Raw genomic sequence first — 72,089 nt, 5'->3', positions numbered from 1 at the left:
AGTAATCAGTATGGGGTTCGAAGTTGAATGAAGTCTATGAGAGAGCACAATTATATGTTTGACTGTTAGTCTTTGTAGATAATCACTTTGAAGTCTATTGGTTCTTTACTCCTGTCAAACATCCAATCTTAACTCCTGGCACAATGCGGTAATGTATATCGGGTATCCCACCACAGGTAGACATGGTAGACGATGTACTGCTAATGTCTGTACGGCAGCCAATATGTCAATGTAATGTCTACGAACATGAGACCTTCATGTCTCTTCATGATCCTTCCTCTTTAGAACTGGTTGAACCTTTAGACTTCCTATGTTTGGTCTCTCCAGACATGGCCGCCTCTATCTCAGAAGCATATGTCTCTCGTATAATCTTGAATGCCTGCTTCGTGGCAAAGGCAATCCCTGTGACGGGATCAACATATCGGGCCGGGTACCTTGTGATAGGGCACAGCTGCTTAGGGGGAGCCCTCTTTCGACCACGAGGGAAACTATCCTTGAACATCTGTGGCTCGCTGTACGTTATGAAGTTCCTACAGCATTTTTCACCTGACTTTGTCTTTCCTCTTGTGGCTGGATGTGTTGACCTGCAGAAATTACATAGAACAGAATGTTTCAAGGTCACAAAAAATGTGTATGTCGTCTTGAAGCTACCAAATTGGGTAAAATGTTTGAATAAATACTGTTTCAGGGATGCCAGTTAGAATTGATCAGAGGGTATGAAAATCACCTAGAATGAGCTAGTTTGTTCACAAAAAAGCCTAAACTATGGTATGAAAATAACTTGCCAGGGCCTGAATTCAGGCTTATTGCCTGAAAACTGGCATCCCTGTTGGTTATGCATGTTGATTTAGCCTTAGGGTAGTTGAAAGCAATGATAAATGAAATACGAAATTTGTTACATTTCACATACAGACCACCAGCCATGTGCAAAATAAAATAGAGAAATCAGTTTGTGAAATGTATTGAAGTAACATGTACATACCCTGATTGTGACTGTTCCACCTTTTCTACGTTGACATCTACTTCCTGTATCTTGGGTTCAACTGGCATTGATGTGGAATGAAAGCGAATGAACGGTCCCATAAATGCCTTCTTGAACACCTTGGTCTTCTTCTTCTCTTCTTGTAGCTGCTGGAATAGGTCTACAAAACAGAATAGATCAAAACTGTAACTACCTAGCTTCCGTGTCAATATACCTGGACAATCTGCTGTTTAATACACTTAAAGGGATAGTTGAGTGATGTTGCACAGGGCGCTACACAAAATATTTTTTTTATGACATAATGAAAAACTGAGTGTCAAAATTGAAAGGACATACAATTTAAATGACAAAATCATCTTTGTTTGATCGATATCAGTTCAGAGACGGCTGAAATATCCATAAATGATTTCTAATATTTGTGGTGCCCCACAAATATTCGATAATTTGAACCAGCCGTTGAAAAACAAGATAGTGCCTTATACATTTTATTCCAGCCAATGCCGATTTTGGCTTTTTGTTGGCTTTTTCGAGTTGGTTATAATACGCACAACCAGCCGGCCCATGTATTGTTAGTATTAATTAATTAATTTATCAACGGTCACCATAGTTGTTTGAAAGTGGAGCTGAATTGGTATGATCATATTGGCTAAATTTCATACGTTTTGGAGTCTAAAATTACCTTCATAGCAATTTTAGGTCCTAAAAGAGCACTAGAAATGTCATAAATAAGAATAAGAGCAATAACCATGCACTTTGAAGGCGTTTGCGGTCTGAAACAAGAACTCAACTATCCTTTTAATACCCAAATTGATAGATATTACTCCTCTTTACACCAAATATGGAAATGTTGTGATTTTGCCAACAGCAATTTTATTAGTGCTGTAAGTCAGACGCTATGTTCGTGTTCGGTTCGGTTCGGCAGAGTTCGGCAATTTTTCACCCGAACTTGGTTCGGTTCGGGGTTTGGTAATATAATAGCAAGCAGCGTTATAGCCACGGCAGTCGGCACTGGCCGGCCGGGCCCGACCAACACGGAGGACTTCTGCCCACTCCTGATGAACAACACTGCTTCCGACCAGCACGAATTTCACATTAAAAAACTGCTCTAAACGTAAATATTTGTGAAGAAAAGTACTACTTACATTCGTATTTCCATCTTGAATTGTGTTTTATTTTCAATTTTAAAAGAATCATGTTTTCAATTTGTCAAAAAAATATATTTTTTAAAGATTTTCCGAGACGGTTGTTTTCTATTGTTAGAGTCATGAAAGATGCCATCTTGAATAGCGACTCAGGCTCGTCGATTACTGTTTTTTATAAGTGTTTATTTTCAATAGGAAAAATATAAAATCCCTATTTTTCCTGAATAAATAAATACCATACTATAATATATATTTATTTCATTATTTATATTGTACAATTTGTCCAATATTGTTACAATTAAAATATCAATTTTCCTTTGTTGAAGGGGTTTGAGCTGAACTTGTTTTGATCAGCGCCTATCACGCACATGTACAAAATGACAAGTTTATTAGCATTTAAATTTTTCTGCCGAACATCCCAACCAGGCCTTTGCGTTCGGTTCGGTTCGATTCGGAAGTGCCATGTTCGGCGAACTTCCGTTCGGTTCGGCGGTTCGGCTACAGCACTAAATTTTATAGAGTATAACTATGAAATAACAATCATTTGACAGTTCCTCCCATATAAAAGTAACCATCTGCATTAGGAATACATTATATATCTCAATATTGGAAAGAAGTAGCTAATTGACATCAACTCCAAATGAAAAAATATTGCCAACATTGATATGCTAGTGGGTATTACAAATGATTAATGAAATAAACTATCCTGGACATATCATAACGATCCATGAAGTATTCTGAAATTGAAAAAGTAGCAAACTATGAGGCGGCTCATGCTTATTCACTCAAGTCAATCAATCAATCAATGGTTGGGTATTGTATTTATTGTAAAGATTGGCAAGATTTAGATTCGTTTCATTTCCCATCAGTATTCAAAGTAGTCTTGACAAGAAAATACTACAAGTCTTGAATAGAAAATGTTGTATGAAGTTCTCAACATAAACCTATAATATGAATTGTCTCTTAATCTATATGGTTCATTCAAACATGCACCATTTAGTGGTCAAAGTGTTCACTTACCAGTACTCAGAGTAACAATTCTTGCATTGCATAAAATATCATTCATGTGTGCAGAATAAAACAAAACAAACAAAACAAACACACAGAAACGAGAACTGACCACTTGTCATTAATGGGGCAAAGCTAAGGAGCTTTGGTTCCAAAAAGGCCTTTTGTTTTCGACAACGCACAGAGATATAACTGACTGATCAGTCCAAAGTTAGTTTAAATAGAATCTTTTGGCACTTACAGAGCGAGTGAAGATTTTTCTTCTCGGTGATCTTAGCCTCCACAAGTAGTTCCTCTTGAGTGAGTCTCCTCATCTCTGGAACCTTCCTCTTAGTCTTCTGTTGCTTGGAGATCTGAGCCTTGGTTTCACGTTCCTTGATCCGTATCTCAAACTCATTCACCCGCTGTATGGTTGAACGTCTGCTGGACTTACGAACTGAGTGATAGAGAGAACATAAAAGAATAGATTATAAAGGGTATTTGTTAGCGAGTGTCCTATTGGCTGAAAAGATGTCACATAACACGCTTCCTTTTTGTTATATGTGCACAAGCAAGCGTGCAATATAACAACCTCTTTTGTAGAGTGAAATACATGCAAATGTGAATTAGACTGCCCAACTCTCTTTACTGCACATATCTGTCATTTGCATTATCTAATAGCTGCCCACATCTGACGCAAAGACAACCTGAATCTAATCAAGAAGGCCCGACTCCAAAGGATCGCAAATACCCTACATCTTATATGATACATATTTAATGAATTTCATATATTCAACTCAAAATTAAGGATTTCCCTCGTGCTATCATATCTCAACCTTGGTTTGCGGCCTCAGTGAAATATAGAAATCACTTGGGAAATTTTGAATTTGTCAGTTAATATGTTTTGTTACATTGAAATGCCAGAGCATGCAATATTTGCAAAATATAATAGGCTTGATTATTAAAGATAGTAGTGTAGACATGCAGAATTATTATTGTAAATAGTGGAGATAATCTATTCATCAACACCATCTCCCCACTTGCGAATCGCTATGCTACTGACGTTAGATATTTCTTTAAACAAATGCACATGCTCTATAGTATGTTCACTTGTAGTGACTAGAGAACTCGCATATTTGCTCCTCCATACAAAATGACTACCAGTAAATGCAATTTTTCAAGATTTGATGGCAGAGCTGGATATCATCCATAATCTATCTTGAGTACAGCCCAAAGAAAACTGGAAGTTTAAGATAGTGTAGTGTACATGTACAGCAAATGGGAGAGTTATCACATCGCACATCACAGTCAAAAGCCCAATTATTTGTTAAATTTTAGATTTGTATGCATTCGGTTAATTACATTCCTAACTTGCATACCACTTATGTCCCCTTTGCAGGCCCAAAAAATGAAAAGGTTAAATTCCACCAGCATTTGAAAGATAATACTAATTTAAAACTTCCCTAATACGTAAAGGCTTGAAAATGTCTTTTTGTGGGGGAAAAAACGACCTTTAGTTGTAGGATCGAATTTAGGGATTGCAATCCTTTTCGTAAATAGTCTGATTTTCAGACCCTTGTACCGAATGGTGTAAGTTTTGTGCTGCGCAAAGATTCAGTCAGTTTAATTTTAGCCATTACAAGAAGGGGGTTATTGATGTAGACAAATGCTCATGTACCCTTTACAGCTCATTTTATGTATGTTATTACCAAAGAAAAAATGAAGTCAGTCTGTCCCTCAATAGTGTATGACAGGGAGGCCTAGAAAGTAAACAGGTTTCCTTGCATAATTTGAATACTAGGACACTGCCAACGTTTAAATTTCACAGATATGACATACATGACGTATTCATAATTCCTGCAAAGTTATACAGAATTTGATGTTGGCTGCAAATAGTCCCTTTAAATGAACCCTTTTCACACAACTCAACTTGCTACAAGGCTAGATAGCTCTTTACATGACACAGTTAGTTACAGCCAGCTTTATTTTATTCGACATTACATTCTTTTGAAATGTGTAAAATTTGCAATGGTTTGTTTGTTATATATTTGTAAAAAATGCAAAAGAAAATGAAAATCAAACAGAAATAAATAAATCAAATCAATCAAATCAAATCAAACCTGAACTATCATCCTTGGAACTATGTTTCCGCTTTTTAACGCTTGGTGTACCGGTAGTACTTTTCTCTTTCTTTTCTCTAGGGATGTGACTTGTAGGAGATTTCTTCAGGGCAGGTTTGCTGGCAGGTTTGATGGCAGGTTCCTGTCAGAAATTGGTTAAATATGGGGAGTGCTATTTAATGGGAGGCACAAAACATTCTATACAGATTATGCACAATAAAGAACAGAGAGGAAGACAAGGGGTGTACATAGACAGTCAATAGATAAATTACACATGAGGATGAAGAGAGAGAGAGAAAGACACTGAGAGGGGCACAGGCTTTTCTTGAAAAGAAACAACTGAAGACAAATGAAGAAAAAAAGATGGGAAAAATTGTTCATGGTAAAATCATCACTCAAAAAAAATTCTTGATATATACATATCTCTTGGGGAATGACAGATATTCTGGCATTCTAAAACTGAATTATACCCTCAGCAAAGTTGCATAATGGGGTACTTCCAAGACTCTATTTAACCCTTTTGTAAATAAAGATTGCATAGACTGTAACCAGTATATATTTCCTGTTCGTCTATCAACATGAAAGAAGTAAATACACATCTCACAGGAGATATGAACAGATAAAGTGCACATAAGAATAAATTAAAATTACACTAAAAAAAGGGAATGCAGATTTGTCAAATGAAGACATATAAGAGAAGATAACCCAGCCTGACCCCACAGGAATCTAACCTTGTAGGATTTAGTCATGACTCTGCGTTTCCTCTTTGTTCCCTCATCATCACTGCCACTGATTGGTTCATCATCTTCTGGAGCATCGATATCACTATCTGATGAGGAGTCCGCATCGCTCTCCTCACTGGAATACTCGTCATCACCAGATTCCTGCAATCACAAGCAATCACACAAAATATATGTCATTCTTCACCATTCATACCTTGGAATAATTGCCGTCGACCTACTTCTTCTGCTTGCTACAACAATTTATACGTGGATTACATTTGGCCCGGGCGCCGCACGATAAATTGGTCTACGGTTTTCCGTGCGATTTTGGGGGCATCGTAGTAGGCTACGGGCTACGATGTTTGTTTTTACATTATCTACGAGTATCGTGCCATTTCTTGTATTGGCCCTCGGGGGCAGACCGGGACACATCCATACAGAGGCTGCTCGGAGATTGTACGGAAATCATGCAATTTCAGTGCAACACCCGTGCAGTCTCTGCAACTTCCGCAGGGAAATCGTACGGAGCTCGTGCAGCTTCCGTGCAGAGGTTGCGCGGAGAAGGCACGGTGACCGTGCAGCCTCCGTGCCGTTTTTTTTGGCGTCTATTGCCCCCATGTTCACTGAACAATCTTGCGTTTGCTGCACGATCAGCGTGAAGCCTCCACGCAATGCCCGTGCGGGGATTGTGCAATGCCACCTACGACATGTCTACGGGCTACAGGATTACGATTTTTCAAATTTGTTTAACTCCCTGCGAAACAAAATCGTAGTCGCCGCGGAGCCCGTGAATCCGTACGAAAATCTCATGGCCGCCTCCTGCCTCCCCACGGAGGCCGCACGGAAAAGGGGATATGGGCAGGATACGGGCCCTATAGACTAATCGCAGGCGAAATGTAATCCAGGCATTAATGACCATGTTGATGAAACAGCAATAGACATTACTGTATAGTAAAAGAGTTGTACTTTAGAGGCAGACTAACTTCAGCCTGGCTTAAACCTGGTTAAACTTACTGAACTGCTTTATGAAGCCCCAAGTGTCAACTTCTTTACTCTGTACAAATTACTTTGGTTATGTAACAAAATATACTAGTGAATTAAAATTCATATTTCACATGGATGACTAATTTTTAATTATTAACATAACAGCAAAATAATCAATATATTCATTACACACTTAACTTAACTGGACTAAAATAGGGTAGTCAGCATAAGGCAAATCATCATGTACAAAGTTCTACCCAATAAAAGGTCAATTAGCAACAAACAAAAAAGGTAAAGTTAGATTTACTGTAACGTTTACAAAAAACAATGAGGTTATCTCACATCCTGGAATCCTCCATAAGTAGTTGTGTAGAATTCATCCTCCTGTTCTTCTGCCAGGAGTCTGTGCATCTTGCTGCCGGCATTGGCTCTCTTCTCCCTTGATTGGACAAGCGACATGGTTTATGATCTAACGCTCTCCTACAATGGAACCAATGAAACAGAAAACAAGATGAAAATAGATCATAATAATCATAATAGATAATAACCAAAAAATTGTTTACCAAGGGAAGCCTCATCAGCATCAATGCTCTTATTCCTGAGGACCCTCCAAGAGGCCATTTCAAGATGAAATCATTGGCACATGGGCAGCAGAAAGAGGTCATTTGTACTAGAATTGTAAAACCCATCAAGACAAATACAGTCCTGGATTTGTGCTCATGAAAGTTGTGTAATCATTATTCATTTTATCATAAACGGCACATTCTCTGATACACAGGTGGAAGTACATGTATTACTCTCAAGAGGGTAGGGCAGACTAAAGGTATTCATAGAGCACCTCCATCACTTTGGCATTGTCATTGATTATTCTACAAGTACAATGCACAAAGTGGGATGCCTGGGGATTGAGCAACATTCAGCAATACTCCTTACATGAACCTTTTTTTACACTTAACCAATCGCTATTCGCAGCGCTAGAGAGAAAGGGGTCAATACGCATTAGCATTGACTCTCAACTCTATGCTTTGCTGGAGTGAGCAGGGGGCCGTTTCTCGAAACCGTCATAACTACAAGATCAACGACATCTCGCCACTGTCACGCAACTTGTCAGCTAAGTGTTTCACAAAGCCGTCTTTTCCAAGATGAGCGACAACTTCCGCGACAAGCGAATTGTCACTGCTCCGAACCTGTCATATCTTTTTTTAATGCTGTAAAGCGCCACCACAAGTCAGTTTGTTGCTATTCCATGGGCTGCGAAATGTACGATTAGTTTCACTATCATTTTGAGAAAAATATAGACGAGTTCGGTACTTAATTCTCTGGGATGCGAATTGCAAATGTAAAAAAGTGATAATATAAATTATACAGAAATTTTAAAAAGCTGAATATAAACATTAAATCACAAATCATTAAACTATAACATATGAATAAAAGAGATAAGAATGTTACACACCATTGTCCATAGTCGATCCATAGTCTTTTCTTAGGATACCATCATACCTTTGGGGCCTACATGTATGTGCATTATTATTTCTTCCAAATTATATTTTCAATATCAAATTAATTATATAAAGAGTATTTATGAGACTCTAAAATAAAAACTGGCTGAGAAAAGGTATTTTGCCTAAAATTCCTCGTCACAATAAACCAAAAAGTACGTATTGATAAACTATCACATTATGGTATCTTTCAACTCCCTTTTGATTGGATTGTCGAGAAAAAAACACTCACCGGTTTTTCTTCAATTTAAGAATCCGTACAGAAATATGCAAATCGTTTGATGATCTACATATGATAATGACACTATTTGTTATTTATTTTAGGAGAGTTTATATGTATATGTTTCTTTTTTAACAGTTTTAGACCCAAAACTTGTTTTGGGTTATACTTGTTTTGGGTTATACTTGTTTTGGGTTATACTTGTTTTGGGTTATTCGTGATAAATCAAATGGATCGTGACAAAAACTATGTTCTTGAGCTGCTAGTTGTATCGCGATTTATCGATATCATGTCTGTCATAGACAGAAATAACCGTCTGATATGGGTCATTTCTTTAATAAAACTGACATTTGTTGACATTCCCCATATACAGACGGCAACCCAGAGATCTCGTACCGTGGTGGTAATCTGGCCAATCCAGCTGCCACTTATGGTGATAGAGCTTTCTCCCCCGATTTTCACTATTTAGATCTAATTTTCTGATTTATAAATCAGATATAAATTAAGTATATGTATTGTACTCCTATTCACACTAAATAATAATAATTGACCTATCATACAAATGCGAAATTTTTGGACTTACTTATATGATTTATCCAATTTTTTTCTCCGAACTGTGAAACATACCAATCATCCATTCAAATTAGTAATCTATGACTTCACCCGCCCGATATATTTCCGGGTCAACCTACCAAAACATAGCGAATGGCCAATCAGAGCACTCCTTTCGTATTAGGTTTATGAATATTCATATATCACTGGGTTGACTCGTACGTAGCTATTGGACTTCCGAAAAGAAAAAATGAATATTCTTTAATTAAAACCAAGATGGATGACAATGAATCATGTCGACTATGAGACTTTCTCGGATTAATCATTAATTTAGGAAATAAATGAGCAAGCTATCATAGAAGTCTAGAATCTAAGTCAAAGCAAAAGCCATATTTGTTTGTTATTTTTTATATTTTTATTAGCCTAATGTAATATTGCAGCAACAGTGCATTTATGAGGATGTAAAGAGTGAAAATCTCGTTGTATATCTCATTCATCACAGTCCTGCCTAACCGAACCATTTGATCCACTAGGCCTAGTACGGAGTAGGCCGTACTTCACTAAAGAGGCTGTCAGTGGAGCCAGATGCAATCTCAACGGAACCACCGTCGATATAGACTGAAGCTTTCGGTCTAGTCTGTCATGGCTTTGTGAAACGGTTTATCCACTTCATGACATCTCCGTAGGTCGCTGACAAAGATATGACTGTCATGGAGTTGGTTTCATGAAACGGCCCCCAGAGGTTAACGAAAGGTCGACTAGTCTATGCACTGTAACCAGCCGAGCATCATCACCCGTGTCCGAAAACGCAGACGCACCGCGCCCCACCGTTCTGGCGTTGCAGCTCTGTGATAATAGAGTAGGATCCGCATTATCCGGCTTGGATTTGGACGAACACAATCACAATTTCAAAATACAAGAGAACATTCGACTTTAAAGTATTGCCCTAATTCACCGGTAACTAATCATCTATGATTAAATACTAACTAAACTGATCAAAATTACTTACGGTATGTGACAAAAGAGGTGAAACTATTCGGCTTCGAAGTTTGACTTGAGGTTGAAAATGTAGTGCTGTAGCGCTAGTGTAATTCCTTAGGTGTTTTTTTTTTTTAGTTTCGCACTTTTGCTATACCGTACTTTTTTTTACAGGACTCTAGAGGGATAGGCATTCGTGCGTTCAATCAATATACATGCGCCTTTACATATTTCCTAGTTCTGTGGTTTGATTGAGTGATTGATTGATTTTTATTTGCCAAGCTTCCAACCTACAACAATATATACGAATAACAGATCAAAATTAAGTCAGCTTGAACAGGATAACCCATGAAAGCTCGAGAACTTATTTCCAGCGGGGTCCCCTACAAACATGTACAAAATAAATAAGTTAAAATAGTAATATTTACAGACCAAAAAAAAGAGAAGATAAAAAGAAAAAAATATTAAAGATAATGATAATAATAACATTATTAAACTGATGATAGAAATGATAATAAGTACACGAAGAAAAAGAAGAAGGAGAAGAAGAAAAGAAGAAGGAGGAGGAGGAGGAGGAAGAAGAGGAAATAATGATCTATAACGTACAAAAGTATACAAAATGAAAAAGTATTAACAGGCAGAAGAATACAAATTTCAATCATAAAACATGTCATTCGCTTCTCTTCTCTGACTCTCAGCTCGAAGAATCTCTTTTGCCGCTTTTAGAAAGGGCACTTGGGGGAAGGAGGAGGCGCCTACAAAAACATTGATATAATTATCATCACATATTGATGTTCTTTATACTTCCCTTTTGATCCGTACATTATCCTGTTTTCATGACTTAATTTCTTGAAGTATATTGTGGATGTCTTGTCAAAGAGGCAGGCTATAGCGGAATACGAGTGTAAAAGGGAAATCTCTTGGCTGACAGCCCTAGCTTTTACTTTCTGTATTTTTTGATGTATTTCGTATGCAGAGGCAGCGCTCCAGGGAGGGCAAGGAGGTGCACAGTGCACCACCCCACACTTTTTCAAATACCTCAAATTGCCCTTCATTTTTACCTCGAAAAGTGCCCCCTTTTAACCTCAGTTAAATGCATTTTCTTTTAATAAGTGCCCATTCCCCTTCTCATAAGTGCCCCTTTCCACCACTGATCGATGCCCCTAGTTTTCAGATGCGGGAAGTACCCCTTTTCACCTCTGAAAAGATTTCCCTTTTCCTGTGACCCTTGCCCTTTCTAATTAGTGTTATTTCTCTTCTGATAAGTGTCTCTTTTCTTTAGTGCATTCCCCTTTCTTGTAAATGCCCCATTATACCTCTGATAAACTAAATCTAATAGGTGCCCCTTTTACTTTGACACAGTGCCCCTTTTCCTTTCTTATAAATGCCCTTTTCATATATGATAATTTTCCCTTGTCAATTTTGCTAAGTGTCCAGTTTCCATATTATAAAACTGTCCTTTCATAAATGCCGCCTTTTTACCTGCAAATGTCCCATTGTCATTTACAAAGTGTGTCCTTTCTCGCGGTCATACTATAGTCGCAAAGAATAGGAGCAGTTATTAGTTTTTACACTAAACTTTTGCCCATTTAATAATAAACTACGGTAACCGTGGTATATTCTACTCTAAAAGAGTCACTCTTCCAACCTATTGTCTTTTAAACCCCACGCCCAATGAACTCTATATAAAATACCATTACAAAGCTATAGTCAATTGCTTTTTGTTCAAAAATATGTCATCCATTACCTATGACAAGGTATTTTTATCATCCATCGTCCCTCATCCGAAACACTACATTTCTCATAGCTTCCTCTCGTGTGCATTATCTCATAAGTGACATATCGTATGAGATTGTGCTGAAAGAGCAAGTCTATACCCTGATTAAGTTAATTTAATAGAAGTAGAAAATGAAAGAAGCAATCCTATGACAAAAGAAAAAAGTTATAAACTGTTGAAATAAAGATCATAAAACATATTGGTGACAACTAACTTTAGGCCTATAAAGTCGTAATTTAACTTAATCTAATATGGCTTTAATTTTAATACATTTTCTCCTATAGCTTGTTTCCTGTTGTTATTAATACATTGTACCAGCTATTGCAGCTAATTATTAGGGTGGACTTCCCCATTAATAGCAGTGGCGGATCCAGGGATTTATTACCGGGGGGGGCACAAAATCGCATGGGGTGAAATATATGAAAAACGATGGAGCGACAGAGCAAGGCGTCAGCGACGAGGGAGCGGAGTGACCAAGCGGGGTAAGTCTGGGAGAAGGTTAGAACCCCCTCTTAGAATAGGGATCTTTTGCAAATTGAGAACCACATTTGGCGCATTAATGTCCACCTACACGTCCTTGAAAAAACGAGGCCTTCTGATTGGTTAAAAGTTAGAGCAAAGTGATCTGTCACGTCGCAAGATGTACGCATTGTGTATGCTTCATTGCTGCACAATGCACAAAGACGGTGGTCTGGTACTCCACCAGTAGTACGAGTACAAGTTTGCAAAATTATCTCGAGTTTATAAACAGTGTTGCTATCAGGGGCGTCGCTAGACCTTTTTCAGTGAGGGGGGGGGGGTGGTGTACAGGCCACCGCTTTGACACTTAATTAAATTATTGGAGAAAGAAAACGATTCGTTGTACCTTTTCCGACTCTTAATTCTCGTTTCGCGTTTCATTAAATTATTAGAGAAAAAAGACGATTCATTGTATCGTGTCTTTGTCTGGATTCAGTTTTCCCCCTCCCACGCGAAGCGCGGAAGCTTTGTCGTTTTATTTCATTATTACTCTTAATCCTTGTCTGAATTCATTTTCGCCGATCCCGCTCGAAGCGCGGAGGCTTTGACGTTTCATTAAATTATTAGAAAAAGGAGACGATTTGTTGTTCTGTTCTCGTCTCAGTTAATCCTTGTCTGAATTCAGTTCTCCCCCCCCCCCTCCCACGCGAAGCGCAGAAGCTTTGACGTTTCATCAAATTATTAGAGAAAGAAGACGATTCCTTATACCGACTCTTAATCATTTCATGAATTCTCAAAAATGTTTCTTTGTCCGATAAAAAGTACCAGTTCGTATAGGGAGAAAAAAATTGCGGGCCGACCGACATAATCCTCTCACCGACTTCAAACGTCTGCATTGGTATAGTGCACGAGGATTGTGCAAGAATACCAAAACAGCGGACCCGACACAGCAACATAATGATTCTATGCGTATCTAGATTTCTTGCCCCCTCGAAGTGGTGACTCCAACCTACATCCCCCTCTCTCTCTTACTCCCACCTCTCTTCTCTCAGGCTCGTCCCCCTCTCTCTCCTCTGTTTCATCCTCCGTTTCTTTTGTTTCCTTTTTCTCCTTTTTTCCCTTTTTCTCCTTTTCTATTTTTTTCTTTCTATTCCTTTCTTAACTCTCCTTCCTCTTTTTCTTTTTTCTCTTTCTTTCTTCTCTTCTCTTTCCTTTTTTTTCTTTCTTGTCCTTATCATTTTTTCTTTTCTTTCCCTTTCCTTTTCATTTTCCCCTTCCCCTTTTCTCATTTTCCCCAACAGCAGCGCAATTTTACCGACAATATCCTGACATGATGGGGGGTGTCGCAACCCACACCCCCTTTAGCGATGGCCCTGGTTGTTATCCCATAATTCTTTTTAAATAAATGCAATTCCTCATGCTCTCGCACCTCTCTTCTATCGTTGTTTAATTGTCTTTCATTTGTTTTCCTTTGTCCTTTAACTCACAAAAATTCTCTCTGTTCCTCTTTTTTCCATCCTTTTTTGTTGTTTTTCTTCTTGTCGTTTTTTTTTTTTTTTTTTTTGGGGGGGGGGGGGGGGCGGGGGGCTATACCCCTGACATAAGGGACCCCATATTATGCACACTGCAAAATTGCGTGCCCCCCCCCCCCCTTTCCCGGTATAAAATAACACCTTCTTATGATATCATCCCCCTTTCTTTCTTTTCCCTTCTCGTTATTTTCTTTACCCCCTTTTCTCTTCTCCGTCTTTCCCCCTTTTTTTCTTCTCCGCCTTTTCTCTCCTCTCTCTCTCTCTCTCTCTCTTCCCCTTTCTCCCCTCCTCCCTCCTTTTTTATCCTCTCCCCTTTTCTCTCCTCCCTCTTTTCTGCTTCTTTCTCTCTTCCCTTTTCTTTATTTAATTCCCCTCCTTTTTGCTAATTTTCTCCCTTTTTCTTTCCCCTTACCCCTTCTCCCTTTTTTGTTTTACCGGGCTTGTGCCCCCTGTGCCCGGATTTTAGTTATCCGGATTTGAGTTATCCTTTTAATTGCTCTCTGTCACCAATTATCCCATTAAAAATCCTCTAACAAAGCAAGAAAATTCTCCCTTGAAAGGATTTTTTCAAGGGATTTTTTAAGGGATTTTTCTGTGTGACACCGCCTAATAAAGATAATAATATCAACAAAATTAAACTGATAATGATAGAAATGATAAAAAGTACCAGAACAATAAGAAGATAAAGACAAGAAGAATAAGAAGAAGACTAAAGGAAGAAGAAGAAAAAGAGAAGGAGGAAGAAGCTATTAAAAAAAGAAGAGGAGGAGGAGAAGGAAGAAGATCGGAGGACTTATTGCATGTTGAATTTCTATATTTATATTCGTATAACGTACAAAAACATAAATATAAACACAATTAAACTGTATGAACCGACAGAGAAGAGAAAGGTGTTCTGTACGGGGTTCTGTATCCAGGCTATTTGGCCATTATATTGTCATTCGCTTCTCTCATGTGATATGTGTTAGGTACATTCCTTTAATTTTAAATTTGTCCTTTTCCTTCTATTCCTTTAACACACCGCCTAATAAAGATGATAATAACAACAAAATTAAACTGATGATAGAAATGATAGAAAGTACCAGAACAATAAGAAGATAAAGACAAGAAGAATAAGAAGAAGACTAAAGGAAGAAGAAGAAAAAGAGGAGGAGCTATTAAAAAAAGAAGAGGAGGAGGAGAAGGAAGAAGATCGGAGGACTTATTGCATGTTGAATTTCTATATTTATATTCGTTATATATAACGTACAAAAACACAAGTATATACACAATTAAACAGTATGAACCGACAGAGAAGAGAAAGGTGTTCTGTACGGTGTTCTGTACGGGGTTCTGTATCCAGGCTATTTGGCCATTATATTGTCATTCGCTTCTCTCATGTGATATGTGTCAGGTACAATTCCAATGTTTTATGGCAATGATGTAATAAAACGAATTTCCAATACTACCTCCCCTTTCAATGTACGTTACATGAACTACAAAACATAATTGAAGACCTCCAGAATCATAATATACACATTTATCTGCCAAATGTATTGCCCTCCGTCTCTCTTGAACCTGAATTTACTTTGTACGGACCCTATACCATACCTCAAAATACAATCACAATACATACCGGTACGGTGAATCTTTGCGGTGAATTAATACAGAACGCCAACGTACCAACATGTGCGCGTTCAGCTGACGACATATGCGCCTGAGCTGCCCGTCCACGTTGTGTTGCAATTACCCACTAGCTACAGCTACCAGACTGAGTCAAGAGAAGAGCAAGAATTTACTTGATTATTTGCAATCCAAAATTGTGTATTGATACAAATAACGAAATGTCGTTTTTTAGGAAAACCTCACATCTTGGAGCTACCATTTTAGGAGCTACAATGGGCGGTGTCGGGATACCACTGGTGATGTCAATTTCTCCCCTCTCAGTTTCAGCATCTGACGGAAATGCAGCAGACAAGGACCCCAGAGCTCAGGCTTGCAAGGATGACACTATTCCGCTGGTTGCACGGGAAGATTTGGAGCTAAAGTTTGTGCAGATTTTCTTTAGACATGGAGCTAGAACACCGATAGGAACAGGATGCATTCCTAATGTCGAAGAGGCAAGACATAAATATTCTACTCTAGTTTAAACTTTCACTCACTTTTAAGTAACCATTCAATTTAATATTAAACTGTGTTACTGTTACTGTCAGCTAGATCTAGCGTAGACCGAATTTTCCGTCTCTTTCGTTCGTTAGCCTCTTATTGGGGTAGGGTCGGCTCTCTCTTTAGAGACGGAAGCCGTTTATACACATGTCCTTGCTAACGCCACGGCCAGTTCTGGTCGTAGCGTTTTGCCCCCAAAATCCCCCAAAATGTCATTTTACCTCGAGCATGTTATATTGTAAATTAGGCCTAGGCTATAATAAATCAGTTCCACTTACCAACTTGACTGAAATAATCAGTTTAATAGTCCCTTTTTAGGAAATTATGGGTCAAAATCGGAATCCATGTTGAAAAAGATTTTCAAAATGGATTTCGATTTTGACCCATAATTTCCTAAAAAGGGACTATTAAACTGATTATTTCAGTCAAGTTGGTAAGTGGAACTGATTTATTATAGCCTAGGCCTAATTTACAATATAACATGCTCGAGGTAAAATGACATTTTGGGGGATTTTGGGGGCAAAACGCTACGACCAGAACTGGCCGTGGCGTTAGCAAGGACATGTGTATAAACGGCTTCCGTCTCTAAAGAGAGAGCCGACCCTACCCCAATAAGAGGCTAACGAACGAAAGAGACGGAAAATTCGGTCTAGATCTAGCGTAGACAGCAATAACCATCTGATTTGGGTCATTTCTTTAATAAAACTGACATTTGTTGTCATTCCCCAATACTATAATCGGAGGTCTAGTGGAGCCAGACGTAGTCTCAGTGGAACAACCGACGATTAGAGAGATTGAAGCTTTCGGTCTAGATCTAGCGCATCTTCTGTGAAAAAATATAAATAAATAAACTACGAGTACTGTACGACGACGAGTTAAATCATCTTGCCCTTACTTCTAATGCGCTTCATTTTTAAATTTTTCATGACCTGTATTAATTTATCTTGCCTGGCTCACAGTCACAGTGCAGTATTCTATCTCTTCCTTTTCATTTATTCATTCACTAATTTTGCTTATTATTCCATTTTTTTTTATACTAAGTATCATCATCTCCCTGTTATCATCAAGTACTAATGGAACCATCTGGGCAATAACATCGTAAACTCCAAGTAGCTTACATCGTAGTTAAAATCCGCACATGCGGTCTCGGCCCCATTTGCCCAGAAGGGCCCTTCTGATTGGCTATCGCTGGTTGCCATTGGCTCAACGTTATAAGTTATTAGTGCAAGGAGAAAGCCTGCGATTTTATGTATTAATCTGATAACAAACTTATGATATTCCAGTCAAACCTTGATTTTGTATGATTTTTTCACTTTCCTAAAAAAAGTTAAGTTACAGTATTTTACTAAAGTTTAAAGGCCAATTTAAACTATGGAACAATGAAAATATATACATATACAATAATTCATGGAAATATAAAAACATGGGGTTAGGAGCCCCTAAGAAGTTTGAATACAAACTTGTGGTTGGGGCACCAACCATGATACATATATCGAGAAATTAGAAAAATTGATGAAACAACAATAACAGAAAAACAAATATAAAACACCTGCCTGCAATACTGATATTAATAAGAACAATGACTTGGCATTTATCATGTCACTGTGAATATGAACGTGAATGTTTGTAAATAGCTTAACTTCTTGTAACATTTCAGATTTGTTTGTTAATGCTATGTACCCAAACAATGTTTTTCATTTGAAGGTACAAGGTTCGATTAGCATTTATGCTAATTTCTGGTTCCTTTTATCATTTTATGTTATTGAATAAGACTGTTTATAACTTTATAGCTATTGTTATGTGTTTACTATTGGATACTAAATTTCAAGTTCAATATTACTGAACATTTGTGTAAGTGCCTTCTTTCACTACCTATATCTTTCTCTTCATCCTCCTCTTTATCTACTTTATTTAGTCATGTTCTAGGGTGCTGTAAGTCATAAATTGTGGGTTCGTATATATGTATAATTGTACATTGTAAAGTGCCAAGCTTTGCAAAACAGTAATGAAAAAACATGAGTTACACACGTACAAAATCTCAACTACGGCAAATTACCAAGGATAGAAATATATGCACACAAATGGATTTAACTTGGCTAGTCGTATATTACATGAATGCCCAACATGACACAAGATCCATTAGAACAATGAAAATATATATAGGTCTATATATATATATGTGCAGGGCTCTGATCAAGGGCACCTAAGTGTTACATATGAGGTGAATTTTAAAAGTCAATTATAGACTGTGGCAACATTATTTTTGTAATCTGCAAACATTATGCAACATATAGCTAAAAAATCAGACCTTAACAAATCGCCGTTAAGTTGCAATCAGTAGCTAAATATCTCATCATCAAAAATGTAACGTACATAACTCGGTGTCCACTTCATGCTGATATTTCCCTTATAATTTAAATTTTTCTGACAAAGTACATTAGATGTTAAAACATACTGTAAACAAAACTTAAAACCATTGCCATATCAATTTTTTTCAATTTAGTTATTAGAATATGGCCAAAACAAATGTGGACACCGAGTTATGTACAGTACATCTTATTCTCTACATGCTTTCTCTTTGCCTTATTGTCAGATATGGTTTTGCATTAGTCTAATAACGACTTCAATTGAAGGAATGATGTGTTTCCTGAATGAAACATAATTTGCAATGTGTAAATAGTTTGTAAACTACTGAAATGTAAGATTTCTGTACTTACATGTAATCGTACATAACTGTGGACACCAAAAGTAAGTAGTTTTACATTCAAATAATATTTAACTTCTTGTTCCTTAAATTCAATAAATGTTTGTTTAAATGAAAATACAGAAGGGTGCAATTCATGCTGTATGGAATAAATAAATTTATTTATGATAATTATTTCAAATTTTTGATTGGTAGTAACGTACATAACTCGGTGTCTTTTCATAATGGTGTCTTAGTTATGTACATGACATGAAAAAGTTCAAACTGCAATATTTTGTAATATTCTTCTCACCAAATCAGATGTGTGTACATGTCTTATACATTTTTTACTACCTTACCATGACAAATAACTAAATATAGGTGGTCTTATTGGAAAAACAAAACATGGAATACGTACATAACTGTCACGTACATAACTCGGTGTCCACATTCATTGTTGATTAAATAACACATACAAGCTAAAATGCGGAATCCAATGTTATCAGTGCTCTTCATTCACCTATATACACCATAACATTGTCATTTTGAAAGTATACACTATGTTTTTGTAGAGATTCTGGTGCACTGGTTTGTACATAACTGCAGGACACCAAACATTTTCCATTTACAGACATCTAAATATTTTTAAAACCATGACCCAGAATGAGATGATCTGATTGGAAATCAAAGATAAAGTGAAACTAAACATTATAACATTGCAAGCTTGTAAATAAATCAATTATTTATACACCATTCTTCAGTTAGTTAGGTTTGAAATTTGCAGGACACCAAAGTTATGTACATATCACAAAACTTGTATCACATGTAAATAGAATAAGAAAGTAAAATAATAGGAATTAACTCAACAGAAATGTTAATTATTACATAGATTCTAAATCAAGATAAAAAAAATCATAAGTTTTGCATCCCATTAGTAAAAAATCTGGTAACCAATTAGTGCATGTTTTGAATGTAACATTAAAAGTGCTGAAAATAGGCCTTTTTACATCATAAAATTGCTCTAAAATCTTTAATTTGAACTCAATGAAGCTGAAACCTTGTTTGGAGCTTCCCCCAATGGTACTTTCTAATATAAAAATGCTAATTTGTGTCTGGGTCTCATGGTTTTGGATAATTAAACAATTTCCCAGTGTTCAATCTAAGGGTACCCTTGATCTGAGCCATGCACATATATATATATATATTTTGTTTAACCACAGGGTGTTTGGGATAAGGATACGATATTCCAAGGAGCAGCCGATCTATGCATTGATTACAAGGTGTGTGCTTTAAATGGAGAGCCACAGCCGGAATGGAAGATTGAGAATTACTACAGGAAAGAACCGCTTCAGGTATGTTTGTTGGCTAATTAAGTAGACTCCCAATCTGTTTTATTGAATTGCCCTGTGTGGGATATACACTGTAATGCGGTATACACCTGTATTACACAATATATTACGCTGATGCGCAAATTTCACGAGTCAGCAACTCTAGCAAGCCACAAGAAATATGTTTTTAAAGATACACAAAATAATTTGAAGTTAAAATGAATGCAGTTGAGTTATGTACAATTTGGTAGCTAGTTTTATCAGACATTTCCCAAATAATATTACTGTTACACAAATACATCTTGATATAGGTGCTTTCCAATAACTTTTATTACCTTTTGCCTTTTGTGACAAACTCTCAAGATGAGACCACCAGCAAGTGGACTTATTCTATTCTGAACTTGTTCTCATGTTATACACAGGGTGGGGCTTTCAAGGGTCAGCTGACAGCCGTAGGTATGAAACAAGCCAATGATCTGGGAAAGAAACTCAGAAGACATTATATGGAGAAACTTGGATTTCTACCTCAAGAATTCAGTCCACAACTTGTCTAGTAAGTGTTTATTCTAATAGAATGTATGAAGAATGTCTTTTCCCAAAGTATTCAGTCCCCAAATTGTTCACCAAGTGTTTACGCTTGAAGAAAGATTAAATTCATAAAAAAGCTCTTTTCCCAAAGAATTCAGTCCATAAATCGATATTGAGTGTTTATTATGCGTGGAGAATAAGCCTAGTGGAGAAAGATGAATTGACATGTACAAAGAATATCTTTCAACCAAAGAATCAAAGAATTTTGTCCACAATTTGTCTAGTGAGTGCCAATTTTTTGAAAACTTTTGACAAAGATAAATTTATGAGAATCTCTTTCTACTCAAAGAATTCAGTCCATAAATCGTCTAGTAAGTGCTAATGTTTGGAGAAGGATGAATTATCAAAGATTTCTTTTTGCTACAAAATTGACTCCTGCTTATAATTCTACAGTTGCAGTAATTCAGGAGAAATCATATATATGTAGTAAATACAAAATTTAAATTTTCAGAGTACTTGTAGTTTATTTTTTAATAAATGATTTATTAGTGTGTTTGCATTGATGCACATACATACAAAATCTGTTTCAAATGCAAGATATCAATTTAAATGCAGCAGTTTTATCACTTCATATCTGAACAAGCCTTATATATCAATGGTTTTTATTTTTCCATGACCACTTTTAAACAAATTTGAAGTCATGATTAATTTGTCCATAGCTTATCATGTATCACTATTACCACACAAGCCCATTGATATATTTTTGGTGCATTATACTGGTGTATTTTTGAAACTCTGAAGAGGATAATTTGTAAAAAATGTGCCGGGAATGATTAAGAAGACATTAACTACTTTTGTTAAATCTTAGAATGGTGTAGATCTACATGTAATTAACAAATTAAGTATACTGGTAGATGATTGTTGACATTTATTGATCAGACATAATTTGTAAAAGAATGTACCAGTATGAAAACAAAATGATTATGATTAATTATTATTAGTAATTAAAAAATATTTATATTGAATATTTTTTACAGCACCAGATCAACCAATATCAACAGGACATTGCAGTCTCTTGGCTGTTTGATGGGTGGTTTATATGGCAACATTATCGCATCCAAAGAGTGTAAGATAATTTGAATTCATCTTTTAAAAATAATTGTTTGAAGCAGTATTCAGAAAGTGTGTTCATGATATCAATATGGTGCACAAGACTGTCTTTGTAGGCAAAGTAATTAAATTTAAACATTACAGTAATTCTCAAATTTTATACATTCAAACTCCAAGGGCTTTTTTCGGAATTCTTCTAAAAGTGGAAAGATGAATGCAATGAATAAATAGTTTTAGGGTAACCCCATTAACCTGTATATCAAATGATTTGCTAGTTCAGATTGACAGAAGCTTGTAATATGACTTTCACTTTTATAACATTTCAAAACATGTGTATATGCAACTGGTACAATATAGAGATCACTTTTTCAGCTTTGTCAAGGGTGTATTAAAGGGATTGGGTAACTTTGCCTCAGATTCTAGAAAAATTATGGATTTAGCTCATGCTGCATGTATCCCATGACTTTAACAAGCCAATACCTAAGATATCTATGATTGGAATTAGAAATTTCAGAATTTGTTTTCCTAACGGTTTTTATTACTCTACAGTCTATTGGGGAAAACGAGTATGGTAAAACTGGTCACTCAAAGGTTTTTACTGTTTTGAGGCACTTCATGATCATTTTAAAGTGCAATTTTTTTAGGGCTTCAATATTACACCATATCACAGACACTGATAACACGTAGGGCCATGCATCTCAGATTTAACAATGTTAAACGATGCCTTTAATTTCAAAGGAAACCATCCTGTATTTTCAGCAGTACCAGTCCAATTTTATACTGATGAAGGCTTAGGAGAGGTCCTGTACCCTAACAGACAACGTTGCAATCAGCTATCACACTTCTACTCATCTGTCTTGAAGGGTATGTTTAGTGTCCCCGGAATAGGACACGGTACCGATCAAATTGCCCCCGTTCTGGATGCGAGCGAGGAGCAGAAAAAGAAACTGGACTTTGTTAGTATGAGGGATGATATCACTGCTAGATTAGTAAGTTATTTCATTCACCCTATTTCTCATGTTTTAGCATTTAAGGTCATGCATAGTTTAGCAATACCTTAAAAACCTTTTGTCAGATTTCTTTGATTTTAGATGCTGAATAGGAAGACACTATCAAGTTTTTCCTGCCATAAATGGAATATTAAACAAATGAGAGGCAAAACATTATTAAGATGTGAATATCTTTGTTTAAAGACTTAATAACTTGAAGAAAAAAAGATAATTACTTGAAATAAAAATCACACTTTAAAAGAATAAAAGACATAGATATTTATTGTGAATACCAGTAATACAAAAAAAGACAGGTAAAGATAGTGTACAGAACCATGAACCCTTTAATTTAACTTAGATTGTCCATGTTTGGATTCATGAATATGTACTGGATAATATTTAAGGTCATGTAGTGAAATTAAATGTAATTGAGTCAAGGAAATTGACAATGGTGATTTGTATGTTCTGGATATGCAGGTATGCACCTGTATGATAAGACAAATAGACATACACCTACATGTATGATATACAGGAAGTTTACAGTCATCATACCTGAATTTCTTGTCTCTCTGCTTTACAAATGACAGGAACACAACATGAAAGTGCCTGACCATCTAATGCCTGTTATTGATCTCATTGAGAAACACGCCGTAGCTCTTATGAGGTTCCTTATTGAAGGAGGCAATGAACCTGGTAAAAATATTATCAAATTCTCTGCTGGACCCACGATGCATTATATCTGTGAAAACCTCGAAGCTGCCAAAAAAAAGGAGATGTAAGTATTAAAAACATGTGTTAGAATCAGGGGTTAACTTAGTAGACCGACTGCACACGTGATCGACAAAACAAAGATATATACATTTTAAAATACTGAGAGGAAGAAATTCACAAAAGGTTCACGAGGCGAACCGCTATCAAGACTGTCAAAACAAAGAAATATTTAGAGAAGATAGAAAAATGTCAGTCTCATGGATGATTGGCCTAGTCAACTGCTTGAAAAGTAGCTAAAAGGCCAACAAGAAAAACATTGTCATTCTCATCACAGTCAGTCTGGTGGGCCATCAATTTAGGGAACCCTAAGAAAAAGGTATCAGAAGGCCCATGAGGTCGATATTATGGATCTAGTGGGCTGTCAGTCCCGTGGGGGGGGGGGGAGCTATTGGCTTTATATTGAACCCTCACTAAAGTTGTCAGAAGGCCTGGAAGACGGAAAATCAGGTCTGGGGGGCAGTCGACCTAGTGGGTTCAAGCCATTGAATTTGAGACATACTGTTTAATCTTTGTATCGGTCAAGATCTCAAAATATGTTAAGGCTCTACAATGAAACAAATGACTTTAGAAGGGGAAACAGACTACTGTGTGTTTAGAAATCAATTAATAATGCTTATTTATCCATATTAATAGGGACCCATCCCTGTCTTTCTTATCTCAATAACACAAATCCCTACCGGGACTCAGAAATAAAGTTTAAAGGGATAGTTGAGTTCTGTTGCAGAGGGCGCTACACAAAATAATTTTTTGTGAGATAATGAAAAACTGAGTGTCAAATTTGAAAGAACATAATATTTAAATGACAAAATCATCTTTGTTTGATCAAAATCGGTTCAGAGACGGCTGAAAAATAACGATTTCTAATACTTGTGTACCACCACAAATATTAGATATTTTGAAAAATTTGAAAAAACCGTTGAAAAAATAAAATAATGCCTTTTACGTCGTATTTCAGCCAATGCCAATGTTGGCTTTTTTGGTGGCATTTTCTTGTTGCTTATATTACGCACAACCAGCCAACCCTTGAATTGTTATTTTTAATTAAATAATTATTTAACGGTCACCATGCTTCTTTTAAATAGAGCTGAATTAGTATGCTTGTATTGGCTAAATTTCACACATTTTGGGGTCTAAAATTACCTTCATAGCAATTTTACATGTAGGTCCTAAAAGGGCACTAGAAATGTCATAGATAAGAATAAGAGCAATAACCATGCCCTTTGAAGGTATTTGCGATCTAAAAACAGAACTCAACTATCCCTTTAACATTGAAAGCATTGTAGACAAATGACATATTAAATTAACCTGCAATATTTTTCATTGCCAAAATTTTTCTTTGTTCCTCACAGGGTTCTATTTAAATGGGAGGAAACTCCAGTAGTGAACAATTACCTGTCACTAGCAAACTACTTCCTGACAAGCCAGATAAAAAGATGAAGTAGAGAAAATGAAAGTACAATGAACGTTTAAATATCTTTCTTTTATTCTGTGAACAATGCAATCATTTAGAATACAAATTCTCTAACCCTTTTCTGAGCATACTTTCAACTTTATTTTCAATAAATCACTTCTCATATTTTAGTATTAATAAATTCTTTTAGAGCTATAAGCAAAGCAAAATAACTTTTTATATAGTAGGCTTGTGGATGCACCATGTGAGAGAGAGGGAGGATTGAGGAGTCCTGAAAAGGACTCTCGGTAATCTTTCTTGAGTGTGTGTGTGTAGTCCTGAAAATCCTCAATCCTCCCTCTCTCTCACATGGTGCATCCGCAAACCTACTGTATATCTACATCACCATGCAAGCCAATACTTACAAGCAGCATCTAAATAAATTTTTGTTTAGAAATAATTAATTGAAACAATTGCAGGCAAATGTATGATTAGAAAATCAAACATTTAAAGCCTTTTTTTGTACCAGCAGTCTGATTTTAGCCTTGGAAATTGTCATATGTTCAAAGATGTCATTTTGATAACCATGGAAATGTAACAATGAGTACAACTTTATTTCCAATTATATATATTTCAGGTATCATTGAACAGATAGATATGTCACTTCAGCACATTCTATTCAAAACAAATTAGTTATTGTCAAGTTTTTTTTACTCCTTCTTTTCTTTTTCTTTTTTTTCCATTGAAATTACAGAATTACAGAATACTGTAAGAGAATTCTTTTTCAATTTCATTAAGCTATTAATATTTTCAAGCTTTCTTTCTTGTTTTTGTGATATGAATAAGTTGTAAAAATATGAAAACATGATATTGTACACTCACTCATTTATGTACGTAGAGTATGTGCACGAATGCAAATGTATGTTTAGGTACTAAATTAGAAATATCCTGATAAAATGTCGATCTCAATCTCTTTTGCAAAGTGGATGTGAAAATTATATCCAAAATGTCACATAATTTATTTTCATTATCCTTCCTTCCCATTCATAATCACACTTGTTCCTTGAGAGCTTAAAGCCTCAAAGTCGCCAAAAAATTGATGGCAAAATTTCGCTTGAATTGTATCATAATGTGAAAGAGGATGTTTTTGCTTTAAAAATTCAAAATTACAGTTCTATGCAAAGTACCAATTATCTTTCTTTCTGTCAGGTTCTGTTTCTTTTTTCTTTTCTTCTTGTAGATACGGGACATTATTGTAGGAATAAATGTAGCAACCAAAGCGAAAATACCATTGTTGTCATTAAGGTGAAGAAATTCTGATCAAATTTACTTTTGAAATGCTTTCTTTTTTTAGTCCTTACAAGCTTCATCTGAATTCCTGCCATGACACGACACTGATGACTCTCCTACTAGCCTTAGAAGCATTTGATGATGTATGGCCTCCACTTACTGCTTCAGTCATCTTTGAACTGTATGAAGACAAAGCTGGCAATTCATTCGTTAGAACTCTCTATCAAAACAAAGTAAGAAATCTCTAATTATTTATAGTAGTATTATTATTATCATCATCGTCATCCGTAGTAGTAGTAATACAAGTGTAGTAGTGGTAGTAGTAGTTGTTGTAGTAGTAGGAGTAGTTGTATTGGTAGTATGATGTTATGTTTTGATACCAGGGGCCAGTTTCTTGAAGCTGTAATAAGTATTAGTTCATGGCCATCTCATTTGATTAAAGAATACATAATTTGAGGCTTTCTGTTGAACGCAAAAAACCTTAATTTTGTATTCTTTCATCAATATTCGACTTTAGACACATTTGTTTTGAAAATTCTTGCAGAAATGTGTGTTAAATGACATCCTCTTTCACATTATGATACAATTTAAGTCAAATGTTGTCATCAAATTTGGGGGGCTCTCAACACTTTAGAGGGGCTTTAAAAGAGACATACTGTATGCTCAAAGCACCAGTGATAAGTCTTTGTTCTGCACCATATCAGTTGTTTGGCAATTAACCTACTTTTTTAACACAATTTAAACAAGATAGTTTCCGGAAAATGGCCCTTGAGCAAGAATCTCATTCTTTTTGTTACATTGTCAGTTTAGATACCAGATGGACTTTGTTAATTAACTTATCCTGTATTTGACATTCAGTTTGAACTTCCTGTCAATTGTTTCATTGATTGACAAAAAGTACACAGGTTGAAAGTTTCATCAATGTCTGATGTATCTGGCCATTGATAGTTTCAAAGATATCACATTATATTTTATAATGATGTCCTTTTCACTAGTTGAAATTCAAAGTGCTATACATGTGCATTTTCAATTAATTTATTTCAATTTATTTTGGGTTTTAAAACTGGGCTTAGAAACTTGTACAAACATAGGGTTAAAATGTAACTTGAGGCTGACATTTGTAGCCGGTTTTAGCCCTCATAACATTTTTATTTGCACTGTAATAATATTGAAATTACTTGTCAAATGGTAGAACTACATGTGAATTAACAAGACACAAAAACATCTCTTTGCGAGTATAATCAGTCAAGGCTCATTATGCAACTAAATATGAATTTAAATTTCCTTAAACTCACTTTCTGTCTCATTCTAGGACATTGTGTTTGTAATTTAAGTTTACTTAATTTAATTTGTCAGGGAATGTTTTCCTTGTGAGTGTAATCATCATGCAAAACTTCCCACTAAGGTTAATATATTTTTTTTTCACTCAAGCTTTATCACACATGAGAGAATCAAAATAGGCATGAGTACATTTCTGAAATAGCGCCATCTTATGACGAAGAATATGGAGCTGAGTCTCACATTTATGTCCATAGCTTGGGTTATAAGAAGTATCTTGCTTCTGTTTTGTATAATATGTTATAACAAAATTGATTTATAATTATTTTACAGGAACAGCATATAAGTTTGGACAATTTATTGTTGAATAAACTTCATCATCAATGCTTGCCATTTTGTATATTATTATCCTGGATCAGGAAGGTTACAAGTATTCAAGCAGACTGATAAATTCCTATATGTTTTGAACATGTTGTTGAATGTATTGTAATATAAAAAGCCATATGTTGACATGTTTACTTATCAAAAGAGTAAGGGAGTTGAAGGTGCTAATGCTCTATTTTGTCACATACAATTTTGCATCACTGTGATAAATCTGATATATTAATATCAGATCTGAAATCTGATTTATTTATCAAACTTTCCTCAGGACTCAAAATTGTTGTTCCCTATAAACTCATTGACAAATGGTACCTTGATATGAATATTAACCTGAGCTGTGGCTCAGGTGACTTCAGTTGGATTCATTTGACAAGTGTCAGAATGATCAATTGTTGACTAAACTTACCAGTAGTAGAAACAAAAATTCTCTAAATTATCACATCTCCCATAAATGTAGAAAAACTTATCCAAACTTTGAACGCATCTGGAGTCATTCATAATTGCGAAGTCCATTTTCTTTGAATTCTCCTTTCTTTTTAATGAATTAACTAGCTGCCATTAGGATGTTCTTGTATTAAACTGAATTTGAGTAAAAAGATAAATTATGAATATCATTCAAACATCTTGCTTCATTTCTTGTATTCTTTATGATGCCAGGAGCTGAGGATACGTCAAAGTGAAGAGACCCTCCTACCCCTAGAGAAGTTCAAGGAACTGCTTGCCCCTGTGTCCTACACTGCCCAAGACTATGCAGATGCATGCAAAGTGGCTAGTTAATGATCGCTTTCTACTAGGAGTATTAAAAGGTGAGATTTTATTTCTAGACTCGAAATAGGCGCCGCTTTTTGAATGGTGACAAACGGCGGCAACTACCTCAAGATTTTTTCAATTCATATTGATTTCAGAAGTCAATTTTATGACATTTGTATACAGGGTTGCTTATGCTGATGTCCGATTGATAGTTATCTGATCTGTTTTGCGGGATCGCTTGTCTTGTTTTTCTAATTGCTACCAAACTTGACTTCAATGGTCAATTGTAAGGCTGCGACGGGTAGTCGAATGCTCGAGTACCCGCACGGTTGACAACTACTCGGGTACGATTTCTCGTACCCGAATATTCGGCCACCAAAAAAAAAAAAAAAAATAAAAAATGTCCAAGCCCACGCTTACCCCTGCCAGGGAGAGCGGCGGCCGCTGGCATGGTACCATCGCTAAAAATGTTTCCCAACTCAAGCACTGTCAAACTCACCTTTTAGAAACTGGGACCAAATGTCCAGATTTCTGTTTGGACTTGGAGGAAAATGGATTATTCTGCCATCTTCGGTTTTTAAAACAGCATTGTTTACTGTTATTATTCTTATTAAATCGGCACCTTCAACTGCAACTCAAAACTAAAATTGCATGCGTTTTCGGCGAGGGACCTGGGAAACTGCCGAGTGGTATGGTAGTGGCAAAAAAATCAACAAAAAAAAAAAAAATCAAAAAAATCAAAAAAATTAAAAAAAATTATTTTAAAAAAAGCGTCCGAATATTCAAGTATTCGCTTGTGAGCCTGGGAGTGTACTCGGGTACCTCATTACACCGTTGTGCACAGCCTTAGTCAATTGGTACATGTAGGATTGGTCCTAAACAGCAAGTAATAGGCCACCTATAGGCAACCTTAACTGTACATGTACTTGGCTTGGAAAATGTTTATACCTCTTCATTATAGTGGTAAAAGTAAGCATTTACACTTCTCTACATATTCTGTCCTTTAAAAGTAACATTACACACATTTGAAACACATTGATATCTCCCAAATCTGTTGGTGTGGATTCTGGCTAAATGTTGAAGTAATCATTTTGATGTGGATAAGACCTCAATTTGTTTGAATGGGATACCTGCCCCTGCAAGGGACCCTTAAGTGACTCTCACACTCTGCCGTGTAGGCCTACCGTGTGCCACCGTGCGCGAAAATGTCTGCGGACGGTGGAGAACGGCGAGGGCACACAGTGGTTCGTTTTCAAAGCGGGCAACACGTTAATAGGGCGTTGGCGCTTATTTACACCCGGTGGGACCCGGCATGTTCAAAACTTTGGCCGGCTGGCAACGGCCGCAAGTAAGGGGCAAGAGCACGGTGTTGAACGGTATGAGGACGGTATGAATACGTTATGAAAACGGTTACACTGTATGAACACGTTCACAACACGCTCATAACCCGTTACAGAACGGTGATGTAAAATGGAGAGCGGACTGACCGTTGCCGTTCAAATCGGGGTATTTATGACAGTGGTATCATGACGTCAGCAGTCCGGGGACTCGCTCACAGGACACTCCGAGCGGTGAGGGGACGCTAAGTGACTGGTAGGTGACTGCTGCAAACCCGGTGCACACGTTCGAGACCCGGTATGGAAACGGCCAAAATTTTCAACAAAAGTCAATCTGGGCGGTGAAGACGGTAGAAGGACGTTCAACACCCGGTATGCGCCCGGTGAGAACGGTCAGAAGATGGCAACGAAACGGTGAAAAGATTAATTTTATGAATTTTGTTTTGCGGCCGGGGACAAGTTCGCTCAAAACCCAACGTTCTGGACTCTGTTGTTTTTTTAATAGCCCGGCAGGTGGACGGTAGGCCTACACGGCAGAGTGTGAGAGCTCCATTATATTCCAATAAATCCTATGTTTCCGGTGCAAAGGGGATGGGAGTTAGGTCCCTTAGTACGAGGCCCCTATTTTCATCTGCTCAGGTGAGTGTAACATCCACAGATCTCTTGTTGATTAAAGCGCTTTATGACCTGAAATTTTGCACAAAGGTAGCTTATAAATACAAAATTTGATTGAAAAAAACACTTGTATGCCAGTTTGTAAAATCAGCGACTATATGGATGTAACTGTGCACAAAAAAGAAACAGCTCCACCTTGTGGTGCATGTTGATTATTCAATTGTTGAGCTTGTTTGTGAACGCCCTCTGATCTACTGTGTACTTGTACATGCATGTCATTTTCTGTTTTGGATGTGGATTTGGATTTTCTTACCGGCTTGTTAGTTGCTTTCGTATTACACTTATTTCTTACCATATGTATATTTAATGCACTAAACAATCATGTCATGATTTAATATTTTAGCTTTTCATTCTTTTGTGATAAAAAAAAACATGTACCATGTAATTGCAGGGAAGCCAACAAATGAAGATTTTATACAGACAGACTTCCTTGAAATACATCATTCATGAAAAGAATTCTCCTTCTTTCTTAGTCACTCCCCTTTAATAGAGTGTGCTACAAGTTTGTCACAGCATCCATGTAAATGTGGATTGTAAAGCACTGGCATGACATTAATTCACTTTTCATATGAATCTGTAAAAATTTTTGTTAAATATTTATTCAAATGGATATACAGATTTACAATTGAAATTCATATTTTGGAATGTGCAATAGCAAAATAAACTTGAGGACGTACATGTACATGTAAATATTGAAAAATTGTCCCCCCCCCCCCCCAAAAAAAAGGCTATGATGGAAGGAAATAAAAAATAAATCTCTCATTTCATTTGCATAGCTTTTTAAATAGAAATGTTACGTATCTGTCCCCCCCCCCTTCCCCCAATTAGTTTTTAATTTTGTTGTTATTTATTTATTTTTAACAGTCTATTTATTATTGTATGGAATAATTTTATATCTTTACATATATGGTTAAAAAGTCAGATCAGGGGGGTGTTTCACAAAGATCCTAAGTTGAATTAATCTCTAAGTTGAACTTAACAATTATGGAAAGCCGTTAGCGTCTATGAAAGAGTTAAGTTTGACTTTGGATCTTTGAGAAACAACCCCCTGGAATCCTAGAGAGATCACAAGATCAAACAGTGAACAAGACAAGACGAGATGGTAAACAAATGAAAGCAAGAAATTCTATCCGGGGAAATGGGTGTTATTTAATTGAAGAGAGACCCTGTAGGCAAGAGAACGGGACTCCTGTGTATGGTAACCATAGCAACCTAGCAGCCACGACAATGGCCGGTGGCATTCTAAGCTAAGAATGATTGCAGTGATGCGTACATCTATTCATCCATCCATCCATATAAGCTAGAAATCCTTTCCTTTGTGTGGATGTATGTAGCCATCTCCACAGTTGGATTTGCTGTCTTGCTGAGTAATTCTAGTTTTTTTTTCATTTTCTTTTGTTGTTAAACCAAATATGTGAGAGGGCAACAAAATTGCAAGCCCTCATGCACATCTGTGGTAATTTAGTGATTACCAAGCCAGAGTGAGCATTAAATCTATGCATCAATAGCTATCTACAAAGCTCACAATGACGTGTATATTTTTCATTTTGATCCTGTTTCATGCTATTTTTGTCTTCATTCTTCATGTTTTGGAGAAAATGCTTACTTTTTATTTTGATGATGAAGTAAGAATTTGTTTTCAGATTTTCTCACATTATTTATTTGTATACATTCTGAAAATGCTTTTAAAAAATCATTTATTATCCTCATGGTATCATGTCATAAGGAAAGGATCTTGTAGAAATAGTAGGTAATTCCCTTTTTAATGGTTCTTTTTGATAAATTTGGTATGAATTTGCATAAGATTTGATACATCTCTTTTTGTTTGATATACATTCATTCACATTCGACGTGATATGGAAAAAGCTTTCACAATTCTATTTTTTTTAAACTTTTTATTATTGTTCTAATAACTTTTAAATATATGTACATCTTTTTTCTTAAATTCCATCCTCAAACTAGTTTGTAAAATTCGAAGAATGTTTTGGTAATTAACGAGAATAGGAATAGATGAAGAGAGGAATTCAATACCACCCAAATGTATAATGTTTTCGAAGTGCCGTCAGCAGACCCACTTACTTTCAAAGAATATATATAATACTTTCATCCTGTAAAAACACAGGATTTCCTCTACATCTTTTGTTTCATAGTGTTCACGATTAGACCAGGAAGGGCTCGTAATTATTGCAGCTTTTAGTGATGAATCGGCTTGAATGATTTGGATGATTTTAATCAGAGAGAAATTGAGCATCACTGCTTCCCAACAAAGCCTCTACCAAGAGTCATGCTGTGTGTAACTACGCTTGCTGGATTGGCTTCGGTTTATAATCATGTTACAGCTCGCTTGAGAAAATATAATATGTATTATTACATGAGGAGAGATGTGGTACAGAGAGAGAGCATGGAAGAGAAAGGGAGAGATATAAACGAGAGAGGGGGGTGAGACAGATAGAGAGATGGGGAGTGAAAGACAAAAAGAGGAGGGCTGGAAAAAGTATGATTTCAGATGCAAATCATCTATATTCATGAAGAAAATGTAAGTGAAAAGGAGATTTTTTTTTTAATTGTTGTTTCTGTTTTATGCATATTTTCACCTTCTAAATATACAAACTGTAATGATACCAGAATTAATTTCAAAACATGCATTAGAAGATTCGAACAATTGTTGACTTCATCCCAATAAATCCCTTGCCATAAAATATATGAAGCAATACTAGAGTTTTCATTTACTCTAGCTCAGATATAATGCTTGTTGAAATATCCATGATAAGTCTAGAGTTCTTTTGCAGCCCTCTGTTGTTTCATTTTAAGACTACCCTAAGTTGAGTCAGGAGTAGCCAATCTGCACGGAGACACCAGTAGTTACGTGCCAGAACCCCACGCCATCCTCTGATTTCTAACGCTGACTTTCTCATCTCTAAATTGATTGATCACACCTCCGACGTCTAGTGATGCCAATTTGATGCTTTCCCAGACTCACCCTAACTAGATATATAGTATTAATTCATTAGAAAGTAGCCTGACTCTACCCATATGAGTCATCACAACATATATCATAAGAGTTTCTCAATGATGTTTTCCACTCTTATTGATTTGTTCTTTAAACGTGGGTAATGATGAAGGTCATTTGTAGCGCAATCAGACGTTCGCATCGCTGGAGTAGAATTAAAAACTGGAGCGAGGCAACTCACCGACTTGGAAGTAATCCTATTGTGTCTCATAGCCAAGTCATGGCATGATATCATATGAGAGAAATGCCTATTTTGGTCTCATGATCGCATGGCGCTTCTCTGCTTGTTGCGGTAGTCAAAATATCTTTGGATGATTTGTGTCTTGAGATGAGTAGTTTTTCAGATAAGGGCTGATGTTTCTCTCTGTTGCCTTGGTGATCAGTTGTGGATGAGATAAGATTAAAATTATTTACGTAGGTGTAACTTCATGTTTCTTGAAAACCTGGTGAATCACGATGATACATAGGAAATATGATATGACTATTTAATTTTTTTTGCCCCAAAGCCCTTTGTTTTTTGTTTTTTGTTTTTCTTGTTAGATTTGCAAAACGTCTAATAAACGTTACTCGTAATTTGGTTTTAGACTTCATATTCTTTTGTGTTTAAAGAATGAAGTTGCTGATTGTGAGATATACACCTCACAACCCACAGAAAAAGATCTTTTTGTGTGTCAAACTGCCAACTTCTCAACTGTCCTCATAAAGATTCATTCAAACGGGCAGACATTGGCAGCTAATATTTCATTTATAGTCTTAATCGCACCTGTTTTTATGATAGAAAAGAAAAGTAGGTCTGAATGGCAACATTAAATTGTGTGTGATATTTTAACTTGATTTTTAGTACAGGAGGTATGTTATAAATAATCTGTAGTGGAAGGTAAATTGTTTGTCTTCCAATGTCTGTGTTTCTCCAATAATGTATTTCCAATAAATCACCAGAGTATATTCTGTATTTTCCATATCACAGTTGGTAATGGGAAAAACCATTCGGATGATGATAATACTAATATCAAGATATCTAGCCGGCTTTGTACTGTACATCTAGATACATGTAGTGTGATATGAACATTTCATGTTTGACACTTTAGCCACATAATACGTTCTTCACATAATATTTATACTATTACATTTTTTATGAAAAAATAATCAGTAACTGATATTATTTGGTCTTTTTTGCCAATGTAATAAATTATTCTAGATCACATATTTTATACTGAAACCCGCTATCCATGTTTAATGATGGATGCAATTGTCTCATTCAATTCCCAATGGCATGATCTTTGGTAATCTAAACATACAAGTCCAATGTGCCCAATGTAGCATGCTGCCTTTAATATTTTATGAGCATGTATCCCTTCAATTACAATTTTATTCCAATTCAGTTTTATTTTCATCGGGGAAGTGGTTTACAAAACTAGTTTGTGGCTCCACTCAAGCATGGCGAGTACATAGATTATCACCTTTTTCCCTAGAATCAGATTTTCCGAACAGAAGTAGGACAAGTATATAGGTCGTGGGTGTCAATGGGCAAATGTGTAAGTAGGGCATGGTAATTACTCCGACTGCTTCAAATTAGCCGCAGCCGTTATGCCAACAGAAAGTCTGTGTCTTCACGGTATATAAATCACTTCATCACACCAAGAAAAGAAGAGGATTTCTGAGGGACCAATGTGACTCCGCTCCCCGACCGACCGACAAGAATAGATTCAAACCGTATGTTCGCTTCGGGCCATCAACAACATGGTCTTACATCAGCCTAATTCTTGGCTTATTAACCTCCACTCACCCAAGACAGTTCAGATGTTATGGTTTGACAGTCAAAATACTACATCTCTTCAAGAAAAAGAATGTGTTTGCTTTGAACTTATCTGCATCTGATTCATATTGCAATACATTTTTATAATTTTATTATATGTTTGTTTGTAAATGTTCATGATTTGGTCGTTGATCTCAGACTGATTTTGACACTTGCATAGATGTGCAAATTGAAATTACAGCATACATAATTTTGTGCTTTTATTCAATCTTTAATTTAATTTTTAATGTATCATCTGCCAGGAACCAGAAAGCTGTTTGGTCCTCAAAAGTTTTTTATCTTTGATAACATCTGATATATGCCATTAATTTACATGTCTTCTATACATTTACATGTAATCAAATTATGTCTTTCTTTATGCTGGCATTGCCAAGATTTGAAATTACACCTATATTTACATCTGCTGAGATTGATTGAGGATTGCACTGTCTCATCCAAAACATTCACTTTTCCAAAGATGTACAAGTTCTTTTAAGAACTAACACACCTCACCAAGAAAGAATACCCCAGTCCTTGTAAGGACTACTCACATGGTGTACCTGTTTAAGTTTTCCTCAATCATCTACCTCACCATGTAAACCAATTAAGAACATTTGATAGCGTTCATTTTGTCCTTCATTAGGGACTTTTAGATTTGTGTGGACTGATACGTGTGACGTCCATTCAAGGCAGTGCATTAAAAGGACGTCTATCGTAGCAATCCTCGTCGTTGTGCAAATCTAAAAGTCCCTATTGATGGGATTACGACATAAAAAGCTTAAAGTATACTAATCACCTAAAGGTAATTTGTATAGAGCTAGAAATGTATAACATCAACATTAAAAAAAAAGATGGCATTCATACAGGATAAGAAGTATGAAGAAAAAAAGGCTTACAGAAAATCGCATGCACAAAACCAAAATCAGATTTTGGTTCAGTGTGCAACATATTCCATGCAAGCCTAATTGGTGTGTCAACAAGTCTTTCAAATCACTATTATGATAATCAAGGGTGTTTTATTAATTGCAATATATCTCATTATAGAAGTAATATTGAGGCTTACATGAAAATAGAGTAATGACCAGGAACCCCCATTAACAAACAGAGCAAAGTATCTTCTGCCGATTGTTACACTTGTAGTTGTGGAGTAGTACATGAGGATTGGTGTTTAAACCTCTGTGCCTGGGAGCATCATCTCGAGAAATACGTCGCCTGGCTGGCAGAAGGGCGTTAGCTTGAACTTCAGGTAAAAAATGAAGCATTAAGCAGAAGGGCGTTAGCACTAAATCGCCTCAAACTTTTATAAAACTGACTTATTTCCACACAAAAAATTGTGGCCGTGTTCTACTATAACATTTCTATCAGTCTTTTAAGTTTTAAATCAATTTTTGGGACGAAAAGCAGTTGAAATATCAAACAAATCTTTAAATGCGAATAATTTGAAAAGTAGCTTTGAAGTCGCTGACGCCCTTCTGCCAGCCGGCCGACGAGTACCTCTTCTCCAGGTATCCTTGGAGACAAAGATGCCTTCTGGTTTTGTTACCATGGTGATGTATACATACCAATGTCATTCACCTGTCAGTTCTATGAATGAGAGTGAGTCTCTCTCGAAGATAAAGGAGGTTGGATGTTTACCCCTCATCCACGTTGCACCTGGAGTCTGTCTGGAGGAGTAGGGATGAGTGCGTTCGTGCTCCTTGCGTCGCTATTATAATTGATGATTTGCAAACCTTGGATCATTTGCAAAAAGAGGAACATCAATTTGAAGTTCAGTCATGAAAACATACCATGTAATATTGGAGGGTGATTCAAGCATCGGGGAAGACAGTGAACCAAGAAAAAGTTTATCAAACTGTGATGGATATTGTTGATGTACAACAGTTAAATTTGCAAACAATGGAAATATATCAAATGTTCAAGTTCTTTTGAAAGAGGAGTTACATGTATCTTGTCTAGATTTCTTAAATTAGGGATTGTATTTATATGAATACACCGAATTAGTCTGGGCATTGTAAAAAAAAAAGTGTTAAACAAGATTTTGTATGAGTTTTTAATTATGGTTTGGTTATATTTTAGTATGAACTACCATGAACAGTAATGACAAAAGAGAGATATTTCATTGTAGCATCGAACCTGTAAATATTTGTCTCTAAATGCTAGTTGGTCACCACTGTTTGTTTGTTACATCACATTCTCCTTTGAAAAGAAAGATGCACGAGAGGAGATCTTTCTTCTTGGATCTCTTTACATACTGCCTGAGGGGAAAGTGTACATCTCCTACACCTGACCTTGGTATGTATGTTATGTGATAATCATTTTCTGTGTCTTTGATCCTCTCTCACCATCTCACCGATGAAACAGAGGAGCATAACCCAATAATGGGTGCTGTCCTTCCATGTTACACCCCGAGGGTGACTGGTGTTAGGTCTCAGTATTATTGCTTCAGTCTAGGTCTCTTCCTGTAAACAGCTTTCTCTCCCATGTACTCTGTATACTCAGGTAGAAAGGTGATGGTTTGTGTAGTGTGAGTTTGGCTTAGATTCAACATCATTTTCGGAAGATATCCATGCTGCCATATAATTTTCATATATTTTTATACTCTACTTTTGGGGGGGGGGGTGGGGGTTTAAATACCCTACTTCATTTAAATTTGGATAAACCCAGCGATTTTTGTGAAGGAAATTATTTTCATATTTTCACTTTTGAATTTGGATTATGTTGGGGGTTGTCTTTTTCTTTTCAAGTAAATTTTAGGTTGCAATTTGAAGAAGAAAGTTTCGGGTCATTCCATGTCAAATCACCCAATGGTCTTAACCCGACCATTTTTGATTTTGATGAAACTTAGTGTACTTGTTGAGTGTGATCTCACAGCACCAGATCCCAAATTTTAGGTCAATTGGGTGAGGGGTTTGGGAGATACGGCCCACCAAATTTTGAGATTTTTTCAAAAATGGGGGTGGCGGGCCTACCTTTGAACCCTTGTATCTCGGGACCTAATGGGTCAATCTTCACAAAATTTGTATTGTTGGAAAGGGTATTCAATAAGGATTCCAAATCTGCCGCCATTTTGAAGATTCGTACATGTTGGGATACTTTGACCTCTTGACCTCAGATTTGTCCTTGAAATTGACCTTGTGGATCACGTAACTTTGACAACATTTTTCATGAAATGTAATCCCTGACATGTTCACTAATACATATAAAAGTTTCAGAGATATAATATTTTTTGTTTAGGAGGAATAAGGATTGAAAGTATTCATGCTCACAGATATTCACAATAAACCCTATTATAATGTATACAATGCATGCAATATGCACAGTACAACATACATCTTCCACATGCTTTTTTGTTTTAGGCATATCCATCCTAAATGTCAGTAGTACTTGAATAGAAATAAAATGACAAGTTCATATAGGCCTAAAGGGTTAACAGGATGTATGGCTTTAGGCCTCTGAGTCGGTTCTAGGATAATTACCCCCCTGGAAAATTAACCCTCAGGAAATGTCCCCCCCCCCCCCCCCCCCCCCCCCCCGAGGACAATTACCCTTCAAGGACTATCACACCCAGAGGATCATTACCCCCCAGAAAATTACCTCCTAGGACAATCTGTCCCCCCCCCCCCCCTCGGGAAAATTACCCCTCAAGAATAATATACCCCACCCCAAAAAAAAAATCTGCTTCGATTAAAACCACTTTATTATCAGCATGGACTTCCCCTTTAACAAATAGGGGGGGGGGGGGGTAATTGTCCTCTGGGGTAATTGTCCTTAGAGGGTAGTTTTCCGGGGGGGGGGGATTTTCCAGGGGGTAATTATCCTAGAACTGACTCAGAGGTCTAAAGCCATACATCCTGTTAACCCTTTAGGCCTATATGAACTTGTCATTTTATTTCTATTCCAAGTACTACTGACATTTAGGATGGATATGCCTAAAACAAAAAAGCATGTGGAAGATGTATGTTGTACTGTGCATATTGCATGCATTGTATACATTATAATAGGGTTTATTGTGAATATCTGTGAGCATGAATACTTTCAATCCTTATTGCTCCTAAACAAAAAATATTATATCTCTGAAACTTTTATATGTTTTAGTGAACATGTCAGAGATTACATTTCATGAAAAATGTTGTCAAAGTTAGGTGATCCACAAGGTCAATTCCAAGGTCAAATCTGAGGTCAAGAGGTCAAAGTACCCCAACATGTACGAATCTTCAAAATGGCGGCAGATTTGGAATCCTTATTGAATACCCTTTCCAACAATACAAATTATGAGAAGATTGACCCATTAGGTTCCGAGATACAAGGGTTCAAAGGTAGGCCCGCCACCCCCATTTTTGAAAAAATCTCAAAATTTGGTGGGCTGCATCTCCCAAACCCCTCGCCCGATTGACCTAAAATTTGGGATTTGGTGCTGTGAGATCACACTCAACAAGTACACTAAGTTTCATCAAAATCAAAAATGGTCAGGTTAAGATTTTCAGATTTTTTGGGTGATTTGACATGGAATGACCCTTTCATCAAACTCACATAATTTGAATGGTGTAATTTAGATTTAAATTCTTAATAATTAATGAAAGGTATGTTGGCATAAAAGTTTTATACCCAACTTCTTCAAAACATCCTTTGAACTTTAATTTTCTCAAGTCAAACCTGAATTTTCCCGAACAATACATGGAAATGGAGATGGTTGTTTAAAAATATTAAAAATAAATACATCAATGCAAATAGTGTTGCAAATGTATGTGCTTAAAATAGATCAGTGCATTATGCTGTCACCAAATTGTGGTTCCCTTATCTCATTTTCAATGACGGTGAGTGCAAGATACTGCAACAGTCTATATAGTCATCTCCTACTCAATGGCGGTTTAATCCTCTTATAGGCCAAATTATTCATTTGAGAGACTTCTAATCCTACTGCTAAAAGCCTGACCAAGAGGCAGTTTTGCTATTTGGATACCATTTTTTTTCCTGAAGTAGGGTTTTTTAAAGATAATATTCTTAGCTTTCTAGCCTCTCTTTCTCTGTTTTGCTCTTTCTCCAACACTCTCTCTCTCCCTCTTTCTCTTTCTCTCTCTTTCTCTCTCTTTCTCTCTCCACCTCTTATCTTATTTCCATTCATCTAACATTATTTAGTGAACCTGGGGCAACAAAAATATTTAGCTTTATCCATCCGATCTTAGTTAATCCAATTTGTGTATGGAAGAATGGATACATGGATACAGGAATCCTTAGCAGTTGGTGTTAATGATGGATCAGAACTGAGCTAGAATGGGTTTTGTTGCAATACATATTTGGTGGCTCCTCTTATCAGCCCACATGGATTTAGGAAATTTATGAATCAGGTAAAATTACTTTCTTTTAATGAAGACAATTTAAAATCTATCAATACATGAATCATAATTCAATTGTACTTGATACTTGCAAATACAGTGAAACCTGTATAAGACTGCTCCAGGGAGAAGGGGAAAGGGGTGTTTAGATGTAGGTGGTCTTTATAGGAAGGTTCCTTTAGACAAGATTTCAATGAGAAATGATTTTCAAAGGATACAAAAATGCAGTCTTTATAGGCAGGTGGTTGTCAGAAAAATAGAAAAATACTACTAAGACCCTAATTTCCTGTAGGGATTTAATGAGGTCATACTTTTGCTTTAAAGAATTGTCAAATTAGTTTTTAATTCAACTTCCAAATTGCTTGTCTGGTTCGTTTGATATTAATCAGCGCTGAACGGCAAAGTTTACTTTGTTACCATTGCACTTTAGCTGTCATGCCAATGCTTATGATTCACTGTGTTGTGATACCAGGCTTGAATCAATGAGGCTTGAATCACTGAGGCTTGAATCACTGAAAGCAATATGGGTCACTATGTCCAATCACGCTGAAGAGAAATATTAGAGCCAACTCTAATTGACCATGTCAGAACTTGTTTGGGAATGCATTCATTCATACAGTACCTGCAGTAAGCACTGATGAGAGGGCAGAATGGAGGTCAGGAGAGGGTCAAACAAATCATTTGAACCCTGACATTTATTCAGCTCATGTTCTTGATTTGAAAGAATTGACAGAGTCATTGTGAGAAAAAAACATACAGTGTTTTGTTTAATTGGTAACCATTTATTCGTAGAAATTTCAAATCTTTTAGAGCTGTGTTTACGCTACACATTCAGTGTAACAAAATCAGTGACATCTCACATGTGAGGGCCTTATTCTTTTGATTTCATTAGGATTTATAATGTTAAGGTTTTATTTGGTGGCTTAACCTATGCTTCCAGTAAAATGATGGTCTATTTGGAGCCAGAAGGGCATAATAACTTGTATATGTTAACCAAGGGCTTCTGAGCTTGTAATGGCCTTCTTGCTCTGGACAGATGTTACAATCAATGCTAGTGACCAGGATGAGGATGTGGGGGTCCAGGAGGGTTATGGCCACTCCCTTCTTAGGAAGATATGAACTGAGTGATTCTAGGGAAGTGTTTCCTCTACTTTCATCGACTGAACTATCACCTTACAGACAATGACTCTCTTAAATGGTTTCCTCCTAAATTGGATAGTTAGTTGTCAAAGTGGCAAATAGAGTCAAATTTGTAATTGTCTTTATCTGGGGTAATTTACATTTGGAGGTAGTGTTTGGAGGAAGAATGTTGTTAACTTGTTGACTTGGGATAATAATTGTTCAAGGTAAAGTTGTTCAAGGGATGGTTAGTACTTTCATGCAAACAGGTAAGATGCCAATTCAATTTTTGTTGGGACATCCAAATTGTTTGATGGTTAGTGCAGGTGCAGTCATTATGATGGGGAACTAAATTGACCAAATAACTTATAATTTAGAGGTTAGAGTATGGTTCCAAGATATGCATGGAATTTATGTAATTCATGAAACAACACTTTTTTTAAATCTTCATATATAAAACAATATTTTCTACTGTTTTCTGTACTTGATTTAGAGGTACATATACATGTACTGTACCTTCATAGATATGATGGCTGATATTGATGGATAAAATCTTCAATCTCTCTTCCTCTAAGCTCATCATTTTGTCCCATCATGTAATGTAGGACATGCATATTTGCAATGTAGTCATCCATTTTAATTCTGATGGACATTGACATCATCCAACAAAATTATTGATTAGATGATTTATAATAAAAGCAAAGACTGAACCCTGTACTGCTCACAAGTACTACCAGGGATGAACTTTCATGCAAACAGGTAAGATGCCAATTTAGTTTTTCTTGGGACATCCAAATTGTTTGATGATAAAGCAAAGTCGTGATGACTCACCGGACACACACGGGAGTGGATGTTTTATGTGATAATATGGTGATAAAATTAAGAGCGGATTGGGGGGGTTGTGGAGTAACCCTATCTCCTCCCAAGTTTACCCACATCATTGTTGAGTGCTCATCCTATAGCTGCTGAAACACCCTCAATTGATAAATGTTTTGGCAAGAGGCTGCTCTGGCCCGGCCTTCTCCCTGGCAATAGGACACCACCAGGAAGCGCCTCACATCCCCATCTTTCTCTTTGTCTACCGCCGACATTGTATCCCTTCCTCCAATATTGACGGCTCTCGGTGCTCAAACACAGGGTGCGTTCACTTGCCTCCAAGTATAGAATATCTGGTATTTCATTTTACAGTGTGAATGTGGTAGTTTGACTTTGTGGACAATGGACATTTCAATACATGCATATCCATATTTTACAAGTTTGAAAAACTTGCTGGCAAATACTTGTAACAAATTTTGGCGTATATTTGTATATTTAAAGTTTTAAACCTTGGGTAAAGATTAAATCTTTATCATATTTGTTAGCAGTAATTGGCTTTTATTAATATTTGTTACTTTTAGTGAAACATTCTAAAAGTCAGCTGCCAATACTTGTCGTTGCATTTAAAGTGAAGGTGTTATTAATTTCTGTATCTTTCTAGTGGACAATTCTTCCTGGAATGAAAAGTTGGTTGCCATTTGATTATAAATTGCCAACATGAAAGAAAAAAATCATAATGATTATTTCCTTTTGTTAAAACTGGGAAATGTTATGCATTCTATTATTATTATTTGCAACATTAATGTCTTTTACTTGCTCCTTGCAAAACAGGGAAACAAAGGAAAGGTTGCTCTCTAAGAAATAGATTTGGCAATGATTGTTGAGCATCTTCAAAACTTTTGAGTGTGAATGTGCCTACAGGTACAAGCAGAATTAAAATTACTCTGAAAAGAGAGCCATTATTTCCCTTTTGCCACTTGATGAGAAACCGAAGGAAAACAAGAAAGCTCTTGGGAAGACACAACAATTCAATTAGTGCAATTCCATCGGGTACGCGATACAATCACAGTGGCCCATTAATTGTTGTTTCTCTAACCTTAAATTGTGCATCCCAAAGTAGTTCTCCTTTTCTCTCTTTTTTATCAGGAGGGGGGGGGGGGTAGGGATGGAGTAAATGATCGTAGTAGGCTGTGGAGAGAAGGTGGAAAATTGGAATTGAAGGTTGGTCTTTGAAACTATATCTTTTGTGTATTGGTTGTAACTCTCCACCTGTGAAGTGGCCTGCACTATCTTGTGTTTGGCAAGCAGTATTGGAGATCTTAACTCCAAGAGCGCTTTGTGAAATCGCTTCAAATTTTTAAAGGGATGAAATTCTCATCTTTTTTCTCGAACTGCCCTCTACCCATCATTATTTGTTTTAAGGTTATTACAATCTAACCTCATGTTCTGATTTTAATATTTATAAGATGTACTTACTCCCGGAGTCCCTTGTATGACTGCATAATATTTTGTTGTGTATAGTAAAACCTTGCCGGTGTAACTAACTATTCTGTTGAAAGATGCTTTATAAAGTCTTCAAAATATACCTGTGATCTTAACTTCTTGCAATGATTGATATAAGACTGAAGATGAATGATCAGAAGGACATTTGCTAAGTTTGTTTTTGGTGATTTGAATGGTGATATTATTAAGCTGAATTTATATTTTGAAATGAGATAATTATAAAGATCATAGACTACTGTTCTATGATGATGATGAGTGCCAACATATTATGATTATGATAGGATGTATAACCTTATTCACAGTTAATCATAATAACCACATACATATATCTTTCAAAAAGTGCAATAATGCTTATAAGAGACAAAGGATAACGATTGATTAAAGATAAAAATTAGGTCACAGGTATTACAATGAAAACATGATGACATCATTTTTGCTGCTGACATAACCCAAAGATACATCCTCATAACCATCGATCGTCATAACCCATGATGGATGGTCAATCAACGTTGGAAGATGCGATGCAACACTCACAAGGTGACTCATTATTTACTCTGGATATTTTTCTAATTACATGGGTGTCTTTTTTCTGACTAAAGGGTGCTTCCCCTCCAATCCTATCCCAAACAAGGCTAACCCATCTCTTGCTTCTTAATGAGACACGTGTCTGCATTGGTCACATCACACAAGATTAGACCTGCTCAATTACTGGTATTAGCAGCGGTCACTCGCCAGTTCAAAGCTCATATTTTCTATACAGATCACTAGGGAATGCTTCATGCAGATCACAATGTCCGCTTGTAGCTTCAGATTTCTCAATTTTGATGTTTGTTTATTGAAACAGAGGCACCTAACGATGGCATTTAGAATTTATGAAGGTTTTTGATGTTTGTTGATTGAAATGATGGCAAACAATTATGGCATTAGCATTTTTTCTTTTTAATGAGTCATTTTGATAAGACAATATTGATAGTGGTGGTAGTGTATAGTGGCCATGACTAGCCAGGCCTTTTTTCGTTGATAGATGTGATCACTCATTAAAGTAGGGACGTTTCCAATTTTTAAACTCTGGGATGTATTTATCTACACTTTAAATACATTTCAAACATGAATGTGCGATGTAAAATGTTTGTGAAATGGCAACAGGTAGTTTATTTTAGTATCAAGTAACAACTCCAAGACAACTACATGTAAAAGTATCTGAAACATTATTGTATTGAATGTAATGATCGTTATACAACTTTGTTACATGTAGGTTAAGTGTATCCGGACTATTAGAAAATAAGAAGACAAGGAGAATGAGGATACTACATACCGGTAATTAAAAATATGATGTTCAAAGCACTTGAAGTATAATGCAACAATGGTGCCAATAATACTCTTTTCACACTGGTTTTGCTTAACCCCGTACTTCGCTTAGCCCCGTACTATCCTTAACCCCGGACTATTTTTTTGGCTTTTCACACTCGCTGTTTTTAGTCCTGTACTAGCGCCTATTCCGGAATAAGAAAATTCCCGCTGTTCTCACTGCATTTCGTTAACCCCGGATATCGTATATATTATGATTGGACATACTTCGCATCTGGCCAGCTGCGATACGCTCCATTGCGTAGTACCGGACTATTTTTCGTTTCTGTTCTCATTCATTTGCTTAGCACCGCAATTGCGGGGTTAGCAGGAGTTAGCACCACAATTGCGGAGTTAGCCCTGCTATTTTGCAGGGTTAGTTAACCCCGTACTATAGGTGGGGTTAGCCAACTTTAGCCCACTTTGGTAAAAACCAGTCTGAACAGAAAGTGGAATAGGCTTAACCCCGTACTATAGGTGGGGCTAAGACCCCCCTTAACCCCACCTATAGTACGGGGTTAAGCAAAATATTGCCAGTGTGAAAACAGTATAAGGTCACTTATGATTGTAAAAGAGTAATATAGGACTTTCAGTTTCCAACCTACAAATATCCAGGTGAAGTATATACAGAAGGGATGTACACAATGTTGAAGAACACTCCCAGTGTGCCACTGCAGACCCTTGCTGATATTTTGTCTTTTTTTAATGATGTCACTATCTTGAGATTAGCTGCTTGTCATTTACATATTTTAGGTCTTGACATACATGTGTATTCACCAGTTTCAGTACCTTATGACGGCCATCTCACCTATTCATCTTTCGAACAAAGTCTTCATGAATCAAAAAACAGTCTTTTTTGGCATGGACGATGAGCCGTCCTGTTTTCTCCCTCAGTTCACCCACTTTCACACGTTCCAATGTCAGCTAGAGTCTGATTGGGCAGACTAAGGGTAGATTAGAAAGTGGTGGGGAGGGGAACACTCTTCAGGTGTGAAGAAGTAATGAGAAAGAAGGCCCCTCGTGAGCTCCAAAGGTTTGTGCCACTAATTGCGCCTTTTGTCTCCACCACCCCATGATGATGATGATGATGATGATGTCATCCAGACTGCACTTTTTCATTTTCATTGGTGGCCTCTTGGCCCCAGCAGTACACTCACTCTAATCAATCAAAACCCTATCTTGAGATGTCTTTATACAAAGCAAACCTCTTGATAGTACTTCTAATAATCTAATTGTAGTCATTGATTCACCTACACCTTCTAAAGCGCAACGACCTCAACAGCAGGTTTAAGTTGTTACTGGAATTTTGCTTTGTTCAAGAAAGTAGTTTTATTAGAACGATTCATAATTAAAGATATTATTTATCTCTTTGAAGTAGAAAAAATATGAATAAGTTTGACAAAATTTGTCAAAAAATGTATTTAATAATGTTGGGAAAATTTTCAAGCAAAACCAATAATCAGGTAGTGTATTATATGTAACTAAAGAAAATTGTTCTTTTTTTTTCCTTTTCTTATTCTTTTAAAGACAACAGTTTTTAATAACCATACATTTGAGTTAGGGCAAATATTTTCTTTTGTTGTCTTGCTATTCATATGTATTACTTTTTAGTGATTTTGCTTTGTTGATCAAATGGTAATAGTCCCTTTGAAATATCTTTTTTTGGATGTATAAGACATTTGTATCCATTTCCTGTAATTCATATTAAAGTCAAGAGGCACATTTCAGCATGCGAGACACGTCTATTTTTACATTCAGCATTTGAAAACATATCTGATGGTATGGTGTAACTGTTGAATCATTTTGCTTGTCCCATCCCTGAGGAGTGCAAACACTCACCATGTAGCGGGATCAGTTTCCTTCAGAGATTGGTAGTCGAGACCATGATCTTCCATGGAGAGTGAAGAATTATACCCTCGCAGCATGCGCTTTCATAATTTATAGGGCAGTGGCCCCCGACCCCCATCTTGGAAGGGGCTGCAAACCAAGTAACACCTATATCATTAATGTTCCTGGAGTCATGGAAGGAATGGGGGTCCGATGGAGGGTCGTATGACAGTGAGATGTTACCCCATACTCGTCCCAAACTACCGTTAAGGGACTTGGTCCCGTCACTGGGCTCATCAGTCATTCTTTTGTCCCCTGTTTACCCCTTGAATGCGTCCACACTACCATGTAAAATGCAGTGCTTGTATTAAAGCTGTTTTAAACAAAATTTGGCAAGATGAAGTACCGGTACAGAGTAATTATTAAACTGTTGTTGTTTTTTTTATTTTTTTTATTTGTGTAAATTATAAACATGATGACATTTTATATGTTGGAATCATTTCAGGCAGATGTCAATAGTTAAAATTATATGATTCATGAATGTTTTTCAATAGTACAAACCAAATGCAATGTAGATGTACATAAAAATGGAAGCATCTATCACCATCATTATTGATAAATACATGTGTATGAGATTAAATGTGAATGTGACTGACGTTTATTTGTTGCTTCAATATGAAATATGAAACAGAATAGCATCAATTTTAAGTAGTTCATGTGAATGTGCTTTACAGGCTGTTGCACCCCAAGTGGATGAGACCTTGTTTGGAAATCATTTGTGAACATGGTCAGGATTTGGTTATTCCTTCTGGCTGATTTAAGGCATGTATTGGGATTGAATGTGAACATGCACACACGTTCGGTGTTCCCTTGCTCAATTAGACATGCATGAACATGTATAATGGCATTAGTTTGGGGGATTATGTGCTGTATGATGGTATCATTGTTTCATGAGTCGATGGAACATGCTCAAGTTATGGTTGCTGCCCTGCTAGATAAAACATGCTGTATGATGGCATCAATGTGTGATGCTAGAATTCGATATGAACATGCTGAAGTTACATGTAGTTTGCCTCCCTGATAGATGATGTACGGTGACATTCATGTTTGTTGGTTATCGGTGGGAACATACTCAAGTTATGTTTGCCTCCCTGCTAGATAAAACGTGCTGTATAATGGCATCATGTTTAATTATTCAATGTGAACATGCTCAATTTTTTGTTGCTCTTTGCTGGATGGAACATGATATATGAAAGCATCAATATTTAGATGTGAACATGCTCAGTCACTGGCTGCTCCTTTACTGAATGAGACATGCTGTATCCTAGCATTGTGATTAAGACTTGAGTGTGGACATGCTCCTGTTCTTGTTGCTCCCCTGCTGGATGAAGCATGATGTATGATGGCATCAATCAGGGGGAAGACATATGACAGGAAGATGGATGGATGCCATCCCACTGAATAAAGAGCTTATGAAAGCTTTCAGATAGATCTAGCAGCAAGCAAGCAAGCATTGCTATTAATGTCTCTCCATCATGAGAATCTAGAGCAGCTTCACCATTAAACCTTCCTTTGTTCCAAGTATGAAAGCCAGATATAGCTGATTGTGAAAGAGAAATATGAACAAATAATTCAAAAATACATTCTGTTCATAGTTTGTTTATTAGGTTGTTTATTAGGTTGTTTGTTTAGTTGTAGGAGACTGATATTAGCATATTTTACATACTGGTATTCATAGGATGAATTTTAATGCACTTGTACAATTTTACACTTTTTCCTTTAAACAATCTTTGTGGGGTAAGAAAAAACTATTTACTTGTAGCAATGGTGGCTATTTTCCTTCATTAAAGTGATAGAGAACTTTAACCTTTTGACTTTTGAATTTGCTAATTCCCATAGGCGTTTTAAATACAGGTACCACTGGTTACCCTGTATACAAAGGGTTGAAATGGTAATGACCTACATGTAATTGTGATTGCATGTACATGTTCATCTCATCTTTCAATTGCCCTTTACCATCTCCCCCCCCCCCTTTCTACCCTTGCCCTCCCCTCTTTTCAGGCATACATCTTTTGAGACTCTATCATTTCCCAAAACAATTTTCCTTATTAAATATGTAAATTGTAAGAAGTTTGGATTGCTAACCTGCTGTGGCATTCTCTTATTTCCTCACAATTTGTTAAATCATCTTCACAATATGATATTCCATGAGCTGGCTACTCTGACATAATTTACAATAGCCTTTTTTTGTTGCATTTCATTGTATGGCTAGGGTGGGTTAAATCAGTCGACATTTATTTAATTTGCAGAGATGATTTCAAGTCAAGCAACCCATCCATTATACTGCATCCCCCTCAATCATCAGGCATGCACAGGAAATGAATTCAAAGCAACTGTATTGGTGAAACGCCTGTCAGATTACATCAGTCATCATTCTAAACTGTTCTGCATTTTACCAAATCATGTGTAGATGAAAAATATAGGATATTTTCCAACTTGATAAAAAAACAGACATCTTCTGATTTCTTTTTTAATTCTTTTCTGGATTTTTTTTGTTGTAGTTGTAAATGAGTAATAATCATCCAATGAAAGACTGTGTACCTGTTCTCAAAAGTGCCTGTTTTATGATTAGATGGCAATTAGTATTCATAGGTAAATCCTCTTCCTCATCTGCAAATAGAAAGAAAGGAAAGAAGGAGTCACAAAAAGATGAAAGCGACCGCTAGAACAGGATGATGAATAATGATTAAATTGGCTTTAATCGAGGAAAGACCTTTAGGACAATAGAGCGGTGAGTCATGGTGGAATCACAAAGGAAACACACAACCATTTCTCTAGACGGACCACATGTTGAGGGTCGATATGGTAGGAAAATAATAGTGTTCTTCAGATTAGTAGCGCTTTTCAGTGATTGTTTTGTCAACGTGATGAAAGTGTTAGGTGGAGTGAGTAAGACCTTTTTAATGAATTGTGGGCAGCATTGTTACGATCTCAGCCACAGAAAGATGATTATGTCGGTCGGTTGTGTTGCTTTGAAGTTGAGATCACATTAAACTTGGTAGATATGGAGTTGTTCTGGTAGAAGTTTACTCACACAACTCTCAATCCTAGGGTTGAGAGTTAGAAACTTAGAATCCTAGCTCGACACTAATTGCAAGACATTAATCCACATTTGTCCCTCTGAGTACCTGGTAAATTCTTCGGTAAGACTAATTGCAGGGTCCTCAGGAAGAACAGCATTGGTGTTGATGAGGCAATTGAGGCTACCCTGATTTTTTATATAGCGCTTAATGCAAATGTCTCTAAGCGCTTTACAAATATACTATTACCCCGGTCATTGGATTCAGTGCTTGCCCGCACACACTGTGTGCACAATCTCCACTCCCTGGGGAGCATTCCAGCTGGGCGTTACTATGTTTTTAAATTGTACATTCATGTAATGAATTAAATGTTTTTGCCTTTAAATTCACTTCTGGGACTCAAACAGAACAACAATATATCATTTATGATAACATTGTTGTGTTTAATATTTGCAAAGTATAAACTACTTTTAGGGATTTCGTAAAACCTGTAGTACATTCTGTGTAATTGAAAATGTAATGGGCTAGTGATTTGCAATTGATGATAAGATGATAAAGAAGTAATTGCAGCAAATAGATAATTAATGCCATTTTTTTCTCCTGAAGCTTGGAAGACTATTTCTTCAATAAAGGTCTACCACCTCAATTAACCTCATCTCATGTTACATCTCGAGATTGGTATATATCCTTTTCATTCCCAAGAAGTTTCCATACTGCACTTTCTTATCACCTCCCATCAGCCATTTATATCTCCATCGCCTACAGCCAGGCATCGTATGTGGGGAAAGAGGCCCTACGACACTCTAGAAAATGAACATCATTTGGCGACTTTACTGCGACCAAACCAACCCTCCACCGCTGGGATTTGGTGTCTATCTATCTATCCAACTAGTGGTCCTCAGTGCCTTTTGGTTGCATGGACCGAGTGGTGGAAGAGACGGAGGTGCGGCTGCAGGGCCCTAGGCTACTACAGTCAAGCTGTTTCAATTTGTGGGGAGAACAAAGAGCTGATCAGAAGCCCTCTCCTGTCTTGTTTCAACCACCCCCCCCCCCTCCCTTTAATATTGTGTTGCATACAGTATATTGTTGTCAACCATTGTTTCCATGTTCACACAATGCTTCTTGAACATAGACAAAAATGTTTTGTCAGTCTGTGAGTTATTCAGACTCGGTATTATGCATTGTATTGTTTGTTTAAGTTTAGAAAGTAGTAATCTCTTTTGTACTTCAGTGGCAATAGAAAATGTATTAGCTTTAGGCTGGACAAGTTTAATTATTGTTATATGCTGATTTAGCTAGGAGCAAATGAGAACACAATTAAAGCACAATTATTCTTACAAGGTATAAGAAGAGGGGATACTTGATAATAACTGGTCATGCAATGTAGTCCAATTTCATGTGGAAATTGCCCATTGTATTTAAATAGCTTTACAAGTATGAAGTGGAGCTGCTGGTATACATACTATAGAAGGTGAACCTCTTCCTATAATAGGACAGTCAATCCTCTTTGCTAACAATACTACCAAAGAGGATTGACAGACATTGAGACTCTTACATAACATGATTCATAAGCTTCATGTTTGACTTGCTTCATGTGCAGAAGGAAATCTGAAAACACTTAAAAATGGACTACTGGATTATGCAGTAAAATACAAAATTATATTGATCTTACAAAATTCTAATGAAATTACAGTTGTTTAAGACATTGAACAATTATCATATTATATCTATGTTATTCACTTGTATTATCAGACAATTTACCAAAGCAATTCCAAACTGACTCAAGTTTGAAAGATTTATTGGCCATTGGGGGTAATGTAATTTTTATGCCTCCGCCACCGAAGGTGGTGCCGGAGGCATCATGTTTTCGGGTTGTCCATCCGTACGTCCCGTTTGACCGTTATCACAATATCTCAAGAACCATTTAAGATTTAAACTTAAGACTCTGGAATAGTATTTATCACCATAGGAAGACGATCTGATTAGATTTTGGAGTACGTAGGTCAAAGGTCACAGGTCACAGAGGTCAACTTATGAAATTCCTTGTATTGAGTTTGTTAGCGCGATATCTCAAGAACCATTTGAGATTTAAACTTCAAACTTAAGGACAGTATGTATCACCATAGGAAGACGATCTGATTAGATTTTGGAGCACGTATGTCAAAGGTCAAGGGTCACAGAGGTCAACTTATGAAATTCCATACATTGAGATTGTTATCATGATATCTCAAGAACCACTGGAGATTTAAACTTCAAACTTAGTGATAGTGTGTATCACTATAGGAAAAACAATCTGATTACATTTTGGAGCACGTAGGTCAAAGGTCAAGGGTCATAGAGGTCAACTTATGAAATTCCATACATTGAGATTGTTATCATAATATCTCAAGAACCACTGGAGATTTAAACTTCAAACTTAATGATAGTGTGTATCACCATAGGAAGACAATCTGATTAGATTTTGGAGCACGTAGGTCAAAGGTCAAAGGCCACAGCGCACATTATGAATGCAAAAACAGCTTGTGATCGCGTTATCTCAAGAACCGATTGATGGATTCATGCCAAAATTAGGTCATGTTTGTTACTTGCAGAGCCAATGAACTGAGTAGATTCTTGGTTCATAAGGTCAAAGGTCAAAGGTCATGGGCCCATTATGTATGCAAAAATAGCTTGTGAACGCATTCTCATTAGAACTGACAGATGGATTACTATTTAACTCAGAACATCTTGCAGAGCCAATGAACTGAGTAGATTTTATGGTCATGAGGTCAAAGATCAAAGGGTCATATATGTATATGAGAAATTGCTTGTAATCACAATATTCTGAGAACCTGTCAATGGATTACCATTGAACGTGAATTCAATTTTTTTTTTCTGTTTTGGTTTGTAAAATTGCTCTATAACGGAGGCATCATTTTCGACTGCGCGCAGTCGAATTCCATCTAGTTTTTGTTAAGTCTGTACATGTAGTCGGTTTGTCATTGTCTCGTCAGTCTGACTGGGGTATCAGCACAATCATTTGGGAGTGTGTGAACACAATCAGTCTGTGATGTTGCACTGTTGGGTTGCCCAAGAGCTGTTAACACTGATGCGGTCGTGATGAAAGGGTGATGCAAGTGGGAGTGTGTGAACTCAGTCAGTCTGTAATGTTGCACTGTTGGGTTGCCCAAGAACTGTTAACACTGATGCAGTTTTGATGAAAGGGTGATGCAAGTGGGAGTGTGTGAACACAATCAGTCTGTGATGTTGCACTGTTGGGTTGCCCAAGAGCTGTTAACACTGATGCAGTTTTGATGAAAGGGTGATGCAAGTGGGAGTGTGTGAACTCAGTCAGTCTGTGATGTTGCACTGTTGGGTTGCCCAAGAGCTGTTAACACTGATGCGGTCGTGATGAAAGGGTGATGCAAGTGGGAGTGTGTGAACTCAGTCAGTCTGTAATGTTGCACTGTTGGGTTGCCCAAGAACTGTTAACACTGATGCAGTTTTGATGAAAGGGTGATGCAAGTGGGAGTGTGTGAACACAATCAGTCTGTGATGTTGCACTGTTGGGTTGCCCAAGAGCTGTTAACACTGATGCAGTTTTGATGAAAGGGTGATGCAAGTGGGAGTGTGTGAACTCAGTCAGTCTGTGATGTTGCACTGTTGGGTTGCCCAAGAGCTGTTAACACTGATGCGGTCGTGATGAAAGGGTGATGCAAGTGCTGGTAGATGGTAGATGGTGGAGATGGTATGGCTGGTAGTCATTCTAGTGATTGGACTCTGAGTCATTCACACCTCACAGTTATTAAGTTTATTGACCTCTCAAACCTACACAAACTGTAGATCAGCATCCTATATGTGTGTGTCCATACAGAGGTTTTATATATTATTATTTTTCTAGCCTTACATGATCAGGATTTTGATTCATGGATTTGAAAGAAAGAAACAATAATACAAGGGTTCCCTTTTTTAGAAAGATTAACCTAGAAACAATCTGATTGCCACCTCAATATATTTTTCCTGGTTAAATACTAAATTCAATTTTTCTTTCAAATAAGAAGTATTGCTTTGAATACGAGCATCTTCATCCCATGCAGGAAAGACTTGCTTCAGACAATGGATTTTATCTCTGAAATTTTATACATATATATTCTTTTAAATGATGTTTTAGTAAGGAATTCATGTTAGGGTATTGAGAAGAAAATTGTCACATAAGATGAAGAAACGGGATACATCCTTCCAATGCAAGAAATTTCATTTCTATTGATTTTGTCTTGGTGACTTTCTGTATGTGTTCATACCTTCAGTAAGTTTAGTTAAAGTTGAAGTAAGATCAGTTTTGGAAACGCCCCCCCTCTCAAAAAATGAAATTGAAGCTAATATTACCAATCATGTGAAAGAATATGTTTTGACTAATACGTGATCATACAAATTTTGCAGAGAAACCGCCTACTAATTGATATATTTGGTAAATTATTATATCTATTTGGATCTGATAGATATAGCGCATGTGTCGCGCACGTGTGGGAGTAGTACCATATACATCTTTCTGTGTACAGTGCTTGTTACTTTATCAAGACTGGGCCAAATTTCTTATCATTTTGAGGATTCCAGAACCTTGCAGTACACACCAATACTTATATGCTAGATGATCAACCTTTTCTGATCGATTCCACAACGTTTCTTTCACAATGCAATCGCATGACCATAACTGGTTTTATCTTAAAAATTCATTTAATACATAGAGGTTGAAATATGTATTTCTGTTTAAGTAAACAAAAAAAATTCTTGTTATAGCATACAAGTTATCACACCTACTTACTTTCTTTGTTTTCTACATATATACAGGTATGAATATCCTCCAATCTTCATGAAAGGGTGCATTTTTATTAAGAGGCTTGTGTCTGCCTGCCTCTTATGTAGCTGATGAAACACTTGTAGACATTTTCTGTGTAGTATGAATGTGAGATTTAATAGCAAGATGGAGTTCATTGCCTAATTCCTGAGGAAAGTCTTTCAGCTTCTCAGTCTTGATACTAAACCCAGTCCATCTCAATCTATGCTAAAATACCACTCACATCCACTTCAGTTTATGCTCAATTTCTGCACTTCAATTATCTCTCTCTCTATATCCTTGTCCCTCTCCCTCTTTCTCTTTCTTTTTGTATAGATCTGTATTATGTTTCTCTGCCTTCTTTCCTCTCCCTCTCTGTCTCCTCCCTTCCCTCTCTCTCTCTCTCTCTCCCTCTCTCTCTCCCTCTCTCTCTCCCCTCTCTCTCTCCCTCTCTCTCTCTGTCTGCCTGTCTTGCTCTGTCTGCCTGTCTCTATCCCTCTTTCTCTTTCTCTCTTTCTCTCTCTCTCTCTCTCTCTCTCTTTCTCTTTCTCTTTATAGCTGCCCTCTTTCATTATCTCTCTCTGTCCTTCCATCTATCCTGTTCACTCTCTCTCTCTTTTGCTCACTTTCTCTTGCTCTCTTTATTTCCCTTTTTGTCCATTTATCTCACCTCTCTTTCCGTGCTCTCCCCTCCTTTCTCCCTCCTTTCTCTTGTCATCTTTTCTGAATGCATCAATTATTTTCTTGACTTATCACCTTTGTTGTTTCTCTTTTGGGTAATGTGCATTTAATACCATTTTCCTTTTACCTTCTCTCTTTATACTTCAATGAATGAAGATATCCCTTTCTGAGATCTGTGTCCCAATCATTGTGGAAATCCAGTCTCCAACTCTCTTTTTATGAGATGGAAATGAGGTTAATTGAGAGAAGATTGTCTGGGCAGCTAAAGGGTTAATTGCTGGGTACGAGCCAGGTACTAATTACACTAGACGCTGACAAAACTCCTAAGTCTGATAAATGATAGTACCCAGGCCAGTAGCAGACAATAGACATTATTTTCATCTGATAGAGTTGTATACCATAGAAAGTTATATTGCGTGACTCACGTGAGCGTACCGGTTTCCCAAGGTTGCTTTCTTTTAAGGACCCAGAATAACGGAGAAAGAGAATACTTTCTGTCTTGCGCATTTTAGCCATGAACAATGAGCGTAGCGTAGAGACCTTCGTTTCATTCATTTGCGGCAAACGAGGAGGGTATTGGTCTTGTTCATGCTTGCCATGTCAGTCTGAGTATTAGCATTGATCAACTGAAATAGGTAGCAAGGTCAGGAGCAATTAATGTCTCAAGAGAGATATTGTGATGACTTCTTAAGTTCTTGGTACATTACATGCTGTTGTATATTAGCAGAATGATGTGCTCATAAACTCTTCAAAATTAGAGAGAATTTTCTAGATGTGTTAGATACATTTGAAGAGCAATGTGTTTATTCCTTGTTTGAAAGGACTACAAACAAAAAATGCTCCACTCCCCCCTCCCCCACCAAAAAAAAGGATCTTCTACAGACACAAACACGTTTATTTTTGAAGTACTTTACCTTTGATTAAGAAATATCTCATCAAAATGCTTCTTCTTCTTTACTTGTACATTATGTACTTGCAATCTGTTGTAAGATAGGTCTACATTCTCTTTTATATTTTTATTTGTTTCAAAATTGTTCATTATATCCCAAAATAAGTACCAGTAAAGGAATTTGTGTCATTCAATTCTTGGCAGGTCAACCCGTAAATGAGTGTAATCTAGAGATGTGCAACTCGGATAGACCTACACAATTTATGTTTTGAAACATATCACTATCACTCTACATTTATAGGACTAATGTAAACATTGGCTCTAAAGTACTTAAATCTAATTATAATTAAATATTGTTAATTACATCTACTTAAATACAGGGCTCTGCTCTAGTAAGTAGCACTTAGGGAATTCACAATTAATCTAGGCCGTTAACCTCTCCAGTACTTTCCTAATACATTTACGAATTCATGGAAATGTATAATGGTTTCAGGAGGGTGTATAGCAAATTGATTTGACACCATCATTAATTAAATCTAATGAACTTATTGAATAGGTCCACATCCTGTAACAATCTAAATAATACATGTTTATCACTCATGTTTACTATTTGTCTGTCCCGCAAGCACCAGGCAAGCTTTCTGTGAAAAGTAAGAGCTTTGTAAATGTTAATCTCTCCATATTTGTTTGGGTCACTAAAGTGGTATTCCATAGCCCTTATGTCACAAGTGTTATAATCATTATCATCATCATCATCATCATCATCATCATCATCATCATCACACCACCACCAACACAATAACAACAACCTCCACCATCATCTTCACAATTTTCATTATCTTCTTCTTCTTCATCATCATCATCATAATTATTCACATCACAACCAATACCACCATAATCATCACTACCCCCACCACCACCACCACCACCATCATCATCATCATCATCATCATCATCATCATCATCATCACCACCGCCACCCCACCTCCACCACCACAACCATCATTGTTACTATCATCTTCGTCTCCATCTGCATCATCACACTTCACAGCATTCCCCAGTCCGATGCAAAGTCAGGCAGAGTATGAAACGTGGCAACAAAATGGAAGGAAATTGTGCCCAAAATAGTCAAATATTGTTATTTTGCATCAGTATATCTGGTGCATCTTTGAATTTGAAATTCTCATGGGCATCCTGAGCCCAAGGGCGATTCTGCAATGTGAGATGGTAACCATGGAAACAGGAGTCAATTACAGTGACTGCATTGATACTAGCCATTTGAGAGCGAGCCTGCACACTCTGCTGATTGGGCAGATAAATGCAATTTCTGACTGTTTGGTTATTTGCGGAGAGCTGTTATTTACGGCGAAATGCATTGAAATGGATATATTGACCAATGACATAGAGCCAAGCTTCTGATTTTTCCAATTCGTTCATTCATTTATTTATTGTTTTATTGTTTGTGAAAGGTAGATAGACAATAGAGTAAAAGACAAGATTCTGTATTCAACCAAAATTGGGATATGAGCAGACAGGTATTTTTAGAAAATCAATATACCTATATTTAGATGTAATCTGCAATGATCTGCAACACAACACTCCAAAATTAAGTCTAGAATATGGAATTCATAAAGAAAAAGAAAATATATGTCAATTGCAGTAGATTGGGTTCCTTTTCAGTGTATAATCAATTTAAATTCATGAAAGAATAGTAGTTAATACAAAGCTGTGTAGATAGTTGGAGAGGGGGTACATTTTGAAATTGTATCCTCTGATTCATAAATATTCATTTTCTTTTAGAAGATACTGGAGTATATGTTCATTCTGTGGATGGGGGATGTAGTAGCCTAATCCTCAATTACAAACCACTGAATATTAATGAATCTTCAAAGAGCTCTCTTCTCGGGAATGGAACGGTGGAATTCAAGGGGGAATATTCTCTTCTGGTTTTTTTTTGCTTTTTCTAAATGTTTGATAATATTTGCATTTTTACCCATTATTAATGGAAGAGAACCTCAACCTCATAACAAAGAGAAAAAAAAAATCAAAAAATGATAACAAAGAAATTCTGTTTTTAATCAGGACACACAACCTTCATATTGATATTGTGTACCGTACTTTAAGTCGGTCTGAAAGCAAATTAGCCTATTGGTTGAACATAAACCACATGTTTTTAGAAAACTGTATTGGCACCTATCTATCTTATTGAGATATTAACTTACCCGACATTGATTCCTCAAAGTATTATATAAGTTTTATATCACAGTCATCAATATCTCTTTGAGTTTCCCTTTTATTAATAAATCAATATCAGTCATTGGTTTATTTTTCATAGATGTTGCTTCAAAATCACATAGGAAGAATTTCGAACGGTATAGTTAGACTGACATAAGAATTTACTGATGGACAGGGTGGCTATCAAATATGAGGAAAAACTAGGTTTCTGTTTCTGCCGAGATATTGCTGGAAGCATTTTTCTTCGTTTTCACCTTGACTGATCGGATAGGCCCCGCCTCCCTCGTCACCGACAAACATTAATGTGCAATCTTGGAATTGATGGACAATCAATTGACAATCATTAAATATGAATAGAGGACACTTCTATAACCGTAATCTGATCTGATCTGCAAGGCCCCTCTCCCTCCCGCATACCAATCCTTATATCTACCTTCAGCCTCCCCTCGGAATGGACGAGCTGCCTGACCTAGCTTGTATCTAAACATTTACACCAATTTAGAGCGAGACACATCGTCGTCGACTTGATGGTCAGGAGCCTAATGTGTAGAGATTGTTAGAGTGTATTCCGTGGCTAGTTTAATGGTGCCTCCGTTGCTTGATTGAAGGATCACTCCTCACAAGCTGGGCTAGTTGCAGGAATTCCTCCAGTTTAGGATTCAGAGATGAATAGGAGAGAGATAAAAAGTGGGTATTATCAGAGAAGGGATGATTTTAAATTTATGGGTTCCAGTGTTTGGGGAGAGAGAGATGAAAGATACTATCATGGCTGTATATTTTTAGTCCTGATCTAACAAAATTGTGATCTTTCCAAAATGTCTATACAATTAAAGAATTGTATACAAATAACGCACGGCCCAGAGTGCAATAGCGGTTAATGCAGTAGGTCCGAGGTTTCTTTAGATTGGTGCCGCTCTGTGCAACGATCCGCTTGCGGCGAGTTGACAGTGCGAACCATCTGAAGGAACCGAGCGTACACTGCATTTACGTTTCGCACAACAGGGTCAAGTGCGTTATTTGTTTTATAAAATAGCGACACAAATAGCAACAAACAAAAGTTTAGATCTTAAGTTAGAGTCTAGGAGAGTTCGATCTAGATCTAGAGTTATGTTGGTTCTACAAGACTTGCAGGCTTACCAAAAAGTCCACGGGATTCATTGTTTGATTAAAAATAAAATCCATAGGAGGTCTAGAGACGAGTCTACATCAGACAGCTGAAATTCCTGGCTTCATTATAAAATCCAAAAGTCAAAACAGGTCTAAATCCAAGGCAAAATAGTAAAATAAAAATTTGCTTTCTAATAATACCCCGCTCTAGCTAGCTGGGGATCATGGTGGAGCGTACAATATTAGCTACACGTAGCCTATAGCCTACAATGCACTCGAGGGAGCGTACTAGTACTACGCGCGCTGGATATCCATGGTAACGTGTATTATAACTTTTTATGCGCTTTTTTCTGCAAAATCGTGCTTGCATCAAAAATTTGTCAATGTCATGTGACGCGTATTGACCAATCACGATGCTTAAAATACTAGAGCCATTTTATAATGTGTCATATTGTGACAGCAAACTTCTCAATATATGATAGTTCATTTGGGTTCCCAATTCATGATTCTTTTCTTATAAGTGAAAGGTTATTAAAGTCATCCCCTTAGACACTGGGACCTTAACTATTTAAGGTTATGAGTTAACCCCCCCCCCCCCCCTCATGTTCACAGCCCAATAATCATTTGTTTGCTGTAACATGCTCATAAATATGGCTTATTTTTGTATGTTCCTTATTTCTCCTTTCAAAGCAATTTGATATGAGGTAACACTAAGTTAACAATATTTCCGAGATAAACTACTCTTGGAGAAATTTATCTTCATATGTATAAACTAAGTGATGTGAACTTCATGTTACATGTCATTCATGTTCTGTTTTAATGTTCATTTTGCCTCTCAAGCATAAAGCGGTAGCAACTGCTACATAGACGTGTACCTAACGTATTCTGTACCTGTATCGATTTGTAGTCAAATTTATTTCACTCAAGGAAAATTCATAGAGCTTAATAATTGAAACTTGAACAGGTTCTCTATTTTTTAATTTGTTTATAATAATGTCCATAAGTTTAAGAGTCAAATGTTATGTAAACATTTATCACTACTTTTTTGTGTGTGAAGATGTCTACAAGAAATAAGGAATGAAAGAATGTTTGAAGCAATTCAACTTACAAGGAACCCTCAAAGAAATGATCTGCAACATTCCAGTATAACATGTGCATTTATCCACATATATCTCTCATATTTCTTCTCACTTACAGATCAAATCAAGATATCAAGGTATTCAACTTAGATGATATTCAATGGATAGCTGAGGCAACTGTGATGGAAAGATGGGCATTCATTATGAGGATCAATGCAAAAAAATATATTTCCTTACGAGTCTTACATTCTTCTCTTAATCATGGTTAAGGGGTTAATCCAGGCAATTTTTAGATGCTTTTACCTTTCATTTTGGCTAGTTTACAACAAGGTATAAAATTTCAATTCTATCAAACTATATCTGAACAATAAGGCCATACACCAATGAGGATAACAATTGCTAAATTGTTCACTACCTAGATCTTCCCATTAGAAGTTAGAAGTCAATAGAACAAGAAACATACACTTGTGATTTGAAGTATAATTATCTATCAAAATGTATTATGCAAGAAATGTTGACAAGGATGATATATTGAATGCTAGTATGACAATTTAGTGTTACAATGATAATATTTCATTAATATTCAAAGGTTCTATTAAGATTATGAAATATCATTAACTACAGAATTTCAACCTGATGATCAAACCATTTTCCAAGAAAAATAATGACATTGGAACAGAGCTGTAACACTTAAGTGAAGCATCTTTCAAGTGGAATCATTCACAATCATGGTGTTGATTGAGTGGATCAAATCTTGTGTAATGACATAAACTTTAATCATGCCAAATTTGAATAAGAATGGTTCTACTATTGAAAAGGTAAGACAAATAGATATTTAAAATAAAGACAAAATGGCACCTGGATGTTGTCAAGACGATCAAATGACATTGTAGTTGCATATCTTCTTACCATGCCTGTTAACTGCCGTATTGATCATGTTGATTTCAAATTATTGCCATAATAAAGTAAAGGAATGCAAATAAAGAATAACAACAATAATTGTTGACAATATTGAAAGGTGGTCTGTTGATGACAGACCACCTAATAAGAGCAATACGTTGAAAATATATCAATATTTATATCATGTGTGTGATCTTTAATACAGCTAAGACTTCTGAATTAGGTATTTTTATATTGTAGAATTTGTTTTCTAATTCTCCTTCTGCCACTCTATGATGTATGTTTGTCTTGCACTTTATGAAAAGGTTTATTTTTGTCTGGTATCTTTTGGCTGTGCCTCCCTTTCCCCTTCTATTTTCTATCTATGTCTGTTGTTTTTTCCTCCATCATTATTTGTTCTCTACCCCTTTTACTCTGATTTTTTAACGATCACAGTTGATGCAAATAAATACAAATATATTGTAGACATTCTATGATATGTAACACACAATGTGTAATGTTTTGTAAAACTTTGGGTGAAATAATGATATTTCATTATGTTCAGACATCTGTTATGCATGTAAGCACCAATATTCACTAATCTGTTATTAACATTGTATGATCACAGATATTTACATCTGACTGAGAGGGTGTTTCTGCAGAAAAGGCTATGAAATTCCAAAGATATTTTCATTGTGTTTGTGATGATAGCAAACTATTATAATTACAGAACCCTTATTTTCTGAGAGTTTCAATATTTGAAATTAGATATTCAAGTATTATGGGTTGTTACCTTGAGTATTGATCAAATAGCTAACATATTTATTGAGACTGTTGCTGTTGATGATGTTTTACAGAGGAAAAACGGAAAGTCGTAGATTAGCTTTAGTTAAGATATATCTGTTATATTAAAAATCTATTGAATTGAATTAATTTTTTTTTTTTTTTTAGTCAAATGCATGATCAAAGCTTAGTGATCAGTCATGATCTATGCACAAGGATAGTCAAACTCCATAAAGTGATCATGTACATTTCAAGTATTCCTTTTAAAAAATGATTAAAGAACAAAGCAATGAGTGGATCTTGCTACTTGCTGTAAAATATGTTAGTCACTCACTTCACCTGTTAAGCATGGTTTCATTTTTATTATGTTATATATATTTTCAATAGACCGCAGTCTATCGAAACATACAAATTCATAAGTAGAGATGAATTCAATAATTATTGTGTGTATTATTCTCAGGCCAGATATCAATGTATGATTACTTCTAGTTTATTGTTATTATCATGTCTTGAAATGTCTTCTTCTTATTAATCCTGCTTAGCAGAGCTGTTTTCCCACCAAGTGAATGGTGCTTATGTCAGGATGGCATTTAGATGACCTCACAATCATGTAAACATTACGAATATATACGTGTAGATGCTATGTCACAGCCTTACTGCAGCTAAGATATTATTGTATTTTGTATATTAGGGGTCTTTAAGAGCCTTATTATTATATGCCATTCTTCAAAAGAAGAACATGAAGTATTAATTGTTTATGAATATTATGGTTGATAATTGACCATGATATCATCATTAGTACTTGTATGAAACTGTTAGGCCCGAATTCACAAAGGAGGTTTGTCACAAACCTTGGTTTTCGTACGTCATATGACGCGTTTTACGCGTTTTTTACAAACCTGGTTTGTAAAGAACAAAAGGAGGTTTGAGCTCAAACCTTGCTTTGTAAATTCGGGCCTTAGAGTTTAGAGTGATTAATGATTAATTAAATGATAATTAATTACATGACAGGAAGAAGGAAAAAATGGCTTAAATTTAGGGGAAAAGTTATGATATTTCTTTAATTTTTGACAGATTCTTGAAGAATAATAGTACAGGAAGGATGATGTGTGGCCTACATGTGACAATGTGGCTATGTACACACCATAGTATGTTCACACTGGATTTAGAAATCTTCTTATCAGATATTCAACTTGAATGCTTGATGGTCAAACTATTTCTTGACTGTGTCACACTTAAGACACTCTTTAGGAGTAGGGAAGGCCGGATGATTATTCAGCCTTTCATCCAAAATTTTCAGATTCAAATGTTAAAGGGATCCGGTAACTTTGTCTCAGATTCTGAAACAAAATTCTGGATTTAGCTCATGATGGAATGATAATTATAAACCTTTAGGTCAGTCAGGAACCCCATGACTTTTGCAAGCCGATGTCTGATTATCAAAATATTTATGATTGGAATTACAAATTTTGAAAACCGTTCGCCTGACGGTTTTCATAACACTACAGTCAATTGGGGAAAACGAGTATGGTAAAACCGGTCACTCAAAGATCTTTACTTTTTTGAGGCACTTCTTGATCATTTTGAAGCGCAATTTTTTTAGGGCTTCAATATTACACCATATCACAGACAATGATAACACGTAGGGCCGTGTATCTCAGATTTAACATTGTTAAACGATCCCTTTAAGACCACTGAATAAAAAATATGAGAAGCATTTCTGTAGGGAGCTGAATTTCCAAGTTGTGTTATAATTAAATAGGTTCCTTCAGTTTACCTCATGATACTGTCAGTTAGTCGTGGTGTATACCATCTGCATTGTTTCAGAGAGTATATTCTTCCTAATTTTTGTGACCAGTTTCTTGCGTGAACAGGTGCAACAACGGAAAATGAATCAAAGGTGATGGGTTACATGGGTTACATGGGTAACTCCTTCAAAATTGTATTCTTATATTGTATTTTTAGGGGAAAATAAAGGCATATCTAACTTTTGGTATTTATATATGTTGTATGAATTGTAATTTATTTCATGCGTGGCCTGGACATATAAGTGTTTAATGATGTTAGCGATCAAAAACCATAGGTAGAAAACAAATACACCCATATGACATGGTATGCTTATAAGCTCATTGATAGCGAAAACAAAGACAGTTTCCATGCCTCCCAAAGATCACTACACTCAAATATGAGGATTTAAATACTCCCTAATTCCTTTCGATTGAGTTGTGCATTGGAGATTGTTTGATCGTGTGTTTTATTTTACAATAATGAGCGAAATCGTCTCCAGAGAGTTGAATATTCAGGGAGGGGGTGTAGAGAGCATGCCTTCGTTACGGAATGTTCCCATTTTAGATGGATGTGATACTGTTAGCACCCTTCCGTGATATGAACTGGCCCAGACTGTCTGATTCACTCATCATGACTAAGTTTATAAGCAAGAATTCAATAGTTGCATGGCGGCATCCTCTTTGATCTTCACGCCTTATTTCCTTTCATCTAGTACCACACTCTTACCAAGCATTTTCAACAGTGTCTTGGTTTCTTCTCCTTTTCCATTATACCTCTATACTACTTCTTTTTCTCATTTTATCTGATTTTCTTCCAATAACCTGAATTTATTTGCTGTTTATTGTATTATCGTCATTGAATTTACCGTTACATCTTTTTGAAAGAATTCACTACCTTTGAATTGAATTGAATTGATAATGGTTTTATTGAGAATAAAAGAACAACACTGCATCGCGGCCTGAAAGGCCGAATTGGGCAATGTAAATTGCAATATATAAAAACATTCATATCAAATAACATCAAAATTAAAGAACTGAACTTAAATGAGTACAGTTATTTCTATTACTATTTGATCTCCCTAACTCACTTTATATAAAAAGGAGATAAAGAAAAGTGAAGAAGAGCATGATGGTAGTGTGTCTCTAAAAAAAGTAAACCCAACTTCAACGGCAAATTTTCAGAAAACTATAAAATATTTACACATTATTTTTTCATGGTTAGATAGTCCAATAAGTCCTCTGTCCAATTATATCACTTAGGTTATCTGACGCTCATGCATGACTGAGCATGATTCAACTTAGTGAACTGGTGTCAAATCATCACTGTGGCAAGTTATTTCTTGCTATTGTCATGCATTCAGGGCCTATTTGAAGTTAAATCTTTGTCACATGTTAGGCCTATGATTACATAACAACTTCAGCAAAGGTTGTTCCTAACACAGGCACACTTCACATGCTTTCCAAACATGGTACAGTTGACAATTGAGCAGAGAGTATTCCTGGTAACTCGATACCAGGAAACAAGAAGTTTCGTGGAAGTTCAAGATGCTTTTCGGGTGCAGTTCCCCGAGAGGCAGCCTCCAACAAAAAGAGCCATCTGGTACAATGTGAGAAAGTATGCTGATCACGGAACCAGTTTGAACAGGAATAAAGGACACTCTGGCCACAGACGAACTGGGAGGTCTGCTGAAAACATCCAAGTGGTAAGAGAGGCCATCCAAGCCAACCCACGCATAAGCACCAGGAGAAATGATACTGGAATACCACGCGCAACTTTTAACAGAATAGCAAGACTGGATTTGCATCTCCATCCATATCATGTTCATGTTCAGCACCAACTTCTACCAGCTGATTTTCCCAGACGACTTCAATTTTCACAATGGTTTGTGAACCGGTGCAACCGAGATCGACAGTTCCTCCAGTTTTTTACCATCGGGGATGAAGCAACGTTTTCCATGGATGGAATGGTAAACACCCACAATGAGCACGAGTATGCTGAACTCCATCATCCACCGGGATATGCTTTTAATAAGAACATGAGCAGGGAGAAAGTGAGTGTCTGGATTGGTCTTTGTGGCAATGGTTCATTGGTGGGACCTTACTTTTTTGAAGGCAACATCAATGGCAGGGCGTACCTTGACATGCTGAACAATTTTATTGTGCCTGAGATGGAACAGATCTTCCCCCGACAACGACGTGGAACATTCCGCAGGGCCTGGTGGGCTCAGGATGGGGCCCCAGCCCACAGACTTATTGCTGTGAGGAATCGTTTGACTGAACTCTTTGGCAATCGCATCATTGCTCTTCATTTCCCAGTTGAGTGGCCTGCACGTTCACCAGATCTGACACCATGCGATTTCTTTCTTTGGGGGTATCTTAAAGGAAAAGTGTTCCAAACCCCACCGGCCACAATTCAGGAGCTGAGGCAACAGATAACAGGTGAAGTGAACCGATTACGACAAGATCAGGGAATGATCAGGCGTGCTGTCAGGGACATGAGGAGGCGTTGCGAGCTTTGCATGGAAAGGAATGACGGTCATGTCGAGGGTACACATCCCTAAGCTATGATTGTAAGAAATCAGACATTTCCTATGTCATTTGATTGATGAACTTCCAGTGCAATTCTAACTTGCCACAGTGATGATTTCACACCCATTCACTAAGTTGAATCATGCTCAGTCATGCATGAGAGTTACATAACCTACGTGGTATCATTGGACAGAGGACTTATTGGACTATCTAACCATAAAAAATAATGTGTAAATATTTTATAGTTTTCTGAAAATTTGCCGTTGAAGTTGGGTTTACTTTTTTTAGAGACACACTGTAGAGTAAAGAAAGAACAGGAAAGAGGATGGTAAGATTAAGAAGAGGATGAAGGTGAAAAGGAAGAGAAGGAGGAAGAAAAAAAGTATCGGTATCAATATGCAAGTACATGTATTACATATTATACAAACTACAAAGGCGAAGTTATGTAGAAAATAAATACTTATATGACAAATTGTATACGAATTAAAAATTAACTCTAGGTAATAGCTACTCTAAGGAAAAGGTTATAACGTTTCATCCAGACTATAAAAAAGGAGAACCATTAGAAGAAGCAACAGCAGAATGAGAAAGAGGGAAAAGAGGATTGAGAAGGAAGGATAAGGGTGAGATGAAGAAAGGAGGAAGGAAAGTAGAAGTGGTAGAGGAAGAGGAGACAACTGTGACATTGGCCATGGAGGATAATTTCAGTCATTTAAACAATTAAAAATAAATGGTTAACTTTTCTCAATCGAAACCATGCGTTATTGTGCTTTCTCTGATCAGGTTGTATTTTTCAGTGGGACAACATTGGTCTAGCACACTGGTGTCTTTGGGAGCACCCGTCGTACTCGATGGGTAAAATACGAATGAACAGGGCCTCCCGATTACAGGAGAGTAGAAGGAAGGGGTGTCAGCTTCCCCCTCTCTTTCGCTTGCCCACTTTCCCCTTGTTGTTCTTCTTCTTCTCCTCCTCCTCTTGGTCGTCCTCCTATTCCTTCTTCTTCTTATATTCCTACTTCGTTTTCTTCTTATCATTATAATTCTTCTTCCCCCTTCTTCCTTTTCTTCTCTTTCCTCTTCTTCCTCCTATCCACTTTTTAATAGTGTTTTATTGTCCTGTTTTCGTGATGTGCATAATAATCGACGAAAAAAAAAATGTTTCCTTTCAGATGTTTGTGCGGACATTATTAAGTCAATTCTCATCATTTGATGATTTATATCCTTAAGGCATGTTTATGCACATTTTCGAAAATTGCATGATTAATCTTTCACAAAAGTAGTAAAACTCATGTCTTGGTCACTTCTCGCATTAAAAAGTTGTGATAAATCTCCAACCAGCAAATGCTAGTCCTCTAAATGACTGCAATTGGTTGAGAATCGGGTCTCATTTGATTGTCTTTCGGGGTTCACATTTTAATGGAAACTTGAATGCAATTCCATTTAATCTGCCCATAAAACAACGAACTTTTTAGTACATTCATCTTACTTAATCACTTAATCTTTTCAGATTTCGTTCCATGTATTTTCAGTGATTTGTTAAATTAAGGCTTCACTGTCTTATTTAAACTGAATAGATCAAGGCGTGACCGATTTTTGCCGCGATCCACCTGTCACTTTTCAAACTAAAAAGAACGGACCGGAGGTAATAAGGAAGAGCGGTAGGAGAGAGAAAAGTGTTTCAAGAAGAAAATCCTAATCGAGCGATGAGTCACTCTCAAATCTCTGAGGGTTAAATTTCATACTTGTGTTTTCAATGCCACCACCAAAATCTCGCTCCACTTTTCCTTTTCATATTCCAAACCATCTCGGGGTAAACGTCTGCTCTGCGAATGTAAATTTCCCTAATAAATTCCCCAGGGTTTGCATCCAAACAGCAAAAAGGGGGAGAGAAACATACATTTTGCGAATAAATACCGTCAAAACAAATTCATTGTTTGGAGACACGTAATCCAGACTTCCCTCTCGAGAAGACCAATGAACGTAGGGATCTAATCTTCCCGAGTGTTCTTCCTACACTCACTATCACATTACCTCACCGTTCATTCATGATTTCGTTTTCCCGCGCCCCCATTGGAGATTCTTGTCACCATGACAACCATCTCCAGAGCGACGCTACCTTACCATCATCTACCACTAAGCATCGACGCCATTCATATTATTTATTTTAAGAAAAACAATGACCCACTCCCATTTTTCTTAGCTCTGAGTAACTTGAAACTTTTTAGTGCTGCGATGAGGGGTTATCTTATCCCCGGCCCTCATCCCTAATGTGAGATACGTGTATTCAAACGTACAAAAAGTCGCCATTAGACCTTCTGGGGGTGTTTCACAAAGATCATAAGTCGAACTTAACTCTAAGTTAGACTTAAATATTATGGAGAGCCATTTTTAGCCTTAAATTAAAATATATTCAAAAGCGAAAAATTTAAAGTATTTTAGACTTTTTATAAATTCTACATCAAGAACATGAAATCTCCTTAATAATAGAAAATATGAATGATTTAAATGAACATTTTATGCCTTTTAACATAACTTTTACAAAATAGTTTTATAGATGCTAACGGCTTTCCATAACTGTTAAGTCAAACTTAGAGATAAGTTCAACTTACGGTCTTTGTGAAACACCCCCCCCCCCCCCCCCCCATAGCCACTTAAATACTGGAATATAGATCGAGGTGAAACACAAAGTTCTGCATAATGGTTAGGTAATAATGAACGAAAAGAAAATCGACACTCACTTGGGGTTCCGCGTAGACCTTGATCACGAACACTTTGATCGAAGTCTGTGGTTGATACAGTACAGATTTTTCCCGATTCAGCGATGGCATACGAACCTATATTTCGTTCAATATTATGTTCTACTATTAACTATAAAATTGCTCTCTCATCTGTTTCAATTATTTAATTTGCGTCATAAATATAAACAAAGTGACACAAATCTATATCATGCGACGGTATTGTACAAACATGCGACGATGCTTGATTCAAAAATGGTTTTTATTATAGCGCAAACATTGTTCATACAAATACGATTTTACATGAAAAACAGCAATAGCTGGAATATTAATGTTTATAAGTTAGGCGCAACAGATAACACTTTTAAAGATATACATGTCAAAAACTAGCAATATAACAAATGGGACTTAAATTCTGTAACTAAAACCATAAACATATTGCACAATTTATCAGAAATACAACAAGAACAAGAGATGTTATTGTTTACAAACTTCCTATTAATGTCATAAAATTCAATACAATTAAGCATGGTAAAAGGATTAAAATAGGTACATTTTAAACAGCCGACTTGGGGGAGGAGACAAGCACCCAGTATACATGCAATAACGATTTTTTTTTTTTTTTAATTCAACTTTTGTTGAGTATATCAACTAAAAATGACAGTGGCTATTTTTAAATCTTTTTTTTTTAAATTGAAATTGCTGATAATTGGGAAGAGATACGGCGAAGAGGTATATTAGTGTGTTTTTCTGAGGTAGCCAGGTCTGACAAATAGGATGATTTTAAAAGGATTTTGCGAATTTTCTACAAAGTGGTAGGCCCCTCTCCTCTAGAGTTGGTAAATTGCATACTTGCATTAGAATAGGTAATGTAACTAGGCCCTAAAATAATCTTACATACTCTACGTTGTATATTTTTTCAAAATCATTATTTTGTTCTACTGTATAGACTGCTATGGAACGCTGGAGCACAATATTCTGAACTGTTTGTCTTCTTAGTTTTACAGTGCCGTTAGGTATTTTTACTCGATTCTAAAAAATAATTGCATATTTCATAAGTTCGTGAGAAGAAAAAAAAAAATCTATAACATTTTAAAGAATAAAAACATTGTTTAATGGGGGAAATTGTCTTCATTTTTGTAAGTTCAGTTTTCACAAGAATTCTATTGATTACGCTAGTTTAGTTATTGATTTAAAAGAAATTTCTGCCACCCTTAATTATAATCATATCTCTCGTTGCCTCTAGGACCGATTTATAAATATATTTCAAATAATTTGATATTAGATTTTAAATGGATTTCCAACCGTACATTATTCTTCCCCTTTCTCTCTTTCTCTCTGTCTTTCTCTGTCTCTCTCTATCTGTCTGTCTCTCTCTCTGTCTCTCTGTCTCTCTCTGTCTCTCTCTCTCTCTCTCTCTCTCTCTCTCTCTCTCAACCACACTCATACACACACCCATGCCCACCCTAGTACTATCTGCTTCTCTGTCTCTCTTCATTTTTTTTCTTATACCATTTTCCAACCTTTTTACAGCACGCAAATACAGGACACGAGGCCATTATGAATAGGCAAAGCATTATTTTTCTTTCGGCGTACAGACAGCGAAAGAAGTGAAAGCATTGAGACAGAATTCTCTTTTATGGCTCAACAGTCACGTGGAGGGTTGCCATAGAAACTTGCGACTAAGATGGATGTGGGTTATTATCAGCGGCAAAGTCTGCAAGGGGCCATTTTCGAGTAGAGCACAAACCTTGTTAATGAACAAAAAAGGGGAGAGGAAGAGAAAGCAGTAAAAAAGAAAAAAGAAAAATGGAACCTGGCCGTGACTAGGCGTTGTTCTGTATCATTGCCGCCAGTTTGTAAGACGCTAGGCGGTACCCTTTGATTGTGAAAGGGTTCGAACGAGCCAGGGTCTTTTCCAGCGGAAATTAGACATTCACTTCTTGGAGACTTGACAATGTTATTGAGCGTCTACTATGATTTTTTTTTTTTTTTTGTTCTTCTTTCATTCCCATCTCTCAGTAGCCCTATAACGCAAAGGAAACAGACGCCCTCTTACTTTTGGCTATTTCTGATATTATTTGTTTTATCATGCCAAATTAATCATGATAATGAAATAAAATGCAAGGGTCC

General features: G+C 36.5%; 2 protein-coding genes across 3 annotated transcripts in view; one reads left to right on the top strand and one right to left on the bottom strand.

Annotated features, from left to right (window-relative positions):
• LOC763676 (vacuolar protein sorting-associated protein 72 homolog) overlaps window positions 1-10,312 on the bottom strand; it is a 10,357-nt gene extending 45 nt beyond the window's left edge. The window contains exons 1-7 of the mRNA XM_030972476.1: window positions 10,218-10,312; window positions 7,280-7,417; window positions 5,963-6,115; window positions 5,232-5,373; window positions 3,374-3,568; window positions 983-1,142; window positions 1-584 (exon numbers count right to left, since the gene is read on the bottom strand). The exon at window positions 1-584 is cut by the window's left edge and continues 45 nt beyond it. Coding sequence (XP_030828336.1) covers window positions 266-584; window positions 983-1,142; window positions 3,374-3,568; window positions 5,232-5,373; window positions 5,963-6,115; window positions 7,280-7,396 — 1,086 coding nt within the window. The 5' untranslated portion in view covers window positions 7,397-7,417; window positions 10,218-10,312 and the 3' untranslated portion in view covers window positions 1-265. The remainder of the gene's footprint in view (window positions 585-982; window positions 1,143-3,373; window positions 3,569-5,231; window positions 5,374-5,962; window positions 6,116-7,279; window positions 7,418-10,217) is intronic.
• Window positions 10,313-15,626: 5,314 nt separating this feature from the next.
• Window positions 15,627-62,593, top strand: LOC115919158 (lysophosphatidic acid phosphatase type 6-like). 2 transcript variants are annotated; one of them, XM_030972161.1, is made up of 9 exons: window positions 15,627-16,053; window positions 20,003-20,134; window positions 20,533-20,663; window positions 21,676-21,764; window positions 22,508-22,737; window positions 23,325-23,512; window positions 26,253-26,421; window positions 28,505-28,653; window positions 61,362-62,593. In XM_030972161.1, exons 1-8 carry the CDS (start codon window positions 15,778-15,780, stop codon window positions 28,622-28,624), a joined length of 1,335 nt encoding a protein of 444 aa, XP_030828021.1. In that variant the 5' UTR covers window positions 15,627-15,777; the 3' UTR covers window positions 28,625-28,653; window positions 61,362-62,593. The 2 variants fall into 2 exon arrangements, with proteins under 2 accessions (XP_030828021.1, XP_030828023.1); XM_030972163.1 differs by lacking the exon at window positions 61,362-62,593 and having other exon boundaries at window positions 15,628-16,053; window positions 22,511-22,737; window positions 28,505-28,958.
• The last annotated feature ends 9,496 nt before the right edge of the window (window positions 62,594-72,089 follow it).

This window comes from Strongylocentrotus purpuratus, unplaced genomic scaffold (assembly GCF_000002235.5).
Source record: "Strongylocentrotus purpuratus isolate Spur 01 unplaced genomic scaffold, Spur_5.0 spur5_scaffold_6, whole genome shotgun sequence".
NCBI classification, from domain to species: domain Eukaryota; kingdom Metazoa; phylum Echinodermata; class Echinoidea; order Camarodonta; family Strongylocentrotidae; genus Strongylocentrotus; species Strongylocentrotus purpuratus.
Note: the sequence above shows the minus strand (reverse complement) of the source record. Positions and strands in the feature narration are given on the sequence as shown.

Bases quoted from the DNA above. Each gene is read 5' to 3' on its own strand.
- LOC115919158 (XM_030972161.1), top strand. From the start codon at position 15,778: ATGTCGTTTTTTAGGAAAACCTCACATCTTGGAGCTACCATTTTAGGA. The intron at 20,135-20,532 runs GTATGTTTGTTG...TGTTATACACAG, and splicing joins ACAGGAAAGAACCGCTTCAG to GGTGGGGCTTTCAAGGGTCA. The intron at 21,765-22,507 runs GTAAGATAATTT...CTGTATTTTCAG, and splicing joins CATTATCGCATCCAAAGAGT to CAGTACCAGTCCAATTTTAT.